The 60,096-nt window shown below is 39.5% G+C and overlaps 1 protein-coding gene across 1 annotated transcript; it reads left to right on the top strand.

Annotated features, from left to right (window-relative positions):
• Nucleotides 1-5,513: 5,513 nt before the first annotated feature.
• polrmt (polymerase (RNA) mitochondrial (DNA directed)) lies at nt 5,514-59,117 on the top strand. Its single transcript, XM_084921138.1, has 21 exons — nt 5,514-5,731; nt 9,586-9,684; nt 9,821-10,677; nt 11,720-11,853; nt 17,887-18,073; nt 20,770-20,919; nt 22,544-22,711; nt 23,222-23,392; nt 25,990-26,229; nt 28,848-29,633; nt 30,059-30,181; nt 32,820-32,942; nt 34,059-34,238; nt 35,296-35,382; nt 38,141-38,254; nt 46,342-46,394; nt 51,371-51,469; nt 51,845-51,917; nt 54,504-54,595; nt 55,606-55,679; nt 58,244-59,117. The coding sequence occupies exons 1-21, from the start codon at nt 5,590-5,592 to the stop codon at nt 58,291-58,293; spliced, it is 4,002 nt and encodes a 1,333-aa protein (XP_084777264.1). The 5' UTR covers nt 5,514-5,589; the 3' UTR covers nt 58,294-59,117.
• Nucleotides 59,118-60,096: the final 979 nt, after the last annotated feature.

Raw genomic sequence — 60,096 nt, 5'->3', positions numbered from 1 at the left:
GTTCGCAAAAATCTAAACCGACATTTTTGAAACCCAGTAATGAGGGAAATGTCTACAAAAAACAATGTTGTGGTCCCCGAGTCTGACAAAAAGCCACAGACCGAGCAGCAGGTATATCATTGCCTGGATGTCCACCTTTGTTGTAGTGTTCTGTCACATACTAATTATGCTCAACTTTTAATCCCAGATTGCTCAAACCATTCCTATACATGCCATTGTGATCTTGAACTTGGTGCCTGCCAGCCTCCATGTAAAGGCTAGTTTCAGCATAAATCTAAAAACGTTGCTTCCATTTCTCTTCAGCTTATCAGAATTTAAAGGAGCTTTAAATGAGCTTATCAGCATCACTTAAAATAGTAAGAGGAACATGCAGACGAAGAGAAACATCTCTCCATCTATTTTTGTCCGCTTATCCAATTCAGGGTCGTGATTGGGCTAGAGCCTATCCCAGCTGCCAGGGTACATCCTGAAGAGGTCTATCACAAGGCTAAAACCAGTCACTCTCCCATTCACACCTACAGACAATTTAGAATCACCAGTCAACCTAACATTCTGTCTTTGCCCGGTCGGAAGAAGGTCTTTGTTATGAAATTGACGTAAGGTCTTTGCTTCATCATGAACAAAAGCCCCTTTTTTTCCCTTTGCTGAATTCCCTCTGCTTACTATTCTTGGACAAAGGAAGCTCCCAGGTTGTTGCACATGTTATTTACTCTAAGCTCTTCATTGGCCTCATCATGTACTTTTACAATATTTCACTAATGATGCTCAAAACAACGTCAGACACTCCCAGAATGTGCAATACAATTTTTTAAAAAGTATTTTAGTCAAGAAGAGAAGCCCACTTAAAGTAAAGAATAATTAAATACAAATAATTATGTTTGTGTCACTGCCAAAACACAACAATACAAAGACATAAAGCCATGGACAGCAAAATGGGCAAAAAGAGTCCCAAGGAAGTCCCAGTTGTCCTTCCTATTCTGAAATTTCCTGTAATTAAAATCATACAATCATTCCAATGTAGAGCAGAACTTGTCAAAAATCTGAGCGCCTCCTGAGGTCAACAACAAAGCTCAGTCGTCATGTGAAAATCAGATGTGGCAGCAGATTGCTTTGTGGCATCTTAGAAGTACATTTTTGGAGTCTGAGCTCAGTGCCAGAGCACACACACAAGCATAACGTGTCCCTTTGTTTTAATATCTTAGCATGCAATGTCTTGATGTTTTATAGTGTGAATGTTTGATGTCAAAAACTACAGCAATTTGTGATTCACAATTATAACAGATACTAAGAATTGATTAAATTTCCATTTAAGCTAGTTTTGTTCAGAGTCTAGTTTATGTTTTCAATTTGTAATCCAGTCAGCATGTAGTGCTGCATAATTTCTAATTTTATAGAGCAGAAACGAGCACAAGTGGAGCTTTGAAAAAATGCTACTGGTGCTAATGGCTTTTTGAGGCTATAGTAGTAGTTCTTAGATCTTTGCTCTAAGCATCATTGCACGAGCATGCTATCATTTCCAAATACAGACCCTGCATAAAGGAATACCAGTAATTAGACATTTAAGAAGCAGTGGAAAAAAATTACAGTTTTAATGATGGCAGTAGCAGAAAGGTTAAAGAATTGATCTCAATTCATACTAATGTGTGTGGGCAAGAATATCTGAGCAGAATATGATGGCAATCCATCCGGTAGTGGTTGAGAACACCACAAATGCCATGCCTGGAAAGGGGAAATATCAGGTGACTGAGAAAGTCAGTGGGATGTGCCCCCTGGGGACCATGTATCTCTGCACAAATGTCAACGTATTCCATCTAATAGTGCTTGAGGTGTTTTTTTTTTTTTTTTCAAAAAAACATGGTAGAAAGACCAACCGTATGACTAGCAATGTCATCCAAAGAGTAATGGCTAAAAAGATCCTGGATTAGTTTCCCCCTTAACGGAGTTGAGCCATGCAGCGTGGGTGTGCCATGAACTGAAAACAGTGAGAGCCGGCACCCATGGAGGATGTTCCCAAGTAGAGGAACCTAATCTCTCCCAGCAGGGATCCAAGCGGCTCTGTAAGTGTATGAATAGAGATAATATCTCTATAATGAGGCCTGTTTTGTACCATCAAAGTCTTCAAAAGGGTCTGAAATATGACCCCCTTCCTAGAACTGACAAACCCTCAGTAATAGCTCCCTATTATTAATTGTTTTGCCTTCCTGCTAAATCCTTGTCTCGCTCTTTCTCCTGTTGCTACTTACCCTTGAAATAGTGCTTTTAAGCAGCCTCACATTGTGCTAGTTTACAACTTTGGTGTGTTTGTTATCATTGTTTTAGATATGAATCTTCACAGATAAAATACCTTGCTTCCTCTTATTCCAAAGCATCAAATATTAAAACACTCACCTAAGGAAGTTGTCTCATACACGTCACTCAGTGGCAGTAATTGCTTATCATTTCAGAGCGTCCAAGAGTTGTTGTTCTAGAGCTAGCACAGGTGTGTTCGCTATCTGTGAGATGTAGCTGGCTGACAAATGTACGGATGCTGTCCACTGAGGATATTTGCATGTCCTGCTTCGTGACTACTGTCTATTGTCAGCAATGTTATGATAACTGGATTGTATATCTGATGGTGTCAAAAATTCTGAGAGATGCAGACTCACAGTTCTTCACAAGTTGTTGTTAGGAATGATTAAACCTGTGTAGACAGATAATCTAATCTATCAGAGGCATATAAAAAAAGACACAGATGAAACAGATACATTTTTTGTGGATGGAAATAAAATCTTGATATGGAGATTGGCCCAACACCATGGTTCTCCTAAATTATTCCAAAAGGATAAACATGTAAATGCGTGGCACGCAACGTGACAGGACATTTTAACGTCTTCACTATCTCAGTCGATCTTAAGATGGACGAGTGTGGAAAATCTGTAAGAGTAGTGTGAGTACATCAGTCCATTAAAAGCCCTTAAATAAGACCACAAGATTCTTCTGAGGTCAGTCTCCCTGTAATGGACATTAATGGATATGGGATGAGCAGTTTTTGTAATGTATGGTCTTGGAGTAGAATATATATTTTAAAAAAATGAATTCCGAGGTTCATGTATGGAGGTTCTATAGAGAAGCTGGATGAAGAAGCCTGCTTTCCACACACAAGCTATCACGTTATTACAATGTAAGTGATGTAGAGTGCACACCAAGAAGAGGTTAACAAGCACACACAAACACATGCCAAAGGCATTTAGCAATACACGCATCTCTCCATCAAGTTTCCCTAACCAGGTGAAGCAGTTTCAAAAACCGCCGTCTTCAATGTGTTAAACAAATAGGGAGCCCCTACAAAGGTGTGCAAAAGAATCCACATGATCAAAGTGTATGAGAATAGCAGCCTTGTCCTGGCCTGGCCATTATCAGGCCCCATGAATGCCTGTCTTCTCCTCTTTTGTCAGTCGGGGCATTGACAGTCACTCACCCGGCAATGACTGTCACACCAGTGCAAAGAGCCAGCCGCCGACAGGGGCCAAACCACATCAAACGAGGCTGTCAAGGGGCCCTGCTCGTGAACCGTTGCAACAAACACCTCCTGATCCTCACCTACAGCTCAGTAGCAGACACCCACCGCTGTGCTCTCAGCCGCTGCCTCCACTGAGAAAAGATGTACTGCCCGGACCTCATTTCCCTCTTTGGCCCCCCTCCCTTCCCTCTTTCTCTCTGTCAAGTAGTGCTTGTGTTAACCTGCAGCCTGCCGAGACACAAAGAGCTGCTAAAGTGTTTAAGAATGCTTTATGGACGCATGACAAGGGGAGGCTGACACTGCTGGGGGTCAGAAAGTATACAGGATGTGAATGAAATAAATTCAGTTTTACTTTCAATTTGAAGTTGTGTCACACTTAATTTAAAATATATGAAAGTTGAACTTCAAAAGCTGTCTAGAAAAAGAAGACAATAATTTCCAACAGGCCATAACGAGTACTCTGGACTTAGCAGGAGAGCATATTACGTGTTTCACTACGAGCCTCAGATTACTTCACTGGCAATAAAGGTAAGATAGAATGCAATATTTCCTGGAAGTTTAGATCAAGTAACTGCCAGAATAACTGCAGGAGTGTAAATACTGTACTACTGTACTTTAAAAGTCATACTCACCTGACTGAATTTGATGGCATTCAGTGTAGAAGCTTTAAGGTCCTTAAAGAGAACGTTAAACCAAATGTACATTTTAATTAACATTTACACAATAAAAGATCTTATGCAAATTAGTTACATTACCCGCTTAATATTCAGTATTTAGATCTGCACACAGATGACTGATACTACAATAATGAAAATCCAAGAAATCCAAGCAGATTTTAGTATAAATAACTAGTACATAGAGAATTCAGCCACATTACTGCTTATTACTCAATAATCGTGTAAGACCGTCATTTTCACGTTTGCCACCAATTTGACTTCAGGCCCCATCTTGAATGGCTGTGGTGAGACTGCCACCTACAGGCCAAACATAATTCATCTTTTAGTACACCACACTGTGCAGCAGATAAATATTTCACCGATGCTGCTGGAAACACAGAAAATTAAGTAGTTAAAAAATTTTAGTGTCATATAAATGACATTTTTTAAACATTTTCTCTGATGGTAAAACTTACATAACCAAATTAGTGAAAATCGAAGGAAATTTTGGACTCTCTTAAAATTTCTCAGCAAAAGTCATAGACCTTCCTCAAATGTGTGTTAGTGTAACAGAACCACTTGCAAAGGCAGGTTTTTGGGAGTTGGAGTTCCTATATTTCTGAAGGTCTTTTGCAAAGCACTGCTGGTGTTCATGCAAGCCGACATACTGTATTTCTGGGATTTCCACTTTAATACACACAGAGGTAGCACCATCCCATTGAAGTGGCAGATGTCGGTATCTCTCCCAACACACATCTGGTAGTGGTTGTGAGGTTCTCGGGAAGTACCGAAGTGTCTTCCCGGAGCAACATGTGTTTGAGAGGAGGATGATGGTCAGTCAGCTAGATGCTGGGATCTTGACTTGCTTTAGATTATGGACAACTGCAGGCAAAAGCTTTTAAGATATTTCTTGTTCAATAGCGAACAGTCTCTCTTATATACAAGCCAGTGGTTTGAGATGCACAGTCCAAAAGTAAAGTTCTACAGCCTGACCTTGCTGCCATCTTGTACATGTATACCAACATGCCAGAAAAGTCACTCCTTTATGTTGACTGTAGGCAGTGTACATTTATCTTTGTATGGGCCTTTTTGCTCCACTGTTTGACAGTCAAAAGAGTCATGATATCAGAACTCAACCGGCTAGCAAATTTATACTTTTTTCTTTCGTTAAACAGAAAGAAAAAAGTATAAATTTGAATAAAATTTTAAAATTCTAAAATATTCAAGGGAGAAATAAATGAATACACATCACCTGGGAAGAAGTTGTTGTTGTCTAATTAGTGTTGGTCATTCAAATACGTTAAACAACAACCCTTAACTCGATTACTCTGCACTCGACTCATCGAGCCTTTAACATCGCTCCTTGCGATTAGCTTGGTCTCATTTAAGATGGCTGCCTAGTGTTCTGAAGTAACGCGGTTATTACATGTCAACATGTCTCTTCTTAGAGTTTGTGCCTTTGCCAAACTTCTGAGTCGTCGGAGCTTAATTGAAAAATGCGCTGTCCGCGTGTCTTTTGCGGACTGCTGTCAGCTGTGTGCGTCGGTGAGAGGTGGCACAGTTAGATGGATATCAGGTGAGAAAACAACAGTGTAACTGCAATGTGAGGCGCACATTTGGCGACTTTCTTTTGAGACTCTTTGTTGTATATCATTGCCTTTGTGTGCTGACTGAACGCAGGGATTCCCTGTCGGATTTCGTGTTAGTAATTCAGATATTGCTGGTGATGCGTGGGCTCAGTCGGAAGCTTGGCGCTGCTTTGCTCTCCTCGTCCTTGAGGAAAACGTTGAACCTACTCCTCTGTGCAGTAATGGTAAAACTAAAGTAAACTAAATTTTAAGGTTTCACATATCAGGATATAATTATAAAGCATTTGATCCGTACCAGGTTTTAAAATGAGGTAAATGAAAGTTGAAATGAGGCGCAACACATGACACACCACACGTGTCATTATTTATTTAACAGAAATCGAGCCAAAAGCAGCTTGTAGAACCTCTATTAGCAGCAGTAACTCGAAGCAATGTTTTTTTATCCGACTTTGTCAGCCTTTCACATCGTTGTAGAAGAATACTGCCCCCCTGTTCTTTGCAGCATTGCTTCAGTTCATTTGTGCTTTAAGATTTAGCATGCCATCTGAACAATCTAGGGTCTGAGATAGAGCTCTTTGGGTTTTTTTTTGTAATTTCTCTGAGAATTGCAGAGAGTGGAGTAGGATCAGTTCCTTTTAAGATCATTGCTGATTTCTTTCCTCATTGTCTTGGTGTCAGCACACACCTAACAGCCAAAACCTCTGTTTTCACAGAGGTGCTCACACTTGCTCATGATCAGTTAATAAGGTGCATTTAATTAATAGCAGGTGGCTGCTAGTTACCTTTTTAAATCCAATGGAAGCAAAGGTGTACGTAGATTTTCAACACACTGCTTCTGCATCTTGGCTTAGTTTCTGATCTAATTCCTTTAATTTTAATTTTAAATATGGTTATATTGCCTATTCTGTAAAATAGTCAGATGTCTATTCATATTAATGTACAGAATTCACCTGCTTGCTGCTACTACTGCACATTCACCCAATGTATATACTATATATATATATATAATGTTCTTCCTCTACCCCCCCCCCCTCATTTTTGCACATGTCGAGGAGCGTGTCAGGCTACATTTCACTGTGTGTTATACTTGTATAACTATGCATGTGACGAATAAAGAACCTTGAACCTTGATAAATAAATAATGACACAGTGTAATATGGCATTTGTTGTTGTTCATATGAGATTGTGTGTGCCTAATTGTAAGAGTTGGTAAGTGTCAGATGATTATTTATTACATCCTGATATGTAAAACCATAGAACTGAAAAAGCAAATACTTTCTTTATACCGTGATTGCATGTGGAGGTAAAATACAGCCCGGGGTCAATTCAATTCAATATTGCCAGGATTTTTGACGTTTTGACACGAGGGAATGGGGGCTGGTGGAAAGGTGGCGGGTTGGGGTATGACAAATTTCAACTTTCATCTCCTTCAGATAATCCCTTTAGCTAATTGGTCCGATCGGCTCTGCCATCCTGGCGGTGTGGCTCGGACGACTGTTTATGAAGGAGTTTCACCACTGGGACAGCTTCTCTCGGACTGACTCCTGTGAACCATGGTGCATAGAGAGCACTGGTAACACGGTGACTTTGCTGACATTACACAACTGGCGATATCAGAATCAGAATCAGAATACTTTATTAATCCCGAAGGAAATTAGGGTTACAGCAGGCAGCATGCTAATGGTGCATGCGCACTTACAAAGGAACCTTCTGACCAACTTTACACAAACATCACATTGGGGAGACATGTCAGAAAGGTAGGCTGATAGGAGAAAAACAACGAAAATACATAACATGAGGTAAGAGGAGGAGAAAAAAAACTCCACTCAGACTGAGCTCCTAGTGGGAGAACAGTTTGATAACAGAAAAAACACCTCAGCACAAAAAGCACATGACTATCAATACACCATAGAAACACAAGACGAGCAACAGGGGCGGGTAAAGGGTAAGAGAGAGCCGGTGTAGACAGCGCATCCGGTCCTGCTGCATGTCTGCGCTGGTCCAGTTGACTGCCATCTTCCCCGGTAGGGCACAAGCATCGAAGGCGTTTGGAAAGGGAGGGGGGATCAGTGTGTGCATATCAGTGTATGTGTGTGTGTGTGTGTCCAGAGTTCAGCTGAGACAGTGTCCTTCGCCCCGCCAGGCTAAGTAAACAGTCTTCCAGCCAACCCAGGTGGCCTTGCATGGAATGGGGGGAACAGTCTAAACACAGTTGTTATCAGGGTGTTTTGTTCAGCTCCAGCCTTGAGGCCGCAGCTGGCGCCGAAGGGGTCTCCGCATGAAGTGATGATAGTTTTTACTTTAGTGTGAACAACTCATATGAATTTCAAAGCTGTTCTAACAGTCCAACACTGGTCTCTCAATCTCCCGTTGGAGAGCCGTGAGCTTTCTATGATGTTATCCAAACTTACGTTCCGTGATGTTGTCATTCTTTTTGCTCAAAGAGCAGGTTCTGAGAACTCACGACCGCAGTGCACTTCCCCAAGATGTGATCGAATTTGCGCTCAAAGGTGTTGTTCGAGCTAGCCCCTCCAGATGTAATCCAGTTTTTCACTCAGAGGTCTTGTTCTGAGTATTCACGGCAGCCGTGCGTTCTCCAAGATCTTCTCCGTGCTGCGCTCAATGAGCCCATTTTTAGAAACTCACGCCTCGTCCCATCATTTCAATCCCAGCGGGCAGCCTTGTGGGGGTTTGAACAGCCGGTTCCGCTTCCTTAATTCTTCGATAAGTCAGGGCCAAGCCAGCTCCGATCAGCAAGAACCCTGTTATCATGGTTCCGAATAGGTAGATATCTTCAGCAGTCAGGCTCACCCGAGCCCAGACTTCTCGTTGAGAAGGGGTGCCAATTGCATTCAGAGACCAGTTGATCAAATCCAAATCCATAATTCCTCTTTTAGGTTTTAGAGAACAGACTGTGAGAGAGTGTTCCAGGGAAAAGTAATACAAAAAAAACCACGAGACTAGACAAGGACATAAGAGGCTAAGCAGGGAAGCTAAGGGAGAGGAGGAGAGGAGAAAAAAAAATGCAGCTTTTCTGACTCAGGCGGTGTCTATGGGCACTGTGCAGTCTCGGCATGTGGTCACTACCTATCCAGGCCTGTTTGGTTCGGAGGGTGTTCACGAAGGGCAAACTGTGAGAGGTCTCTGAAGCAGCACTCTCCAGCAATTGCACATAAATTATCTGGGGCCTCTCGCTTTTGGGCTTCTCCTACCTTTTCTACATATACATCACGTTCTTGTGAGGACAGACAATGTCATACCAGCCATGCCATACCAATACCAGCGTTTTATTTTCATGGGCAGGGCCTCATAAGGGCACGTCTATGTGCCCTATCTTTGTGTAGGGGATTGTGCTTGGGTAGGTTTGGGGCAGCAGGCACCAGAGGGCCTGGAGGCTCACTCCACTTGTGGTCTGGCAGCGTTCGGGGCCCTTTTCAGAGAGGTGTCAATTCAGAACATATGAGCAGCAGCAAGCTGGTCTTCACCTCTCACATCATTCCGGTTTTACAGGCTTGATGTTTCCAGTGTAGCCTAAATTGAACTGAGTCTGTGTGTGAGTGGCCTAAGTGATGGGGGTTACTCAGACCATGGCTCAGATTAGTGAGGTGGGTGGGCAGGGGTGAGATGTGAGATAAATGCTTCCGAGGAATACGCAGGAAGGCACATTCCATAGTTGGACATCTCACTGATGCTGCTCTGAGAACCAGGGTTACACAAGTAACCTAAATGTTTGCATTGTAGTTGTCTGTATCCTTAAACAATAAACAAAATGCCTTCAAAAGTGAAAAGCCAGGCCGAAGATCCTAAATAATATCTCATCATTTGTTTGTTTGTTTTATAGGAACATCTTTGCAGCTTCAAAACATAAATGTTTCATCTAGAATTCCAAAGACCGATGAAGCAAAGAAACGCGCACTGAAACAGTTTCAGCTGTTAGACGGTATGTCACTGCAGATGGCAGTTCTAGATCTTTGTGTTGTTTGTGATATGTTATTATAGTATTTTACAGGCTAATGTAGACTGTGGTGCTTTCTGTATTACTCCTTTAGTAACATTTTTGTAATGTTCCCTCTCAGTGCTTGAGGCCAGAATCCAGCAACTACAATCTGACGTCGTTCTAGATTTCCAACATGCAAAGGTGCAGTTTATGAAAGCGCCTTCTCATGGAAGAGGTACTTCATCTGGTAAGGGCCACAGAAGCACACCCCAGGAGAAAACTGATATTCCTAAATCTGGACAGACTGGCGATAAAGGCTCCTTTAAATCCCAGCCCCGCCGCTGGATAGAAAAACTAACTCAAGAGAAGAAGAACAAACTTAAAAAACAGCAGCACCTCCAGCAAAAAATGCAAATATGTGTCAAAGAGAAACTACCAACAACATCATCTAAAGGTACCAAAAGCAGCTTGATGTCCACCGGTACAACACATAAAACAATATCTACTGGAGTTAAAAAGAGCAGAGGTCATTCAAAACTGTCAGATGAAATACGAGCTGCAGTTTCTTCGACAGCTACAGCAGCTGCTGCCACTGCCATGGCAGGAGCAGCCACCGTGCCACAAAAAGCATCTAAAAAGAAACGAAAAGACTCTAAAACACATGCTCTTGAAAAAAAGGGAACTGAACTGACTGGTACTGACCCTCAGGGCACAGCCGAGGAGCTGGCTGAGGTGGAGGAGCTGGAGAAGAGACTCAATCAACAAGTAAGCCATTGGACATTGTCAAGTAAACCAGAACGCATGCAGGAGGGCAGTGTGGGAAATGCGTGTCAGGACATCAGTCTTAGCATCTGCTCATACTTGGAGGCCTGTATATTTGCCGGGGACATCGAGCGGGCACATAATTTCCTGCTCAGTCAGCACAGAGTTATGAGTCGACGAAAACATCTCAACACAGGCGTTTACAACATCATGATGAGGGTGTGGGCCAAAAAGGTGAGTTCAGAAATAAAATTCAGGAGATGAGCAAAGCAGCTAAAGGAAATTCAGACATGACTTTTATTGCTTGTGCTTTTTTTTAAGTGTAATGCGTCAAAATATGTTCTGTGACAAAGATCCATGGGCCTAGGGCTGTGCGATATGACCAAAATCTCATATCCCGATATAAGAATTCTATCGTCCTGATAACGATATAAATCACAAAAATGTAACATTTTCTGTAAATTCTGTGAATCTCGTGCAGCTCGTCTTGCGGGAAGTGTTTCCAGCTGCGCGTCATGTAGCTGGAGTCGAGTGTTTTAACCGATGCATGAAACTATACATTTTTAGACATAAGTTGTAATGGCCGCCGTTTTCTTTGTGAGTATTTATTACACGGCGTGCTGCGGGGAAAAGCCTGTTCTAACGTTTGAGTCTAAGGTTTATTTTTTAGCACCTGGCGGCTCTTTTTTACTTCTCATCCGTAAATAATCTGCTCTTTCATGTGATTCAGTTTATTTTGAAAAGTCTCAACAGGATCTTGAGCTTTATTGTGAAAGGTTTATGTGGAACATAAACAAGTGGACACGCGATGCTGTTACCATCGTTGTTGCTAACCACAACACATAAAATCAGGCGCTTGTCCGTCCGTAGTGTGGTTATATAAAATATAAGAGAAAGAGAGAACTTTAAGAAATTAATATAGCCGCTACAGTGACCATCAAAACGATGAAAAAATATTGCCGTAAACAGTTTATTTTGCGACACCACGAAACAAACGATAGCGTAAAATGAAACGATAGACGTTTTTATATCGAACAGCCCTACATGGGCCCACTGGTACTTAATTGTTTAGGGCCCTTTTCAAATATCTGTGGGCAAACATGCAGTTGAACATGCTCTTATTCTCTCTGCCCTTTAATAATGATCCGAAGAAACTAAACTAAGCCTCATCTTTGGTCACTAATTCTGTTGACTTTAATTTTCACTTGTTTGCGTGGTATCATGGACTCAGGATAATTAGGCTCACTGCTCTCCCTTATATCTCTTTCGCTTGTAGGGTACATTAAATCAGATTGGCCGCATGTTTATTCTTCTAGAAGAGGCTGGTCTGAAGCCAAATCGTGGTTCCTACTTTGCTGCTTTGGAGTGTATGGGTCGCAACCCAAACTGCTCCCCAAAGGTTGTTTCAAGGTATGTTGCAAAGATACACACACACAGGGATCATAAAGAGGTGTGTTTATACCAACGTGTTTCACATTGCATCACATGTATTTCAGCATATGTGACATTTCAGAAGAGAGCTGACACTGTGCTGCTGTGGGATAGAGGTCTCGTAGCAACATCAAGATTTACCAGCAGGGGTCATAGTCAGCTCAGGCTTTTTACTTTTGGGTGAAATTTCTGTGAAAGTGCATTTATCTTAAGGTTTCTGCTGATGTGATAGTAACATACTTGCTCATTTTAAGAGCATCAATTGAATGTTTTTCGTGTAGTGTTCAAGGAATCATTTTCCTTTAGCCTGCAGGGCTGAAAAAATTTGATTTCTAGCTGCATGTCCTATATTCTCTTAATATGTTTTTACAAAGGTGAGCTCCTTAATACCATGCACATCTAAGAATTGTGGTCTGTTATTGTTTTATAAGTCTGTTTTGCAGTTTGGTCGTCTTTTGTGTCACTGGAGAACAAAGGAATGCTTTTTTTTGTTAAAACTGTGTATTAAGCTGACACCTACCAGTATTCCTTCTACTTGCACTAATCACTTTTGTGGTTTCCATGGCAATCCAGCATGGCATTATTATTATTTCCTCAACTTTATGTCAGTTGTAAATCTCTCTATTAATTAGTGCTGCTCTCACAAGGTCGCTTGAATTTGTTTTGGTTGTGGCAGCATTTTGACACAGCCTTAATGAGACTGGGTGAGGACTAATTAAATTTCTACAAGGCAGCTGAACCATACAGATAATAACTGTAGTGTAGTTAATTTCTTCTTGGATTTTGCAAATGTATTAATCAAGGACAATCTTGACAGTGTGTAGCCCAGTTCCATCTCAGCAATAACTGGGTCATCCTGACAGATCGCTACAAGCTGCGTTTGGATGCTATTTAAAATATAAATAAAACCAATATGCAATTATTTGCAAATAATTTAAAACCTCTAACCCTAAAAATTTTATTTTATTTTTTCAAAAATGCATGCCCTTTAAGAATTTTATGCAGCTAAATGCTAATATTGGAGGACACATCAGGACTTCAGGGAGGTCAGCTTAGCACCCGGAGTCTTTTACTGCGGAGCCCTGGTGGAATATATTGATATTAGCCTGTAACCAGCCTTTCTTTAAAATGTCCTCTTGATGTCAGCATATGTCGCTCCTTCACAGATGTGCCTTATGCACTACTGCACACCTCTATACATTATCAAAGGTGGCTTTTGAAGGGTATGCTAATAACCAACCTGAGTATTGCTCTTTGTAGCAAAGAGAAAGTGGAATCCATGATTTCAAATAACATTTTATAATTTTGATTCATTACACTGTAGGAAGTTATTCCACTTCATCTTAAAAAAGTTTGGACCAAAAGTCAGCTGTTTTAACTACATTTGTGGATCCCGCTAAAAACTTTTTTCACTTAAGTGTTTCTGAGCCCATTAATTTTTTTTTTAAGTTAGATTTTATCTTTTAAATTGTGTCAATTTTAGCTGCTTTGAATCTTTTCGAAATATTTTACCTGGTATAATATAAATGCACCATTTGTTTTCACAAGATTTATTAAATTGTATAATTTTTAAGCAGTAATCCCCTATTTAATTTTTCCTTTGTCATTCCTATCCCAAATATTTTAAAAGATGCTGCTGGCATCCCATTCAAAATGTCTATATATGTTTGAATAAGCAAGTTCCAACCTTTCAGCATGTCTTTGTTATGTTCAAATAAAAATGTGGTTTCTAAAACACTTTAAAAAACTTTCTGGAAAGAGTTATATTAATTTAATTTCTTAATTGCACGAGACTCAGAAAATATAAACTTGCTAAGCAAAGCTCACAGTTTCAGGAGAAGCCTGTATGTTGTCACAGCACCGGTGCCTGTTTGATAGCAACTGGGAGAAAATGCAGGCAGAGGCGGGGCTCATATTTAATTTTCTTTTTTCCTTTCTGATAAACCTAACATTAGTCTTATAGCAGATGAAAAACTACAGAGCACAGGGGTTGTGTTTTTTTATTATCTCTCTTTTATAATATGCAGCCCCTGTTTGAACACAGATACATAAATGCTGCGTCCTTGATGAGAATGCTGTCTGACTACAGAAGTTATTCTGACAGCAGCTGAGAAACATGGATGATAAATGAATACAGGTATCATTCTTTATACAGAAAAGATTGACTTTTAAAATGTCCTGCTCAAACTTCCTCTTAAGGCTTTTAAGAATTCTCTGAGGTCATAAACATCTGTTTCTGTTCCAACCATGCAAACTTTGTTTGTTTGTTTTTTGCCTGTCCCGTTCGGCACTGTAGCAATCAGAATTATTGTCTAAAGGCCAAGAAAAATACCCAGAAAATTATTTTCCCAGGTGGATCATTACGGCTTTGTCATCCTGGTCCACTTAATTGATCTTTATTATTATTATTATTTTTTTACTTTTAAGTTATTACAGTGGTAACAGACAGGACCGGGGGATAGGAAAGACAAGTACAGTTGGGAAAAAGCTCAAGAAAAGGAGAGGGAAAGAAAAGGAGAGGGGAAGAGAGACAGAGAGAAAAGAAACAAAAAATCTGCTTGATCACCTGCTGGGAAAAAAGAACAAGCAAAAAGAGAACAACACAGTAGGGAAACCACAGCAACAACCAACATAAGCATAACTAACAGTAAATAATGAATATTGAATGTTACTGAGCAGCACGCAAGACCGACAACCCTCATGTCACTTCTGGCTGTAATCAGTACTTTTTCAGATTTCATCTGCTTAGTCATGTCACGTGCTTTTGCTGAAAACGTGTACAGAACAGCACGGACACTTAAGTCTTTGACTCTGAGGACATCACCTTAGGCAGTGTGCTCCAGTGGCGATACAGGTGGCAGGGCATTAGGGTTGGCGGTGGGTATCTGGTTGGTCCATCGATCACTGTAAGCTGATGCTCATATGACATTGTTGTTCAGCAGTGCTGCCCTCCCGCTCTGTCTCTGGCTAAGCAGCTTCTTCTTTCCCTTCCCTTATTCATTATCTTTCACTACTTTTTGTTGTTGTCATTAAATCCCTGTTTTCCCTATGCCCTCCCTCCCTTTTTTTCTTTTTTTATTAGTCCAACTGCTATATTCTTCTAATACTGAAATCCCCAAAGTCTCTCCTGCAGCATCCTTGCCCTCAGTGTAACAGTGTGCTTCTTCTCTCTTTTTCTCACATGCACAGCAACATTCTGAAACACACACTCTCATCCCTTTATATTTTGCCTTTATAAGTCCTGTATCCTCCAGAGCGCTATATTCCCTAAGGTGCAGCAGAGCGGTCACAGGGCTGATTGTGCTCTGTCTTTCAACCTCTCTGCCCTCTTTGTTCCTTTGGACCACATTGCCAGCACCCAGACTAATCCTGTCTTTGTTCAGGGCTCTCTCATTTACCCAGGACAAAATTGCATCTTGCATCACAAGAGACTCTGAGGCACGAGTGAAAATGCTTTTTTTTTTTTTTTTTTTACCTCTTTGGCCTCGTTTAAAATATTCCCAAACTTTTGAATAATATTACAGTCCCTCTTTTGTTTGTTAATCAGTGACTTCAGAACAGTGCACTTCTGATGAGCCTCAATAGGTGGAAACTGCTGAGCCAGGGTTTGCTCCAGTTGCTAATTAACGTGCTGTTATTTATAATTGTCTTGAGTAAAAGGTGTGCTGGGTGAAGCAGAGCTCTGTTATCCGTGTTGTCAGTGATAAATGGGTTTTCCTCACTCCTCTCTTGGCTTTGTCATGTAGTTCTGTTGTTAACTTCAAGGGAGCACTGGTGCCAAACATGCTACCTACATTTTATATGTACATAATTTTTTTAATAATATTATCACTTTTTGTCTAGCTAATAGTATCTCAAAGATGCTGCATGCACAGGACTGATAGTCTGTTACTTTGTTTTTTATTTGTACAGTTTATAGTAGCTGTGTTTCTTCTGAATCCAAGGCTTAAAATACTTTATAATATGTATTTCATAGTTTGCATATGCAGATTCTGAATTAAATATTACATCTAATAGGACTGCATATCCATAATAATTTACTCAGACCTTTTGACCCCTGAGTCGCACTACTCATAAAGGAATAAAGCTGCAGCAGACGGAAAATATTAATTCACAGACCTTTTTAGGCATCGTATATCAAACTGAGTTATGGACTACTCATTACATTACACTTCTCATTTATATTCCAACAACACTGGAGTTGTCTGCATTCTGTAGTCCAGTCATGGAGTCTGCGCTCTCTCTAGGAGATTCTGTTTAAATACACATTTCACTGGTGTCATCAGTGGCCATCTGCCTCTTGATTAAACTCATATTTTTGAGACTGACAGAAGGCCTGTCAATGCAAATACTTCAATTGATATTCTGCAACTCTTGATCAGGGCAGAAGAAACATATACAATGATGCCAGAGAGAGTTTTTTTTTTTTTTATTAATCAGGGAGCCAGGAAGTTATATAATTAAGTTATCCTCTTCCCACATCAGCAGGCAGGTCAGATGTTATAAACTCGACTTGTGATCATACTCTGTGGTCTGATCCATCATAATAACCATAATCTCCTTTGAAAATGAAAATCTACCTCTTGTGTCCTCCTAGTGGCATTCCAGCTAGCTTTGTGAGTGCTCCCTGGCTAATCTGATGGAATGAAGAGGTGCTAATACCTTCTGCGACGAGTTTGAGGAACATTTTTTAAATATACAGTACTATGCTTTGCTTCCAGCACATTCATTTGGCAAGTGAAATGTCATTGGTGTGATTCCAGCCAGAGACACAAATCCCCGTTGGTGTTGCGTCAGGAAGGGCCTTTGATGTAAAAGTTAACATGCAGAGCTACCCGCTGTGATGACTCTTTGTGGGACGGGAGAAGCCTATACTGTACTGTGCAAAGTCTTGAGCTACCCATCATTTCTTGATGTTTTACTTCCACAGAGCCAGAAGTTCTGCTAATTTAATTAAATTAAATTTCATAGTTTCTTTTTTTCCACTTTGTTGTATCAGCCTGTCACAAAAACATTATGTTTCCTTTTTGTTAGTCGAATCTATGAAAAATGCCAAAGACAGCACAGTTTGGCAGATGTAAAATAGCATTTTTGCACCAACGAGGTGAGTTAAGAGCTATTGACCAAAAACTTGTATGTTGGTGTGCAGTGTGTTCTTAAAAAATTGAGGAAACTAAACAGTTAAAAAGCCTAATTACAGCTGATGAGCAGTATCAGAAAGTCATGAAACAAAATTCAGCAAAGACCTGACGCTGGACCTGAGTTGATCCATTTAAACAAACAACAACCTTTATTTGTCACATACAATTGTACAGAGTACAACTTGTAGTGAAATGCTTGTGTCCGAGCCGCGCCATTCCAGGGCTTGGTTTTAGCATGTGAGGGTCTAGCCAGGACTCTTACTGGATACCAAGTGGGAATCAAACTTGCGACTCCCGCTCTGCTTGCTGAAGCCTCATCAGAAATGGGTGAATGGGTGGCTGTGAAGAAGCCTTTTTAAAGAGGGAAATTGGGGAGAAAAGAATGAGGAATGTTAAAATTGGTCATACTGAAGAACATTCAAGCTCAGTAGAATTGTAAAAACTCTGTTTTGGCTTATATGCTGTATTTTTTTCTTCTATGTTTGCACATTTTGATAAATCACTGCACCTGTTTCCCGAGATTTTCCACCTGCTGTTAAAGCATGGCAAAACTTTTCAATCTTATGTGGCATCTGTGATAACTTTTTGGCTTCATCATATTTAAAATATGCTTATATTCTTCACACTTCAAAAAAATCTTCTCATTTTAACACATTGTGTAGTACATACTATCTTTGTAGTATTTTCAAATTAAAACAGGGTTTAAATTCATTGCAAATGATTGCATTCTGGCTTTTTTACATTTTTTTATACTGTCACAGCTTGTCCCACTGACTAGTATCTTTAGCTCTCTACTGACATTACATAAGTAAAACCCTGTTTTAAGAGATAATATACATGTGGCACAAAGACTATGTTTCTACATTTCCAGGTGTCTGAGCCAGATGGAGGAGGATGGCCTCTCTGTGGATGATCTGTTCAACCAATGTGTTTTCCGGCAAGATGAGAGGGACATGCTGCTAAAAGCCATACGCATCGTAAAGCCAGAGTATCAGCCCAGGCTCAACATGCACACAAGCCAGTGTTCTTCATTGCTGGTTCAAGACTTCTACTCAGAGGTATTAAAGAGTCAGGTTTTTTGTTATCAGCGAACTTATTTACTGACAAGCTGGCACATGGGAAAATTAGATGCCCATCTTTTCTGCTGATGTCAAGAGAGTGGATGTTAAATAATTAATCCACATATGCACGTGTTCATCTGGTCTTTGATCTTGACATTATCTTAAACTGAAATCGTTGGAAATCATGGTGACTGCTGCATTTTTTTATGGTCGGATGACAGAATCTGCATCTTTGTATTAATTAACCATTAGCATTTACTTTAGTTGGAGTTCACAAAAATCTTTAAAAGCATTATGTGAAGAATTTATTTAGAAACTAAATGTGACTTAACACAGGAATTATTTTTAAGGCTCACTGTTTTGCATGTTTCGCCAGTCAAACCGTCAGAGCTGGGGAAGTTGTCACAAGGCTCCAGCTTGACTACGAAAGATTTGATTGTCAACCCTTCACAGCCAGACAGGCACTGTTCTATTTATAGTGAGCCACGTCTGCTTTCTAATGGGTCCTCTGCTTTAGTTGCCTCTCCTCCTCTCACCTATCCTCCTCCTTCCCACCTTCCTACTCCTTGTGATTCTCACACAATTCGTTAACAGCTTTTCGTACCATTGTAGTATTTTTAGCCTCAGTCCATGCAGCATATTCACTTTTAGACCTCTCAGTCTTGTTGTTAGTGTGTGTGTGTGTGTGTGTGTGTGTGTGTGTTTAATAGAGGGATGGTAGCAAGGTCAGCAGGTCTTATGCTATGAGTGTAAATGTGGGACTGTGCCACTTCATGATATGCCAAAAAGGTCAAATGTGACCGGATCTTTCCTGCTGGCTTTTAATGCATTTATAATGGTAGTTTGTAATTTATCTGACTCCGGCTTTTTTTGGCAGGTCGTAGGGGCTTAAAGGCTGTTCAAATAACTGGCCCATTTGATAACAGAGTGGCACAATGAATGATCTCTGGAGGGTTTTCAATCAGTTTGAGCAGCAAAAGCACAGACTAATTAAAATACTGTTTGCTGCTGTGAGAAGAGATTTTGATTAAAGCTTCAGATCGTACAAAATGCAGTTTGATCTAGTTTCAACTTGTCATTGGAGAGTGTATTATTCTCTCATTTAATTATCCGTTTCATTGGGAAAGTGTCCTATATTTGCATACTTTTTTTTTAAAACCATGCTTTTAATATTGCTTATCTTGCTGTATTAAATACAGCTCACTTTTCCTGCTCAGACTTATTCCAAAAAGTACATTATGATCACTAGGGCTGTGCGATATGACCAAAATCTCATATCCCGATATAAGAATTCTGTCGTCTGATAACGATATAAATCACAAAAATGTAACATTCTCTTTAAATTCTCGGGCAGCTCGACTTGCGGGAAGTGTTTCCAGCTGCGCGTCATGTAGCTGGAGTCGAGTGTTTTAACCGATGCATGAAACTATACATTTTTAGACATAAGTTGTAAAGGCCGCCGTTTTCTTTGTGAGTATTTATTACACGGCGTGCTGCGGGGAAAAGCCTGTTCTAACGTTTGAGTCTAAGGTTTATTTTTTAGCACCTGGCGGCTCTTTTTTACTTCTCATCCGTAAATAATCTGCTCTTTCATGTGATTCAGTTTATTTTGAAAAGTCTCAACAGGATCTTGAGCTTTATTGTGAAAGGTTTATGTGGAACATAAACAAGCGGACACGCGATGCTGTTACCATCGTTGTTGCTAACCACAACACATAAAATCAGGCGCTTGTCCGTCCGTAGTGTGGTTATATAAAATATAAGAGAAAGAGAGAACTTTAAGAAATTAATATAGCCGCTACAGTGACCATCAAAACGATGAAAAAATATTGCCGTAAACAGTTTATTTTGCGACACCACGAAACAAACGATAGCGTAAAATGAAACGATAGACGTTTTTATATCGAACAGCCCTACATGGGCCCACTGGTACTTAATTGTTTAGGGCCCTTTTCAAATATCTGTGGGCAAACATGCAGTTGAACATGCTCTTATTCTCTCTGCCCTTTAATAATGATCCGAAGAAACTAAACTAAGCCTCATCTTTGGTCACTAATTCTGTTGACTTTAATTTTCACTTGTTTGCTTGGTATCATGGACTCAGGATAATAATAATAACAATAATAATAATAATAATAATAATAATAATAATTATCTATAATGATCACGGAGTGGCCTCACCAGTCTCCAACCCGCAGTACAAAATCTGTGTTGCTAAGCGGCAACCAAGAAACCTGAAAGATTTAGACAGTTCTTGTAAAGAGGAGTGGGTCGACCTGGTGACCAAGGTTTCTCCACCAAGTACTGTTTTCTTTGGGGATCAAATACTTATTTCACAGAATGAGATGCAAATATATGGATATTTATATCTTTTATGTATTTTTTTTTTTGTTCTGGATTTTTGGTTTATATTCTGTCTCTTTCCGTTCAGATAAAACCACTACAAAAATTAGTAGCCAATACCATTGAGCCATTACCTAAAGAGCTATTCGCCACAGGTGAAAATCCAAGTTTTAAATGGAAGCAGAATTAGATAGGTGGCTATGTTGGTGGTTGGACAAGTGCCTGGGTTGAGTTGAGTTTGTTCTGTTAGGGTTTTCGGTTTTGAAGGTTAGGCTCAGGGCAAGAAAGATCTGCACTGTACAAGATATTGTTTGTGTCTGTCTGATGTTTGGTTACGTGTTATGTTTTAGAGGGCGGACCACATCTACCCAAAATTGGACTTCACACAGGAGGATCTCCAGGAGCGTTTTAAACGTCAGCTGAGTGTGGAACAGGCCTGCACGATCACCATAGACTCTGTGGAAGCTGCCAAGCCCGTCACTGAAAACATGGCGAAAATGGTAAATTAACCGACTCGGTTCCCCTTTTCGTCTTCAGCTTGTCCTTTATGTTGACTGTTTTTTGTATACATACAGAGTGCTCTGATGCTCATGAGAATGGATTGTGTAATGAAAAGGATTCAGCTATTAATGACACATGGCTAGTTGTTTTGTTTTAGAAACAACAGCTGTCTTAAATGACACAGATCAGGTCAGTGGTGGTGAGGCGCTGCCTTTGCTCTGTTAATGTTAGTTATGGGTAATTAATTATTTTAATTTGGGATAGATTGCATGCAGTTGATCTAAACTCATTGCAAACATTATGTATTTTGTTGCCCACACCCACAGTAGTGTTCTGATTCGTGAGCATGTGGTGGTATATGTCTTTTAAAGAAAGATACGTTTCACAGTAACTTTTTCCTTCTCTTTCTTTGGTTGTTGGAATGAAAAAAAAGTTTCATTTTTGCTGGAAGAACATTGCATTCTTGCTGTTTTGTGCTGACAGTTTATCCTTTTGAACCACAAAAAAGCCTACAGATCTCCAGCAAAACACAGCATACTGGCACCCAGTGTAATATTCAGACTGTAGAGGATGTGTATCGTCTTGGCAGTAATCTGCTTTTTTTGGTATAATTATGATAATATTTATAATGTTTTACTGAGATATAATTCTTTTTCTCTGATGTAAATTTTAAAACGATATGCATGCAGGCTCGACAGGTTAGATGAAGAAACATTGTATTCCTGCGGTGTGCTTTTTTACGAACTCTGGCATTTACAGTCTTGGCTGGGCCGTCTGTCTGTGCAGATGGGCTATGTGGGAAGCAAGCAGGCAGAGAGTCCCTGGTGGTCAGGAAGCATTTACAGACAGGCAGGGCAGAATAATAATGTATTGTAATGGGGGCCGCTGGGGAGAATGCAGAGTCACCCCTCTATTCACAATCCAGACTGGGTCTCTGTTTCAGTCAAACTAAAGAGAAAACATTAACACATGCACACGCAGTCATTTAACTTGAGTGCAAATAATGTAAGAGTCAAATGTTGCTCGGGTTCATAGCAGCCATACATCTGCTAATTCTTAGTTGGCAGTTGATCAGCTTTGGAGGTGAAAAGGGCCAGCCTGGTCCACGCTTCTCTTCATAAAGCTTTTTTTTTTTTTAGAGGTCCTTGTAGAGTAGTGTGGCTTGGTAATCACTTGAACTAATCGATCATTAATTAGTTTGATGCATTCAAATTGCAATTTCTAACAGGCTAGACTTTGAAAACACGGAGCAGACTCTTCCTTTCTGTTTTAGCCTTAGAAAAACAAGTGCTGACCCAGTTGTGTTGTCTCAGAAGGCTAGTCTCGCTTCTCACTGTCATTTGAATATATCTGGGCCGAACAAGCTTAAACAACTCATGAAATTCATGGCCATGTTAGACACAAGGCTTCCGTCCAGTGTGATATGACCATTTCTACTGCATATTTCAAATGATCTTCCATTTGGATCATGTAGTTTCCGATATAGGCTTCTGGATTGAGGTTTTTTTGTTTGTTTTTTGATTTTTTTTTCCCCCCCCTAACAACTTCAACAAATTCACCCTTTATGGTTTTTATGCTATCGGTCACTTTCATGAAATTGATCCCGTTGTGTTGTCCTTTCAGAGAGAGCTGCTGGCAGAGCAGCGGATTCAGTGGCAGAAGATCCTTCTCCAGGCCTTAAGGGAGAGCAAAATGATCCTGGCAAAAAGCAACACCAGGGACTACAGACTTAACCTTTATCCGTATCTGTGTCTCCTGGAAGATAAAGAGTATGTTGACATCATGATACAGGTAATACAAGCCACCTAGCCCAGCCTACCGATCAATAAAAAGCCAGAATTTTAAGATATTACAAAGACTTGTCTCTGTTTTGATAGAGTTGAGATCAATTTTATTTTACTACAGCATTACAAAGTGGTCTGTACTGATGTTCTGTCTTTTGTTTTTTTTGTCATTGCGTTTGTGTAATTTGACACAACCAATATGGGAAAAACCATAGAACACAAATCAAGTAGCTAACAGTGGCAATGTCCATCAAAACATCACATTGTAAGAGTTAAGCAGGACATGCTTTCATCAGATATCTTTGCTTCCAGTACAGGGGAAATATGCAGGGTTATGAGAACCAATTCTAGAACACAGTTTGCATTATAATCTTTCCCTCTGATCTCCCCAAACCCCTTTTTTTCCATTAGACTAATAAGACTTTACAAAAGCCTTGAACAGTCATTTGCTGTTTTTTATTTATTTATATATTGTTTTTTAATGTAAGATATCTTTTAACTGTGTTCCTTTGTCCAGAGTGTTGCCAACTTGCCTCCTAGCGGAGAGTCGCTAAAGATTTTAGCTCGAGATCTCGGCAATAGGGTCTTCACCAAGTACTGCGTGCGTCAGAAGCACCAGAATCAGACGGTGGAAAAGCTGGGCAGCATTTATAATGCCTACACAGACCTACTGGCCAAAGATACTAAGGTAAAAAGAAAAAACTCCTCATACTTGCTGGCAAGAGATATGCTTTGCATGCTGTACTGCATGGCAGTTGTTATAAAATCTGCAATATTATGGCTGAAGTATGATGTAGTTACTACTGATTTGAAAGCACAATACAGATTTCTAAAGTCTAATCTTCTGTTTTATCATCCAGTGTGGACTATCGGCTTTCATTTCTCAGCGCTGCATTCTTTTTTTCTTTTTTTTATCATATTTTACTTCCCAGAAGCCAGACCGAATTTGTTTGACCAATTAAACTACAATATTTTCATGTTATGAAGCCAAATGTTGTAGACTTCTGTAAACTTTGTTTGCGACCTTGTTCTCAAACTCATTGAAATGCTGTTTACTCCTTTTTAGTAAAATGAAGGACTGTGTTTCCTCAATGGGACTGTACAGGCAGGATCACTGACTCACTGTTTTGATGGTTCTGGAGCACTCAGGGAAAATGCGTATGTCATCAAGACTATAATGAGCAAGAGCTCATTATAGTCCACCAGTTAGTTAGACTCGATGTTAGTTAAGGTGTTTTATGAAAGGCACTTTATATGCAGTCTTTGTAGTTAAAATGGTGCCTATTAAAATGTTTTTCATTGTTGTTTTGACAGCTAGTGTTACTTTAAATTCTCCCTTGTCAGAGTTCTCACTTTACATATTTACGTGTTCAAGGATCAATTTTGAAGATAAATGTCAGAAACAATAGGCAACGCTCCCTGTTACTGAAGGCTAGTAGTGTTTATGTAGAGTATTTATTATTAAACGTCCACGTAAAATTAAAATTTGGGCACCAGGACTCCTCATATTTGGGGGAGAGGGTAGGCTGCTAAGGTATCAGTTGACATTAGCGGGTTTAGTAAGCTGCAGCAGACAGGCAACCCCCAGGGCTGACAAACAATTAAGGTTATTAGAATAGCTGCTTTGATCATTAGATGTGCAAACACAGGAAGCTGTAGCTTATTACTGCCTGCCAGGTCTCATGTCCACTGACTGCAATCACTGATTGGACCCCTTGACTACGTTTGTGCTTCTGGTGTCTTTTGGAGCACTTTAGTTGAATTATCTGACAAATAATATGGCTTCAGTGTGTGCTACAGTCCAGAAAAGAAATTTGTGCTTTAGTTCTGAAAAGTCTCATCCTTGTTTTTTGTTTATTTGTTACTGATTAGCGTAAATGGTAAATGGCCTGTATTTGTATAGCGCTTTTACTAGTCCCTAAGGACCCCAAAGGCACATTTGCGATCGTGGCTCAAGAGTTGGGAGTTCGCCTTGTAATCGGAAGGTTGCCGGTTCGAGCCCCGGCTTGGACAGTCTCGGTCGTTGTGTCCTTGGGTAAGACACTTCACCCGTTGCCTACTGGTGGTGGTCAGAGGGCCCGGTGGCGCCAGTGTCTGGCAGCCTCGCCTCTGTCAGTGCGCCCCAGGGTGGCTGTGGCTACAATGTAGCTGCCATCACCAGTGTGTGAATGTGTGTGTGAATGGGTGGATGACTGGTTGTGTAAAGTGCTTTGGGGTCCTTAGGGACTAGTAAAAGCGCTATACAAATACAGGCCATTTACCATTTATGCTAATCAGTAACAAATAAACAAAAAACAAGAATGAGACTTTTCAGAACTAAAGCACAAATTTCTTTTCTGGACTGTAGCACACAGTGAAGCCATATTATTTGTCAGATAATTCAACTAAAGTGCTCCAAAAGGCACCAGAAGCACAAACGTAGTCAAGGGGTCCAATCAGTGATTGCAGTCAGTGGACATGAGACCTGGCAGGCAGTAATAAGTAATAAGCTACAGCTTCCTGTGTTTGCACATCTAATGATCAAAGCAGCTATTCTAATAACCTTAATTGTTTGTCAGCCCTGGGGTTGCCATTTGACTCCAAGTTAAATTCAAAATAACCATAAAGCAGTTTTAATTAAAAAATAGCCAGAATAAATGTGTTCATTTATCTGATGTAATATCTCATATGGCTTAGGAGGAGTGTGAATGTAGTCTTGGTCTATAACCAAGCTCTGGGAAAGTCAACCGACCGATGTAGCTTGCATTTATGAGTGCTGACTAGTAGTGATTTAAAACTTAATTTCTTAATATTCAGTCATTTCACTAGTTTTTGGGTTTTTTTGTAAATTTTTCTTGTATATTTTTCTATTTCAGTTTTCCTCACTTTTTAAGAGCCTGGTAAAAAGATTTTGATTTTCTCTTCCCTCTGGCGTTCTTTGCTTGAGTCTTCTCCTCTTTTAGCCACTGAATAAGCAGAAATAACAGAATGAGTTGAAATAACTCAGAGCCAGTGGAAATTATAATCATTAGCAACTAGATACAGCGGAAACAAGAAATGCAGAGACAGGCATGTGGGGTACCCGTTCCATCAGTCGTGGGGATCTGGAGGATCCAGGATTTAATACCAAGGATATACGTGCGGACCAAATAAAACCAGCAAATATAAAGCTTGCTCATGCTAATTTTCATAAAAGAGAAAATACTAGAAAGTGGTTGTAACTCTGAATCTTTATGTCTTTGAGGTATTAACAAAATAACACACTTTCCTCACAAAATTAAAACAGCCAACCTTTTATCCATGCAGGTGTATGACGTCCTTCCAAGGGAGCAGTGGTGGAAGCTGGAGATGGAGCAGAGTTCAGGACCTACGCTGCAGGGGGGCGAGACAAGCTGGCCATACATAGTAACTCTGGAGCTTGGCACGTACATGGTGGATATGATGGTTAAAAATCTTAAAATTAATAGCGACATCCTGAACCCAGCCTATGACAGGAAACTCATCCCCATCCTCTACCACATGTACACCTTTCGCAGCACCCGGCAGGTACGGTGGAAGTTCTCTCCTGGTCTGTTCCACAGAGGTATCGTTGAAGCGCATGATTTGATAACCTAGGGTTGGTGGTGACTCTATTAAAGCATTTTTTAAAATGAAACACCTATTACAGATTCCTAACTAAACAAGAAGGTTGACACAGATCCTCTTGATTAGGTTCCTTTTTTTGCGTTGCAGACTGAGAGACGTAAAGTAAAGTAAAATTTTATTTATATAGCACCTTTCAAGGTAAAAAAAATCATAAAAGTTCTTCAGAAACGGACATACAACCTCAAACAAACAAAATCAACCAAAAGCAAGTTTAAACAGATACGTTTTTAACTGCTTTTTAAAAGAAATGACTGAGTCCACAGATCTCAAACTCAAAGGGAGCGAGTTCCAGAGTCTGGGAGTCACTGATACAAACGCTCTGTCACTTTTTCTTTTTAACCTTGTATGCTGGACAACCAGCAAGTCGTGGTCACAAGACCTCAGGGACCTGCTGGGGTGATAAGGAAGAAGAAGATCACTGATGTAAGTTGGAGCTACACCGTGCAGGGCCCTGTAGGTCATGATTATAATCTTAAAATGGACCCTGAACTTGACAGGGAGCCAATGCAGTTGGATCAGCAGGGGAGTGGCATGGGAGTATTTGGGATACTTTGTCAGAAGCCTAGCAGCAGCATTCTGGACAACCTGCAGTCGTTCCAGGGAGGCATTACTTAAGCAAGTAAACAAGGAATTACAATAATCTAAGCGAGATGAAACAAAAGCATGAATAATCATTTCCATTTCAGAGCATGACACAATGGGACTCAGCTTAGCAATATTTCTTAATTGGTAAAAACACGAGCGAACCAAAGATTTAACGTGTGTGTCCAGCGTCAGAGCTGGGTCAAATGTAACACCAAGGTTCCTAATAGAGGGTTTAATATAAGAAGCAAGAGGGCCCAGATTTTTAACCACGAGGGGAACAAATTTCTCAGGAGCAAAGACAATGATTTCAGTTTTCTCAGCATTTAGTTTAAGATAATTATCAGCCATCCAATCTCTAATGGAATCAAAGCAGGGCTGGAAGATTTGAAGCTTAGAAACATCAGGTGGCCTAAAAGAGATATATAGCTGAATATCATCTGCGTAACAATGATACGAAATATCCGTAATCGAGCTAAGAAGTTGCAGAAGAGGGAGTAAATACAGAAACAGTAGTTTCTGTTGAAGTCCAATACCTTCTGATAATCTGATAAAAGGATGTCTGAGTATTAACCCAGACCAAGAAAAATATTTTTTCAATTGAGATTTATGGGGGGAAAAAAGACCAACGATTAGGGGATCTCCTAGAAACTAGGGAAAAATATATGATGGATTAGAAAAACAAAACACAACTGTTGATTATAAGGACTCTCGATCAGGCAAATCAAATTAATTGTGAATTTTTGCTAATTGTGTACAATTAGTCTGATTAAATGATTGACCCAAAAGAGTTTAAGAATAGCAGACTTTTCATTAAAAGAAAGAAGCCATGCAGAAGCAGAAACAAAGGGGAAAAAACTTAAAAAGCTTGACCTTCACTTTGGACAAGAGAACTGTTCTAAAGCCCGTTACCTTGAACACTTGAGCAACCTCCTATCCAGTGTGACGCTCAAAAGAGTGTGTTTTATAAAACCATTTACCCACAGTGTGAATTGGCAAAGGGAACAGTTGAGTGAGATGAATAGGTCTCACGCTAATCCCTTTTTTAGTGTCCCCTTAATTGGCTCGCTGATTTACTGCCACAGGACCCTGCAGGAGGGTGAGGCATGTGTTGGGGGGTGAGTACAAAGAGAGAGAGAGAACTGTGGATTTTTGGGACTTGATGCACTTTGGCAGCGGGGCAAAATTTGCTGAATTTCATTCGTGTGTAATTTTCTGTCTCCCTTTGTTCCATTCTACCTTCTTTTCTCTTATTCTTCCCTTCTTTCCCTGGGTGGAGGTTAGCCCATCAGGGGGGCATCCTAATGATTTTACTGCGCAGCATGAAAGTCTGACTCATTCGTGCAAACCTGAGGTGTTTCTGTCAGGTTACAGTAATTTTTTTTCTTCTTTTCCTGTGACTGCGGTAACTCTTTAACATCAAAGCCCTATTCTTGGAAAAACTATCATGCCTAATCCTCTGGCTCCGGAGCGGGGTTGGCATGTAACAAACATAATAACAGTCAAATAAAGATGTTACACTTGTTTTGTTTTGTTTTTTCAAATTTGCGGAGCTACAGTTGCCCATTTTATTGTGATTTTCAGTAATTGTTTAACACAAGTAGTATGAATGGCAGCATTGATATTCATTTTTTTTTTTTTTTTATCTCAGCTGTTAGTTTTTTTAAGACAAGATTCAGGTTATAAGATGTTCTCACATGTCAGTTATGATTCAAACTTATGATTCAACAGAAATTGAAGCGTGTTGCTTTTATATCTTTATTAATCAAATTTGCACTTGATGCTGACCATACCCTGTCATGATTAACCAGGCTTTAGAAATAAGCTGAGGCAGTCCCTTTCATGTTGTCGTAATTGAAACAGCAATCTCTGTTCACTGGTGTGTCTGCTCTTTTTTTAGTTTGTGACTGATTTTCTTGTGATGTTTTACCCGCCAGGTTGGCTTCATCAAGCCCCACCCCATCCTTACTCAGATGCAGCAGGAAGCCATGGAGACCAAGTTGACTTTTGACTCCTATGTGATGCCGATGCTGTGCCCTCCAGTGCCCTGGACATCAGTCAAGTTTGGAGCATACCTGCTCACGCCGACGAAGCTGATGCGCACAGTGGACGGGGCGACCCAACACGAAGAGTTGTTGGAGAAATGTCAAAATCTTCATGCCATCTATGACTCTCTCAACCTGTTGGGCAACTGTGCCTGGAAGATCAACAAACCTTTGCTGGACATTATTATTTCCATCTTTAATGATCGTGGAAGCGATAAGCTAGACATCCCACCTCCTTTGTCGGAAGCCCCCAAAATCCCCCACTTTAACCTACAAGACCACAGTTATACAGCTAGTGAGAAGGCCCACATGAAAAGACAGGTGCTCAATGCCAAAAAGAAATGCAGCGAGATGCACAGCTTGCGTATGGATGCTCTCTATAAACTGTCCATCGCCAACCACATGCGAGACGAGATCTTCTGGTTCCCTCACAACATGGACTTCAGGGGACGTACCTATCCATGTCCTCCGTACTTTAATCACCTGGGAAGTGATGTCACACGGGCAATCCTTGTGTTTGCGGAGGGGAAGCTGCTTGGTCCCAAGGGCCTGGACTGGCTAAAGATCCACTTGATGAATCTTACAGGATTAAAGAAGAGGAGCTCACTACAGGGCCGACTTGAGTATGCCAACACTATCATGGAGGACATACTGGACTCTGCCGACAACCCTCTAAATGTTAGTACTTGCTGCTCATTCACTGTATAGTAAGACGTTCCACGTACACTCATCACAGTCATAGAAATCTTGGTAATTTGGGGTTTTTAATGAGTTATTTGAACTTGTTTGTGCTGTGGGCAACTTTAATGACTTTATTAAAAAAGAATTGAGTTTTTGGATTTTCTCTAATCCATACAGACTCAAATATGTACATACACACTCACTAATATTTGGTTATTTTCTCTTTATACTTGTTTGTACGTATATGTATTTCATAAAAGTGGATAAAGCAGTTTTTAATTACTGGGACAATGCCAATGACACACTGGTTTAACTGTCAGTCTAAACATTGAATACTAGAATATGTAAAACTTTTTTTTGTATTCCTATGAAAGGTTTGTATGCAGTATAATGTGCTATGTGCTTGTGACTTTTTCTCTCAGGGTAGAAAGTGGTGGATGAATGCAGATGAGCCATGGCAGGCTCTGGCCTGCTGCATGGAGATAGCCAATGCTGTGAGATCTCCTGATCCAGCACAGTTCATCTCTCATTTTCCTGTTCATCAGGTACGTAACAGTCTGAGAGAGTCATGCTTGAGTAGCATATCAGTCACGTAAAAGTCCAAATAAAATGTAAAAACTTTTTGAATTTTGGAAAGATTGTTAGTTACTCATCTTACGTCTTCTTATTGTAGTTCAGGTTTATGTCTTTCGAAAAAAAAAAAAAGGTTGCATCATTCAGTGGGTCTATTTTAGATGGCAAATCAAAGTTAACAAACCAAGACCTCCTGTGCGATGTTCACCGTTTTATGTCATCTGCTATAAACCTGTCAACCTTATCTTGCAAGCCAGAAGCCTTTTTGACATATCCTGCACGAGGATCTGACATTTAAACCGATGCGTTTTCTCAACAGAAAAAAGCAACAGAAAAATCATATAAACAATTGTCATTCTTAGTGACATGCTATATTTGTAGAACAGTGTATATACATTAACTGTGGAGCATCTTTTTGTCAAGAATTCCCTGATTTAGACCATTAACCAAAATATGTGGCTGAGTAAAGCCTCATCTCATCTGCACCGCAGGCCTTTGTTAATAAGGTTCTTATAATGTTGTTATAATGTAATTTTCAAATTTTATTTTCACTTCTCAAAATGTCTCATTTTTGTTGCAAAAGAACATTTTAATCCTATTAGTGATTACAAGCTATTGTCTGTCTGATTAATTATACCCAACATCGCTGAAACGCGCACTAATAATAATGCATGAAATGTAAGTAGCAACATTTTCCTATGCCTTCAAAGAATAAGACAAAGAAGCTGAAAAGAGGATTTTTTTTATTTTTTAGACCATTAGACCAAAAGTGAGTGTAATTCACAAAGTATTTAGCACTCCCTCTTTGTAGATGTGTTAAAAAGACAGTATCTCCAAGTAGGGCTGTTTGATATAACGATATATATCGGATGACGATATAAAAACGTCTATCGTTTCATTTTACGCTGTCGTTTGTTTCGTGGTGTCGCAAAATAAACTGTTTATGGCAATATTTTTTCATCGTTTTGATGGTCACTGTAGTGGCTATATTAATTTCTTAAAGTTCTCTCTTTCTCTTATATTTTATATAACCACACTACGGACGGACAAGCGCCTGTTTTTATGCGTTTTGGTTAGCAACAACGACGGTAACAGCATCGCGCATCCGCTTGTTTATGTTCGACATAAACCTTTCACAATAAAGCTCAAGATCCTGTTGAGACTTTTCAAAATAAACTGAATCACGTGAAAGAGCAGATTATTTACAGATGAGAATTAAAAAAGAGCCGCCAGGTGCTAAAAAATAAACCTTAGACTCAAACGTTAGAACAGGCTTTTCCCCGCAGCACGCCGTGTAATAAATACTCACAAAGAAAACGGCGGCCTTTACAATTTATGTCTAAAAATGTATAGTTTCATGCATCGGTTAAAACACTCGACTCCAGCTACATGACGCGAAGCTGGAAACACTTCCCGCAAGTCGAGCTGCCCGAGATTCACAGAATTTACAGAAAATGTTACATTTTTGTGATTTATAGCGTTATCAGGACGATAGAATTCTTATATCGGGATATGAGATTTTGGTCATATCGCACAGCCCTATCTCCAAGTACTTCACTTAGGGGGCGATCGTGGCTCAAGAGTTGGCAGTTCGTCTTGTAATCGGAAGGTTGCCCCGTCTCGGGTCTCGGTCGTTGTGTCCTTGGGCAAGACTCTTCGCCTACTGGTGATGGCCAGAGGGGCCGATGGCGCGATATGGCAGCCTCGCTTTTGTCAGTCTACCCCAGGGCAGCTGTGTCTGCCTCCACCAGTGTGTGAATGTGAGAGTGAATGAATAGTGGAATTGTAAAGCGCTTGGAGGGTCTCCAAAAGCGCTATATAAATGCAATCCATTATTATTATTATTACTTAATTGAGCGGTGAAGTTCAGCTAAACTACTTCAGATAAAATTGAGGCTTAGGGTTTGAATGAAATTAAATGCAGATAAAATTAAGCCTCAGGGCTCAATTTTATTTACTTTAATTCAATTTTATTTATTTAAACCTGATTGATGTAATTTAGAGTTTACTGCCTTTGATAGATATTGAAATAGATGGATAAATAAAGTTGATGACCAGGAGTCAAGTTGGGTGAGCTTAGACTTACAGTTGTGAAACTTAAATGTTGCCTCTCCACAACAACACATGCAAGCACTATATTCCAAACACTAGTGTTACATAGGGAAAGAGGATCAAAGAAGGATGGACAAGAATGAAGATTTATCTGTCCTGATACCCAGATACATATATCTACGTTGCTTAGCTTGGTGTTTAACAGCTTTAATTATGATAAAGTGAAACCCAAAGAAAAAAAAAGATGAAACTGTATTATTTTATACACTTGTAGGTTACATGTTGGTTTGAATAGTGTGAAAAATTAAGTTTACTCTTTGGAATTAAGTGCAATAAAGCCTCAACCACATAACATATTCCCAACATATCCTCACGTTCATGCAATTCATCTTATTTATTCTTTTTTTGTGCTTTATTATTTGTTTATTGGCAGAAAGGCAGACTTTTAATTCTTTCTCCTTGGATGACTTGACCCAATCAGTGCGGATCCTTGTGATTCTTTCTCTGCTGTCTGCCTCCACAGTCGTGCTTTAATCTTTTTCTTCACCTCTTCTCCAGGACGGCTCCTGTAATGGTCTCCAGCACTACGCCGCTCTAGGCAGAGATGTTATTGGTGCTACATCAGTCAATCTCATGCCCTGTGATGTGCCCCAGGATGTCTACAGCGGAGTTGCACAACAGGTCTGCTCTGTTACTTCCTTTGAACTGCACAGACTTACGGTTACACAGATTAATGATGGCACATATCAGTTGCAAAGCATGTTGCAGATCTTCACCTGTTAGTATTCAGACGGCCCAGTGGATCCCACAGTGAGTGACAAGCTAAGGCATTGAGATTACATTTTAGTTTAGGCCTTGTCTTTAGAAGTGCTATGTTTCTCTTGCTTTGCATGAAAGTGCAGAGACGAGACTGTCTCATGTCTAAAGTCTTGAATGGTGAAGCATGAGCCTGCGTGCTTTTAGGAGACACAGTTGGAAGATAAGTGTGATGTGCTGACATTTCAGTACCGGAAAAATCAGAAAGAACAGAGAACAGAGAACATCCATTTCAGAAGTCCACACACAGTGACTGTAATGTTTACCTCAGAGTATTGCATTTATTGTTAGATACCATGATGACATTAGCTGTGATGTAAGAAGCTACATGGATAAATAAGTCATCTTGGGGTTTACTGTACAATAACCACTGTCATTGGCTGGTTTGTTGACCTTGTCTCCAGGCACAGTTGCTAATCTGTAGGGACCCTGTTAAATTAGTGAATACCTGGACCAAGGTTTCCTCTTCTAGTGACCAGTCATCGTTCATGAATTCAGATTCATTTTAAAAAGAACAATAATTGCCAGGCAATAGTTTTATAATTGCTCTTCTGCTCCTCTTCTGCTCTCCACATGGACTCTTTGCCTGCATACAACCAAAGCCTGTTTAAACATGATTGGTCTAAAGAATTTGGACTGCAGCTGGGCTACAATCAAAAATCGTAAAACCTTCCCTACAGACTCACTATATTGTTGTTGTTTTATGTTAAACAATAAGTAACACTGTCAAGAGTCACATTACTTAAGACTGCTTTACAACAAGAGCTGAAAAATAGCTTTGCTGATCATTAAATGAGTTTTCTGCTTCTAGTCTCAAAGCTGCGAGGACTCACTTCTGTTATAAGTGAAAGCAGTTGGGACATATTATATTAATGTCACGCAGATTTTATCTGTGTTCATTTTTGGGGAAGCTTTAAATTGTCCTCCAAAAGACCTCCTTTTAAAAACAAATTTCATATGTAAATTGTCTACATGTTCCAGGTGGAGGAGTTACGAGCTCGGGATGCAGAGAGTGGACTGAAGATCGCCCAGGTGCTGGAGGGCTTCATCAGCAGGAAGGTGGTTAAACAGACAGTGATGACTGTGGTGTACGGAGTCACTCGCTATGGCGGACGCCTCCAGATAGAGAAAAGACTGAAGGAGATCGACGAGTTTCCGAAGGTATAGCAACGGTGAAAGAGGGTGGCGAGTGAAAGAGTTCCTTCATACATGCTACGCTATTTTTAGCACGGTATCAGCTCAGCATGACAGAGCGGCCCCTTAACACAGGGCCTCCTCTGTGTGAGGGGTTCCTCTCACTTTGTGTATGTTCTTGCAAACGCTTTAAACTCTATTTTTAAGTAGCTTTTTTTTTTTATACTTACTCTTTTATCCTCTGCATGAGTGTAAAGGGTTTAAAGGATTTAATACACTGCAAATAGCGGCCACATATTGTACAATCATCACATTTGTTTCTGCAGCCAAAGGTATTTCAGTCAGTTTGACCTTGACGTAAAGAGTCATACTACACTGTCTCTAAATGAGCTGCATGGAGCCTGAACCGATGCTTTTAATATTTACTTTGATCAGATTTATTTGTGATCACATTGCATGGACGTTTCAGGGAATGCAATCCAACAGTAGCTATATTTGATATCCTGCGCACAGCCACTGCGTGTCTATTTTTAGTTATCTGCACTTTGATTTGGTTGGGCCTGAATTCTCCTTTGATGGACACACCCATTCTGTTACATGACACCAAGAAAGGAGAATGGAAGAACTGAATCTTCTCACAGCGCTCCAGTGTTCCATAGTTACACAATTCCTTACAACAGTTAGAGTTAATCTCATTGTCTGTGTAGATGGGATCAGCATAACTCTACTGTCTGCTGTCTACTATCTCACAGGCATTCTGCTAAATGACTTCTGGATAATGTTCCTAATTGTTTAAACAGGGAATTAGGGGGGAGTGTAATTGTGAGTGATTGCAGTGGGATGGATGGTGAAAAGAGGGCAAGGCCTTCTGTAGAGATCATATCAGTGTAATGAGATGCAAAAAATTCCACTCTCAAAGCAGATTTGTACCGATACCCTGATTTGTAACACTAATTTGCATCATACATGTAGCCACCATTCGAAGCACAATTAAAAGCTAAAATGCATGTTTTTAATTTTTAAAATTTAACAAATTAAACAGTTTGACCAACTATGAAAGACTCTTGTGTTGTTTTTTTTACAGGAGTTTGTGTGGGATGCATCCCATTACCTGGTGCGTCAGGTGTTCAATGCCTTAAAGGAGATGTTTACAGGGACCAGAGAGATACAGGTGAGCTCATCACACGTACATTACAACATATGCAAATGATAAAATGATCTTATCCAACAAATTATCATCAATCTGTGGTGGCACTTGATTAGAAATATTGTTAAACACATTATTTGGGGAGATATAATGACTTTTTTTCCCAGGGAGTGCTGGTGTCCTTTGTTTTCTTTATACTCGGCACTCTGTATGTTCTTTAAAGTTTTGGAGATGAGCGCACTATTGCTATTCTGGATAGCAATATTGTATTCTCGATAAATATGCAAGTTTCACTAGAACACACCCACACATGCAGTAAAAACAGCAAAAAAATACAAGTATTCATTAAAAACTGCAACTAAAATAAAAGTATTCAAGCTTTTTCTCTGTGTTTATAACGAAGATACCATTTGTTATGGTAACATTTTATTTTAGATGAGTTTCTTTAAAATGTTTCACAAGAAAAGTCTATTATTTGATACTATCGAAGAAAATAAAAGAGAATATGCCTACAATTAGTGTGTAACCTCTATATTTTTTTGTTTTTGTTTTATTTTTTTTTTCAGTGTACAGTAGGTTAATTAACAAGCTACAGGCATATATTTCAGCATATGTGACTAATGATTAATCAGTATTTGCTTTGACATACAGACTTTTAAAGAAATTTCTGTGCTTCATATTCAACTAAACACAACTCATTATAGTCTTGCAAAGATAAATCTGGAAAAGTTTTAGTCGGCACTAAATTACGTTGTTTTTAAATGAGGTTTGTTTGTTGCTAGGACATTACAAACCTCTAAAGCCTGCTCTGCCTACTGATCTACTTCTGCAGATAGGCTCTTATTTGAATTTTATTAATGGCGTGTTTACTTTACTGTTACCCTGCCAATGGCACCTATTCATCACATAGATTCCATTAATAGATTTAGGACGTGCACCTGGTAGGGGATTGTATATTATCTCTAGAGGCAGAGAGGAGTCTGCCGAACCATTATTACCACCAACCACTGTTTTTGTGTGCGTGTCCTGTGGGAAACACGCAGGGATAGCCCAGACTGAGATGATAAATACCCTTCCTAATATACCTTGGTGCCGATGTGATGCTACTGCCAGCGTGAGTGCGTAAGTGTGTGTATCCCCCGCTGCTTTTATAGGTCACATCCACTTGCATTTCACAGGGAAGAGCTGAAGTATGAGGGGAAAGAGAGGCAGCTGATCAATCCTTGACGCTGTTATCCCTGACCTCGCCTACGTTCTCTGTACATTTCCCATTTATCCTGTCAACACTGCTGGTCATTAACTTCAAATTGTGCTCCCACTGTTTGTCTACTGTCTGTGCCCACCTCTGTCTGTATGTTTGTCAGTCAGTCAACTTTTCAAGATGTTTTTCTCATTAATCTCTGACGTCGGTTTCTTTGTTTTTGCGGTTTCCTAATTTTGTGCTTTGATTGTAGGAGGCGAGGTGATGTTTAATGGACCAGCTTCTGGTCAGGTTGCTAACTCCAGTTGCTAGGACATAGTTATCTTTCCTACAGCTCACTGAGTGTGCATTTGTATGTGTGACAAAACCCTTATGGGACATTAATAGGGCTTCCATTTTTGGAGGCAGACTATTCCAGACACATATGCAAACAGTGCCGTCGGATATTCCAGAGTAAGCGGCAACTTCACTGTTCAGCAACAAGTCTGCAACAGTTGTTAGTAGGTCCTTAAAGTAGAGCAGCAGAAGTAGAATGAGCAGTAAGTGCATAAATCTTTTGTTGATGCTCTAGTCTAGGCAATGAAGTGTCTATTTTTTTCCCTGTTGTTTCAAATGCATCGTAGTGTTTTTTTACGGTTTAATTTTGTGAATGCGACAACTTGAGAACAAGGCTCTGTTGGATTTTGGGATTGATACCACAGGTGTGCCTACTTGGAGGCTCAGAGATAGCATTGGTGTCTTACTCCTTTGTATAGCAAGGCCTGTCTAGCCGAACCTAAAATCTCCATCAACCTCATTTAACCTGATTTAAATTTAGTTGCACTCTTGTCAGTAACATGCTCTAAACATTAGAGGTGGGAATCACCATACATCCCACGATACGATATTATCACAATACTTAACGCACGATACGATATTATTGCAATTTTTTAAAATATTTTGCGATATTCAGATTCTGTACATAAAGGTAAACTTTATCAATATTCATTTTATCTAATATCAAAGTCTCACACTCAGTCTTTCTCTCATTTCAGTCAGTTTTATTGTTGACAAACTGAACGGTTTGTACTACAGTCTAGTCCAACTTAACTGAATGCAACCATCTGGTACAATTATAGCTATTCTGAACTATGAAATTTGTGAAAACTATGCAGCCCATTCAGCAACTGAAGAATTTGAAAGTAAATTAAAACAAAATATAATTTTACATTAAATAAAAAAGTTTTAAACTTAATTAAAATAAAACATGTCTTAAATTAAAATAAGTAAACTGTCATGTTTATTGCTGCCAAAAAAAAGTTAAACACATTTGGACAGTGTCAGGATTCTTGCTCAGAAAAAGGATCAACATGCTCTGAAGTCAGAGCACAAAAACCTTTTTTGTAACAAAATATCGATTTCTGCTGTCCCTGTATCGATACATTATTAGCAAACAAAATATCACGATACTACACAGTATCGATTTTTTCCCCCACCCCTACTAAACATACAAGCATGTCACACACGCATTCTTGACTAATATTAAATATTTCTATCACTGTGTCCCTTCATGTTACCTCTAATTGAATCCATTTGTTACAGGACTGGCTGACTGAGAGCGCCAGGCTCATCTCTAAGTCGGGTCACACTGTGGAATGGGTGACACCCCTGGGATTACCCATCATTCAACCGTACCACCGCACACGCAACCAAGTGGTAAGTCTCACCTTAAGACAAACGTGGAAGCTCTTTAACCTCCTCTCTGTCTCACCAGTCTATTGCAGTTTTACCATGATATCTGTTGCTTAAGTAGTAACATTAGTGGCAGTTTTCTTTGTGTCTGACAATACCTGTTATCTCCGTTGGCCTTGTATGTTAATCTGTTTCTTACTTGATGACTGTGTATCGCTTCTCTTCATGGTCATTCCGACAGCTGAGCCAATTACATGCCAGTCTTCATTTCACTATGTTTTGAGAAATTCACCACCTGACCTTTATGCTGTTTTCTCGTATCTTGGCTTGTTTGTCTTACTTCTCTTTATCTCAGCTTTCGCTGGTTTCTCCACACATCTACAATTGACCTTTTCATAGCACATACTTTACACAACTTTTGACACGAGTTAGAGAACAAAGTGTTAACTTTTCTCTGACATACCAAGCATTTATTGAAACCTTCTGTCCTATTTTGTTTGTCACATGTAAGTTTTGATACATCATTGTATTTTTGCTCTGACTAATATTTCATTGATGTATAAAGGTCTTTAGGTTAGTTGGACTTTATGGAATTTCAAATGAACCTGGTTTGTCATTGGCTTAACACGTCAGCTGAATAAGCATTTACACGTATTTATAGTAAGTACCCTGTAATAAAGGTACCCTGGCTTTTAACCGGTTTTGAACAACCTGGATTTTGTTAGCACTTGTTTTGTTTGTTTGTTTGTTTGTTTGTTTAGATAAGCAGGCCATCATAATGCTGCTGATAGAATATTGTAATTGTTGTGAGCGGACAAACTTTAATGGAGCTCCCCAGAATCACTATGGAGATCCTGGCGGTATCATATACAGAGAACATATGTGAGTGTTGTTGATTATATAAAAGCCACAGATATGTGGTGTACTTATAGGTGTTGTGTTGTTGATTATATAAAAACCACTGTGACCTCTAACATTCCTGTTTATGAATCAAGTGAAAGGTGGAGACAGACATGTAGTGTGTGCCAAGTACAATCAGAGAGCTAGCTGTGGGCTTGCCCAGCATGCAGCCTGCTCTTTTAGTATGACATCAAGCATAAGGTTAGCTTAGAAAGGGAGTGACACCTCATGAGCAGGTGCAAGAGAGCGAGGGTGACAGATGGTTTAGTCCCCTGAGGGTGCATCTCTTTCTCTCTGTTGGTGTAGTAGGACACGTTCCCCTGATTTGATCTGCTTCTTTTAGTGTCCAACAGGGACAATGGAAATGATTAGCTGTGCTTCTTTTCAAGGCCTAAATGAATGAAAAGATAACTTCATGGCTGATTGAGGTCTTAGCTTATGTTTCACAGATAGCTTTCTTCACCCCCTACAATAACTCACTAATCCAGTTGCATCACTGAGCAACAAAAATGAAACTAACTTGCAGAAAGGTCACCTTTTCTCTGCATAGCTGGATTAAATTCAATCTCCCAGTCTCCTCTCTGCCTCTTAAATCCAAGGCCACTGTGTTTTTGAGGGTCATTAGTAATTAGACTCTAGATAGAGTGGAAAGATGAAGTATAATGCACAATGAGAAAACCAATAACTGGGGAGACAGTAGCTACAGTGGCATAACATCAGTAGAGTGCGTGTGTGTGTGTGCGCGCATGCATGTGTGTACATTGCTTCATTTCTGTTGGTTTTCCCTGTGCATACGGAGTTGGGATACAAATGCTGACCTTTGTAATCAAGGATTTTCCATGGCTGATGGAAGGTGAGGAAATTTGAGTAGGATAGAGTAGCTGAATGAAGCATGAACATACATCAGGGAGGCAGCCTAACAGGATTGGGAGATACTAATCGGATCATAGGTCACTCTGGCTCAGATACCCTGTTTATTTTTATTCCCTCTCCCCAACACAGCTACAGTGAAATCTCACTCGCTGCGGATGGTGACACAAGGGAATCATCAGCTGGATTGGCTGGATTTGACTGGATTTTGAATTTATAGGGTGACTAAAAGCTTGTGATCTAATGTCCTCTATGCGGAAAGAATCAGTTACTTTGGTTTTTGGTGGTGAATGCTGATGGGCACTGTGCATAATTTCTTTTTTTGTACAGTACTAAAGAGTAAAGTACAGTGGTGGTAGCCTATAGCAATACAGAAATAGTGCAGTGTTAATAAATAACTAAATGTAATGGGTTACAAACCCTCTGAGCTAATTCCTTTGAATAAAAGTTTTAGCAAATCAGTCATGGATGGGTTATGAGACAGTGGGCCCCGAGCACAGAGATGTAAAAGATTCCCTGCTCCCTGATATGAGAATTAGATACATGCACATTGGTGGTCATTTTTTATGGCTTTCTGTTTGTTTGGTTGTTTGCAAGCCTTTGCCATCTTTTGGCTCGCCTTAAGTTTTTTTTTCTGTATGCCTTTGTTGTTCTTTATCAAAGATAGATATAACTACTGATTTACTCACCAGATTTCTATGAGCTTGGTATGTGTGCTCACTTCTACCTCTCTGTTCTCACTTGTCTAGTAATGAAAAGATGGTAGGCTGTGTTTGTGAAGCTTGTTTTTCTTTTGGATATAAGCACGTTTTCTCAAGAGTTGAAAAACACGTGGTCTGCACAGAATAAGTTGGCTTTTCATTCAGATTCTGGTGAACTATCTCTAAATGTCGATGTGATGCCCTCCATACCTCCTCATGCTTTGGAACAGAAGAAATGCTGTTCCCAGGAGAAGCATGATGTTTCATTGAATGTGCAGAATCTTGTGGCATTTTGGGGTGAAATAATAAATGCAGTTTGAGTATCAAAGACACCCCCAAGAGGTAGGCAGAAAAAAAAAAAAGTTTGTAAGAAAGAAGATTTGGAAAAGGTCAGTGAAAGTGTTGCTTAGGGGGGCGGTGTGAGATTGTGAGTCTCCAGCTGTTTTCATCTGTCTTCTGGAGGAGAAGGGAGAGGCCCAGAGGATACACAACAGCAGAGAAAGGTGGAGTGTTAAATGTAGGATAAAACCGGTTCCACTCCAAAAAATAAGGTGTGTGTTATAAATGTAATGTATTTACTATTATATATTGTACATATATTTATTAGTCTCAGATTTAGCCATTCTTATATTTTGCGTGTTTTACGTTATTGTATTTTTGCACAACTCTGTTGCTTGTGAAGGTCGCACACAAGAATTTCACTCACATGTACTGTACCAGTGTACCTGCACATGTGATGTGACAATAAAAGTGATTTGATTTGATTTGATTTGATTTTTAAACCATCATGTGATGAATAGGAATACCCCTCTTGGCTTTTATGTAGTTACTGATGGCTTTTGTATCCATGACCATCTGCACCACAACCCTGACGTGATTTAGACTACAGGACCTTATTCCCCAAAGACACACAGCAGGGCTGGCCGAGATCTCATTAATCACATCCAGGGTTTCAGTCGGGTCCTGTACACAAATCACACACGTATACATTAAATTGAAGGTTATGGCTTTTGGTAGTGACCTCATTAACAGCGTGGCAGTCCATTACTCACATCGATGGTAACCTCCATTTCTTTCTCTCTCGCCACATCCATGTCACAGTTTCTCCTTTCCTTTCCTTAAACATGTTCCCTCACAAGTCCCCCTAAAGTGATGATTGATGATGTGGCAACCATTGCAGAAAGTAAAGGGATGCATTGCACATCTGTTCCACAAGCCTTCATTCATAATCGTGTGATTCTGTCATTCATTACTCAGCATCCTTAAATGCAGTAGAGCCACTAACTGAAACATATAAACCACGTCACCTTTCCACCAGACCCTAGAGAGCTTACCATATGACATGTTTGCTTTGCAGGAGGTAATTATAGACTCATGGAAAAAAAACAAACAGCTGAATTGGGAATAGTTAAAAGAGAGATGCGCACCCCTGTGAGTCCTCAGTGCTCATTGAGAAGAGAAGCAAGCTGCATCAGATAATGGAGTTGTCCATTAACACTTGACTTGCGGTTATTTAAGTCTCCTAAGGGTGTCATAATGGCAGTGGTCATGCTGTGGTTCTTTTAGAAGTCATTTGTGCAAGCTTATTATCAAGAGCTTGGGATGCTGTGCGGTTGTGATTCAACCTTGTGTGTTAACTAGAAGTTAACTAGTAGTTCAATCCCGAGTTCCTCTGGGGCATCAAAGTTCCAAATGCATCCATCAGAGATGGGTGTGATATTTAGTCTTTGAAGGTTTAAAATAAGCAGATGTGTATGAATGTATGAATGAACTTGGTAGAAAAGGACTTGTTGTGTCTCACATCCTTTAAAAACATCTGAGGAGACCAGTTGTAGTTTTTGAAAGTAAAATGTTCCCCCATTTTTCAGCTGCGTAACAGTTTAGGGCTTTCTTGTTATTAGCACACTATGGGTCAGATTTACTAAGATTCTGTTCCAGTAAGAAACCCACTTTTGCCTATGAAAAGCTTCTGTCAGGATTTACTAAAGACTTTGCAGTATCAATTTTGCAACAAGCATTTTTGTGGTTGGTTATTTATAGCGCACAATTTACTGCAAGTTGGGGAAAAATATTTGAAAGATGAACAAGTGCATCCTGGATGTAAGCCCTGTGCCTATTCACTGAGTCCTCACCATCATCCTCACATATATTTGGCCCTCAGTATTACTGTTTTTTGGTTAAACGAAGGAGAACTTATATGAATTGAACTAAACTTAACATAGCATGAAAGGGAATGAGGACGAGTATCCCAAAACAAAACACCTACAAGGATGTGTGCTGTTTCACAGACAGCCAGGTTACTGTTATCTATTGAAGCCATTATGTACTATAGTGAAATGCCACTTTTAATGAGTGAATGAAAATAGGGGCGATCTGTGCATTTATGCATGTGGCATGGTAACAGTATCTTCATTAACACACCAAGGGCTCAGGATCTGACTATCAATAATGTTTTGTGCTCTTCTACATATTGTCCAGGTCAGCTGTTACAAACAGCTTTCAGGTTTATATGATGGAAAAGTTTGTAATAATGTATCTATCCTTTAGATAAACACCACACTCAGCCCCCAGCAATTTCCAACACAAGAGTTTGTCTGTAAAAGCTTATTGATTGTCCTTCAGCTGCTTCTCATTCATCTGAGTTTTCAGAGAGAAATACATGTAGAATACCTACACTTACTCTGTATTATTTTAATTATTAGGCTATTCTTTACCTAATCAGGTCTTCTTATTTTTGGCTCACTAATTTGTAATGCTCTTGATGGAATTCTGGTGGTTGTTGAAATTAACTGACCGTGTCCTTGTTTATAAATTAGCATATTGTTAGTAGATAAGCCACAGAACTTTCCGCTTTTTTGCAATTGCAGCATCATGCTAATTTTTCATATTACAGTGTTCAATGTTTCAATGTCCAGGTACTCCAGTTTTTGTATCTGAACCCTTACTTCATGCCACGGTGTTGTGGTAAGTGTAGAATCTGGTTTAGCATAGTGTTGGTGACAAAAGGCCTTGCCTGAAAAAGACACACAGATCATAGCTTTTATGCTCAAGGAACTCTATATATTATTATTATTATTATTATATAAAACTCATGTCTTGAAATGCTATTTTTACACCCAGTTTATACTAGCCTGATGCCAGTTAACATAATTAGTTGTAACTGATGTGCAGATCACTGGAGTCACATTTTACACAGTGTGTTTCCACCACTTTGAAAAAGTTATCTTATGAAGAGTAAAACGGATGAAACGATTGACCCAATCCAGAAACAAATTTTGACAAAACAGATTTTACAGTGAGTCAAAAACAGCCGGTGACTGATAGAAGCATCCATCTAATGGACACCTAAGCCACCCAAAAAGGCTCATCACTCAGCCATCATGCTGCTCAACATGGATTTGATGATTATTATTTGCCGGTTTGTGATGCAGTCCCATGTGTTGACCTAAAAAGCAAGGAAATGGATGCAAATTAGTTTTAATGAGAGCTCATTAATTATTGGGAACAAACAAACAAACTCAAACACATTTTCCATTCAATCATAATGCTGTGAGTTCAACTTGTTCTGAACAGTGAAAATGATATGCGATGACATTAAAAGCACTTGGATTACTCTTAGTACAGATAAATGTGTTTCACTCTGAAGGTAATAAATGGCATCAACCAGCATCAACGCTCCATTCCAACAGTGAAAAGAATAAAATGTGTTTGTGCAGCATAACAGACATAAATACACTTTAACATTAGTCTAGGCTCAGTGCAAGGCAAGCACATTCATCAGTGTGGTTGTCTGTTCCTAGAAGTATCTCTTTCTTGATAGTAACCTTCATTCCCACCCAGGCATGATTCCAAGGGTCAAGGAAAGACTGACCTGATGTACATGTTTGGCACAGCTAAATGGATGGACTCCAATCTTACAGGGACCAAGTCTCCTCTCTATCAGCAATAACTATGAGTAAAAGCCTGAGTAATGCTGCATTTCATTTATCCTTCCTTTTAATTTGGTTTGCTAGTTATTTATTAGGGTTAAGTGGATAATAGCCCTATGGAAGCCACTTCTTGGTGGCTCATACATGAGTATTGGACTCATGATGGATATCTAAGGAGTCAAAGCCTACATTACCCACAGTGCACAGTTCAATTTAATTACATTTTTTCTACTATGGCTCTCTTTTCAATCTCTTATACAAATGCACCTTCTAGATGTTCCCACCCGGTCCCTGTGTGTGTAAGTGAATGCTGGATTCACTGGAATCGATCCCTGTTTTGTTTTGTTTTTGTTGTTGTTTTTTTAAATCAATCTTATTGTGGGGTTGGACCACTAAAATCCTAACTGTAGACAAAAACCACAGATATTTTCATTTAATTCTTCTTGGTGGAGTATCTGTACCGCCCGACTCCATGTATTCATTGATCTAAATAAGCAGTTAATGTCTGAAACTATTCTATGTGTTATTAAACCCTTTGGTGGTGAATAATGACATTTTCAGCCTATAATCAGGTCAGGGTGTTGGGCGTCTACAAGGGCTGGGCGGTAATACCGGTATAATGTTGGGCAACGATAAGAAAATGAAATATCGCGATAGAATATGGGTAAAACGCGCATGCACAGTGCCTTTGTTTTCATACGCACATGGCGGAAAAGCATGGCGGAGAATGAGAAGGGCGAAAGCGGATCGTTGAATGAAACAGATGAACCAGAACTGGTTTGTAAAAATGCTGCAACTTCAGTGGTGTGGAACTGGTTTAGCTTTCGTCCATCAGATACACAACAAAGCACTATTTTTGGTAGCGCATGCTTGTGGGCCGTCGTTATTACCGTGTTTTTTGGAAAATACAACACACTTAAAATCAATCCTTTGATTTTTCTGAAAGTCGACAGTGCCCCTTATAATCCCGTGTGCCTTCTGTATGAATTCTGTTTACTGACCTCGAAACGATTTTATGTACACGGCGCTCGAAAATCTGTCAAATGCTTTAGTACGACTTTGCTAAGCTACGAACCCGCACCGCTTGATGGATTGTCGGAGAATTACGGCTATCGTAGGCAGGAGCCTCGCAGAGTGATACGTACTGCGCTTCAACATAATATTACTGTATTGTATGTGTATAACCTATTTTTAAGTTTTGTGGATATTATACATGGTTATGCTGAGGATATGTTGGCCAATTTCCACTGGAAATGCCTTTTGGTTAAACTGTCAGCAAGGAATTTGCATTTGCACTGTTAAATTTTTATATAACTTTAATGCACATAAAAAAAACAGCTGCTTGTTTAAGTGAAAATACATTGATGGTTTGTTTTTTGCACTAATAAAGTTGTGGAGTTGTAAAGTATTTTGTCTAGTGTCAATTATATCGTCAGTTATATCGTTATCGCAAATTTTCAAATGTATATCGTGATAAATATTTTTGGTCATATCGCCCTGCTCTAGCGTCTACTATAAACAATTTTAGTTCAGAGAGGGATGATCATTAGCCCTTTACCTTGTTTTGTTTATTTTTTTTCTCAGTGTTTGAAATGTCCATTAAACAACTAGATTTAAATGAGAGCCTGACCAATACAGGATGAACATCTTGTGCAGAATTCCAGTATCATTTAAGAGTTTGACTCTCTGTCTTTTCCTTTTGTCTCTCCAGCTGAAGAGTACCATGCAGCACATAAACCTCAAGATAAGCCACGACACCAAAGAGTAAGTTCTCCTGTTTCTGTCAGTTTCTCCTTTTGCGTTGTTAATCCTGACCCACAGCATATGTAAAGTGACCCCATTGATGTTTTCAGCTGAAAGGTCCATTATTGACCTAGAACAAGGACACAATGCGGGTAATTACTTCAGGCTCTTTGTTTCTTTCTTTCTTTCTTTCTTTTGGTTGCCTTTGACTTTTGTAGTCACGAATTTTAGAAATGTACCTTCAGACTACTCGACAAATCTCTTGTTAGCTTTTAGAGGTGAAGAAATGTGGAAATTAGAGCTCCCTTGGGGCAGTTAGCTTGCACTTCGAGGCACTTCAGCCACACTGTCTCCTGTAGCTGTTTTCACTAATTGCATACTCAGACTTTGAAATATCTTTGCATTTGTCATAAAGTAGAAAATGGCATCAGAGGTTTTTAGGAACCTCTTTGAAAGCATAGTTTGAAAGCACACTGTCTGTTTCAATTATAAGTGGAACTGAGATCGAAATGAGTTGAAAAATAAGTTCAGGCCACTTTCCACAAAGCCTCATTTATAGATCTAGTAATGAAAGTCAAATAACTGGCTCAATACCTTATTAACTTGAAGAAGATGGGATTATGCAATAAGAAGAGGCTGCACAGGCTACAAAATCTGTCAGTCAAGATAAGAAAGCATTAACATGTGAGAAATGGTGAAATATATTCCACTTATTTTTCTATAATAAGAGGCACTTTCTACAGTAGTGTGCAAAGGTTCTTAACAAACTAATTTCTTTATATTGTTCTAAGAAAATGGGAAGCAGGTACAGCAATTGTTTGAAATATGTTCAGACATACATGGAAATCCAGTATATAAGGAAAAAACAGAGTTTGCACAATTCGAAAATCAATATTTGGTATTAGCACCTTTATTCTCCAGCACAGCTTGAACTCCCTTAGGTAAACATGTGTTTTCTTCTTAAAGGTATGCTTTTACTACATTGGCAGTGTGTATATGATAGTTACCCTGCTGAAAAATCAAATGTTGCCAATCAGATGCTTTCCAGATGGTATCGTGTGCTGGATCAGTAAATCATAATTACGTCAGATTTGACAACAACCACAACACAATTGGCTGTAAAGCTCCAAAACACAACAAGACCTGCATAGTGTTTTACTCAATGTTGCACCTCTCCCATGCTTTCCTTTGTAAATATTGATAATGATTTGAACAAAAAAAATTAACATTTTAATTCATAACTCCATAAGACCTGTAGTGGTCAGTCTGACTTTACAATGAATAAAATATTCCTCTGAAAATGGTCAGGCAGAAATACCCAAAGAAAGCCTAGAGAAGTTTTGCTCGATACCACTATAAAAAAGTTACAAGTCTCTTTTTTTGGAGGCAAAATGAACTTTTGCATAGTACTCTACATTAAAGATTGCGTGACACAGCCTGAAAAATGCTTTTTAAAATTTACTTACGGGTTAAATTAGAGTTATACAATTGTCATACAGCAAAATAACTGTCTTCATGACTAGAATTTCAATGTCTTCCTGATTTAATAGTTCTTAAATGTAAATTTGCTTCACTCCTTTAAAGCCAAACATTCATCTTCTGGTACTGATGAATTGACCAAGAGAGGTTGAGCTATAATGTGCCAATGAATTCAACATGTTGAAAGATGAATTATCACTAAATTTCTTTTTGCCATCTACAAAACTGCAAAGAGCTAGAAATGTGTGGATAGAGAGGTTAAAGAAAAGACAGAGAGGTGAGCAGAGAACAAAAGGAGACAGAGTGAGAGACAGCAATGGAGTCTAGGAATGACAGAGTGAGAGCACTGGAGACACAGATGACAAAGACTGACAGCCATCCTCCTCAGTCTGACATCTACAGTACACCACAGATCCAGTCCTTTGAATATCAAAACAGGGCAAGGGTTAGAAGAAGTCAGAGGGAGGAAAGAGTTCAGTCTGAAACTTGAGATTTGCTGTCAGCGGAAGCAAGCTGACATTCTGAGCCAGACTCCACACAACTGTTGTGATTTTCTTTGGCCTTTCACTCCACACACACAGAACCACACATATTTACGTGATCTCCTTAAGGTAAACTGATCCAGCAGTATAGTTTTTAAAAAGGCGCAGTAGTAAGGGAGTACTGATGGCTTTTTCTCAGTTTTCTTGCTTTTTCCTTTAGTCTTCTTTTTTCTTTTAAAAAACAGGTGTTGTTAATCCAGGCCTGTGCTGTGAAATACAGTCTTTTTGATGCAAGCCCTATAAGAGTTGCTTGTTTGCTCTGTAGAAAGAGCAGTTTCACCTCAGAGACTGTGGGTTGCTAACCCTCAGAGTCCTCCCTGTCTACCTTTACATTCTGTTAGGCTTATGGGATTTAAATCTGACATTTTCGTTTTTTGTGTATGTGTGCATGTGAGGAAAAAGAAAAAGAAATATTTCTGTGCACTGATACGCAAGCGAGCTTGCAAACAAATGTCCAGAAATCTTGATTTTGCTGAGCTTAAAGCTCAAACAGCAGAACTGAAAGCACTTGGTAATAGTCTACATTTCCAAGCCAAAAGAGAAATGGACAGACGGAAAAGAAGACTGACAGAGACAGTCATGGTTTATGCCTGTGTGTTTGATTTAGCTTTGGCTCGGGCTGTCTGTGCTCTTTCTGCATTCCCATTAGAATGTTGTCGTCTGTGGCAGCCCAGAGGATTTGAATGGCACAGGCACAGGGTAATGGGAACACAGGGGATGCAGATTGGCAGGATGTTTTTTAACCACCAATTTCATCATCAGAATCACCAGCATTGCATTTGTATTACTTCTGTAAGCATAAAGCAGGCTGCGCCCCGGAGATCGCATAGCACAAAATAAATATTGATGTTGAAATCCGTCCACACAGCAGGGCTTTATTCCACAGTGTGACTTTTATAGCTCAATTATGACTAATAATGTTAATGATGCATCCATTAACAGTAATAAATTCATGTGTGCTCTTCCTCCTACATTGATTTTTATTAGCTGGAATTTATTGTCCATAATCAAATAAAGTTTATTAGACTTCTCGACCTATAAAAAAAAATATGTGGACAATTAAAGACATGTTTAAATAAAACACAGTTCTTAAGCTCCAATCTGTGCGTGTGTCTGGTGAAAAAGATAATATGACTTTTTCATTGATAAGGTTTTCTGAAGAAATAATCTCAGTAACTTTAAAGTTAATGGAAGTTAAGCCTGGCCTAAAGACAACACAGCCTTCATCTTTCTGTACCGTGGCAGGTTTTTATTTGTCACTCATTCAGTATGAATGTGGATAGATTTGGTCAACATGTGAACTACAGTCATGCTAGAAATAGTAACCAACTTTACAGATGTGTAATTCAAAATAGAGGTCCAACATTGGTCATTAGTACTAATGTAATAAAGACCAGTGAACACTCTTGGATCAGAATGTCAACTTGTTAATGGGCATTATGGCTTCCTTATCTTTCAGCCTCTGATCTAACAGTCTTCTAACAGTCCATAATGGTTAGCACAAGGTGCCATTATAATGTACAGTGACTCCCCCTACAAATCTATCAGCCATATGTGATTTCATTCTGGTAGACCTCCCCTTAATGGCTGTCTCATCGAACAGCACTGCATTACTTTAAGCACAGCTGTCATTTTTAGTCTCCATCTGACCACATGCTGGATTTTCTTCAGTGAGCTCAAAACTGTTTTAAGTGAATTTCATTTTGGGGACAAGGACATGTATTGTAGATCAAAGACTTTGTAGTTGGGCCTGAAAAACTCCCCCTCCTCCTCCTCCTGTCTTTACAGTGTGCTGCATTAAAGTGCACCGTGTCATACCATGACATCTCCACCAAATATTTTCCCTCAAACCTCTGAACGCCCAACATTTCCCCAAATATCCGCACAATGTGCACACAAGGATTAGACACATGCATATAGACTGTGCACCTTATACTGTTATAGATATCTAAGTATAAAAGACGCTGTTGTAAACAAAGTTTCAGTGTGTGTCATATTTGGTGAACTGCAGCAAGCTGCATGCCTCCACATTCATATAACAGCAGGATCATTGTTGCTCTCTAAAGTGAGTTTCACATTTACACACCTGAAGCAACAGCAGCCACTTCAATAATGATCCTTGACACACAGACAGCATGTGTCAACATTCAAGTTAAATAGAGTGTCCTCTCTTTATCAGAAGAAAGTATAAAACAGGTTGTTTTTTTACAGTGGGAAAGTTGGTCTTTATTGATATAGTGTACATTAAATTCTTGTTTACAAGAAGCTTATACTAGTATAGAATGTAAATGACTATTACACCGACACCGACCTATATTCGACCTACACGGCTACCCATGTGTACCCATTTACTTTATCCATAGTTAAGTAGGTATGTGATAAGGCCACAGTGGCTGGGACATTTGGCACTTAATATGTCAGACAGTTAAAGATGTTACAGTAGAGCTCTGGACGGACACTCTGACCCTGTGACTGTTGGAAAAAACAAAAAGGCTTGCTCCGGGTCATGCTCCTGACTTGAGTATTGCCTCCAGGCTTGGGCATAAAGGACTATTCCACGGAAAACTCCACTTTTGTCTCTGAGCTGTAGCCAGGGTCTCTGCTTACTCCACACCAGTGAAATCCTTAACATGAAGTTTTATGCAGAGTTTGGGGTCTGCACAAATTTCCCCTGTTGCTTCGCAGATGTGTGCATGCAAGTGATTGGAACGTATCTTCGATGAAGCAAAGCTCACATAGTTTCTGAAGTAACCTGAGGAGACGCTATTGATGGGGATGGTGGAAAGATTTAAATGAGGTTTTATTTTTACAAAGACTTAAACATAAACAAAAATGAAAGATTGGTAACTGTCTCACTCTGGGAATTATGAGCACGGTTCATTATGAGGCCATTTCAAGCTTGTGTACAGGAACCATTAGAGAAAATAACTATATAAGGTATTATATGTCTGCGCTTTGTTCTCTGTCTTTTCACAGGAGACCAGACACAGTTAAACAGAAGAATGCTTTTCCACCAAACTTCATTCACTCTCTGGACTCCACACACATGATGCTGACATCTCTCCACTGCTATAGGTAACGTGTCAAAAGCCTGAAATAAAAGATTCTTTACGTCTTTTGTTGGTGTTACAGAATCATTTTTATAGAGTCAGATATTGGCACTCTCTGTATTTGCATGATCCCAATTTGGCTTTGAAAAAGTGCAGTCTCATATTAAGTCCATTCATCACCTCAAATAGGCATTCTGTTAATTCATTCCCTCTGTATGACACTATAATTGGCTTTGAATGAATAACTGCTGTTGACTTGCTAGGTTTCTAATAAAGTCCTGTGCACTTACCTTTTTATAGTAACACTGTCTACTCTTTCTTTTGTCCTTTTTCTGTGATGTAATTGCTGCACGTGACCTGTCAAAATGCCTTTGTTTCCTCTCTTCTTGTCCTCTCTCAGTTCTGGTCTGACTTTTGTCTCAGTTCATGACTGTTTCTGGACGCATGCGCTCACTGTGGACACCATGAACAAGGTAACGTATTAAAGCAGTCAGTTTTTTGCTCCCGCCTGTGCAGATTACTTCATTTTTTCACAGCTGTTTCCAGCATGTTTTGATCATGTATATTCAGGGTTTTGTGCTTGCCTTCTTTTGCTGATTAATTAAAGTTAAAAAATGACACGACTGATTATGTCTTGCTTTCTTTAGTCGAAGCTGAGAAGTGTTTTTGTGTTTCTGAAATCACTGAGACCTGAGCTTCTTTTAGCATTTCTACAGCCGAAGCAGGTGATAAAAATATTTTGTGCAGCACCTATGACTAGTGCTTCAGTTTTGGGCGAACAGCTTGGTGATGCCAGTGAAACAAACTTCTTTTGTCACTGCTTTGTACATATACAGGCTGCAGGTAGCACCAGCAGACAGGCTGATGTGCTGAATAAATGACTACCTGACCCCGCCAGCTGAAACTCAGTCATCAGGCCCAGACTGAGACACAGCATTGAATAAAATGGATCAAATTACCATAAGGCCCCAATTTTCTGTAGATGTAGCTTCAGAGCAGTCGGGGTTTTATGTCTTCACCCAGTCTCAGAGGAGTTAGAACCAATGAAGCAGTTCCCTCTCACTATATTTATTCCCTTGCATATTCTCCGTCTCATCTGTGTGAGTGTACACCTTCCTCATTACACAGGTAATTGAACACAGCGGTAGACGGAGGGTATTAAATATCTTGGTCAACACATAAGCACACGAAGTAGATCCTTGTTTTAATGGCAACTGATTCTTCCTTCACCTGCCAATTTCTCTGGACTGCGCATCCTATTAAAAGGGCACGGATCCTATCAGTGCTGGGTGAGGTGTGGAGTACACCTCTGATTCACTGTGAAATGCACCCACAGATAACAATAATTAAAAGTTTAAGGAAACTGATTTAAACAACATAATTGATAAAGGTAACTCATAAAGGAAAGAAACTTTAGTTCTAGCTCTTCTGCTTTGTTCAGACATATGAACTTTAAAAAGGTGGTGTGGATTTTTTTTAACAAGACGTGGGGGAGAAATAGTCTGATAGTAAAACCGTATATGTTACTGTATATTTACAGTACTGTGCAAAAGTCTTGACCCACCCTTCGTTTGTTTATATATGGTGAGGAAAATTGTTACAGCACTTAATCTGCAAACATACATGCAAATACAGTTTAGAAGGCAAAAAAAAGTTTTTACAATCCTAAAAAGCTTGAAAGTCAATATTTGATAATGACTTTAATATATTTTGTTCTGATGAGGAGTTAAACCATGAACTTTCAAATCTGGATTCATGACTCTATCAGATGTGTTGTCGCTGATTTTCAGTCCAGTTCTTGTGTAATTTGGCATACATCAGCCTTTTCTCCCCATGTCCCTTCCTTTAGAATGGCTTCTTGACAGCCACCCTTCCCCTGAGATGATTTCAGATTAGCTTTCACTGAACATTAGAGAAGATAGATAAACTGAAGGTCTAGGCCTGATCTAGGTTTAGGCCTGACACATGTTTTGGTTTGGTTTTTGTCCTCCACTTTGTTTTCTACTTTCTGGTTTTCTTGGATATCTTTTTAAGGATGCATGGTGCAGTGTGCTGCGATATTAGCTTTCAGCTAACTGCTCTTTGGGAATCACCATGTTGGTGCAAAAATACAACTTTATGCTGTCATGGTTGTCAAATTGTGTTATCTTTGGAAATTTTCATAGGTTCAAGCAAAGAAATGGCAGCAAATGATGTGTTTTTGTGACAGGCTGCTCGTAACAAACTGGCATTTTTATGTGTAACAACATAACACAGGTTCATCCCTTGGTTTAGGTGCCTTTTTTATGTTGAAATGATTCATAGGTCAGAGTTAAGGTGCAGCACACAAACAAAACAAGTTCCTCTAAAAAGGTTTCGGCACAATGACTGAACTGAAAATGAGTCCAAAGGAAACTCAAAGATCATTTTTTTAAAGAAAATTACAGAGTTTGGCTCCTTGGCAACAAAATCTAAAGAAATGATGAGTGGCTCAAGACTTTTGCACAGTACGATATCAGCATTTACAGAAGGGTGCAAAAGTTTTAGGGTCTCTGATAAGCAGTTTGACGTGCCTGTAGAGATTCCGTGTGATATTGTGCTGGATGATCTATGATCTTCTCATGAATGACTGTTAATTAGCCATTAAATTAAGTCACCTCGAGCCAGCAAATGTGTATCATGGGGTTCTTTCAAGTTATGGAAAAGAATTTGATTTTAATTAGACTTGTGTGATATCCAGACCTGCATAAATATGGAAATACTAACGCAATACTATTACAACACAGCTCATCTTTTCCTGTTATCTTCTTCTTTAATAAATTCTATCCACCCTACCTTATCTTTCAGTACATTTGACAAAAATAGGTTTTGAAGCAGAAATGGAGAAAAATACAGCCAAGGCAAAGTTGTTTCAGCTCTTGGAGCTGGTCCATTTGCCAGATTTGGTTGCATCCCTTGATTTTTTTCTTCTTCTGTGCTCCATTCATTGTTCAGTTGGTCAGCAAGCCAAAGTCAAACGGTCAAACGTTTAAACCGAACTAACTCAAAGTGCACTTCTCTCTGCCTCGTCTTCCTGCCAGGTTTGTCGGGAACAGTTTGTCGCCCTGCACAGCCAGCCAATCCTTCAAGAGCTGTCCAACTTCCTGCTTCACAAATACTGCACAGGAGTCCTGTGAGTTTGTACCCACATGGAGGAGCACTTTTGACTGGGCTCATACACACAGATCCCAGGAGCGCTACTGTGGTTGCTCAGGCAGCAAAATATTTGTCATACAGTATCAACATTTCAGTGAAATATTATGTAATAGCTACTAGTTCATATTTTCATACTTAGTTGCACCTATCTGCTGTCTGTCCCTCTTGTTCTTACATAACAAGCCATCATTCTCACGAGTCTGTGTTTATGCTATATTGTATTACCTTTAATGAGATCTTTATGATATTTGTGACATGTGCCACCACAGATTGAACATATTCAGCTGCTACATGTGCACAGGTTATAAAACAGAAGGTAGACAAACATAAGAGGGCTTTATAGCCACTAATCTCAGGGCTTTGTGTCCTTGTAAAGCACTGAGATTTTCTACAGTTTCTACATGACATTAGATACAACATGATTCTCTCTCCCCATGTCCGTCTTACTATCCTCCCCCTCAAGATGGGTTATGCTCATCATCCACTTCCACAGCACCTTCTTTGTCTCTCTTACCATTGTTACTGCCTAGTTTCACGAACACATTTTTCATTCTAGGATGTGTCAGAGAAGAGGAAATGTGGAACTACAAAGGCATTTTGGGTTTCTTTATTCATCAAAATGTTAAAGTAATTTTTTTCTAGTATCAAAAAATAACCCAGCTCACCTGTGCACAAATGTACTTTGCTGTGTAGAGTTTTTATGCAGAGTATAAAGTTGCTCTCACATTGATCTGCAGAATCACAAAACTGCACAGACAAACAGAGCGGACTTTACAGTGGTGGCAATGAGACCTTCTTCCCAGTAGTTACATTTTTAAACCAAAAAACATATTTATATATTCAATTAGTTTTATTTTTGTTAATAAGGAAGAAAGAGCAGATAACTGCGTTTGTAGGAGGGCTGAAAATCCTTTGACTTTGTACTCCTATAGAGACAAAAGCACATTTTTCTCTGAGTTAACTTTATTACTCTCCTCTTTGTGGCAGGACTGAAGCCAAGAGCAAAAAGTACCAGGAGTATAGAAGGCTGATGATGCTGCTGGCCAAAGTGCCCCAGACAGGTCAGTTTGAATGAGGCTGTGTGGCTCCCAAACACCTGGGCTTGATGGAGTGTTTACAAGGACAAGGTACAGGGTGATGGGGTTTGTTCCTAATTGGGCAGAAGAGAACTTGTACAGGTATACCTTAAAGCTCTTAGCAGAAGGGCAATACTGGTGGACTGTATGAACTGGATCCATCCACCCTTCCTTTTTTCCTTCTTGCTTTATAATTCTGATTAGTGTTGAATATTGTCCATACATATCAGACTTGGTCAAATAGCCTGATTTGGTCCCAGATTAGAGTATTCTACATTTTCAAAAACTAAATAACTAAAAAAAAAAAAGTAAAAACTAATAAGCTTGTGTCATTGTGTTTCGTAACCTGCATGGCCACCTGCAGGTCTAGCTTCCTCACTTTACCTTTTGATGTAATTTGTGTTTCTATCCATTGTTCTCCTAAATGGATGTGGTGCACAGAGGCAGTCTCTCTCTCTGTCAGGTGAATGCAGGCTTTTCTGTTATGTAACCTCTTGCTCCATCTCCATTTGTACACTTATGATCTGCTTGGCACTGACAGCTGGGTTGTACCAATTGATTGCTGTTAATTGTGTCCCTCCTCTGCATAATCAGCTTATGTGGCTGAGACCGGTCAGGTGTGCACCTCGGGCGTCTGTTTTCCCGAATGTCCGCAGTTTTCATTTCAATAGAAGGCCCCACTGAATGTGGAGTATAATCTTTACTATAAAGGATCCGAAACGCATGATTATCAGGTTTCAGCGTGCGTGTAATGAAGAGCATCAGTTGATGAGGTGTATCTACAACTATAAATTTAGGGTTTTAAAAAAAGCTGGAGAGAGAACTCAATAACCTGTGAATGTTTTACCAGCTGGAGTCTGAGTTTGGGAATAACTGATTGGCCGTCTGTGACAATAATGATGGCTGTCAGCTATTCTGTTTGTGTGCTGGACTTGGAGTTAAGAATACAATTCAATGAATCGGTTGTGGGTGCAGTATCTTATTATCAGTCTCACAGAGCCAATAATTTAAGAAAAAACATAATAAAGACAATAAATTATTATACATAGTTTATGGGGCAGCTTGGATGCCTGCTAAGAGGGCAGCAAGTATCCAAACATGAATGAAGGAACAAAAAACTGTATTGATATCTATGTTAGTTAGTTAGTATATTAACTTGATGTCAGCATGTTCCAGCTATAATAAGCCTTTTCACTCTTCACTTTTTGTGTCCTTTCCTCAATAATTTATACAGCAGCTCCTGCTGGTGTACCTAACTGTCAGAGAGGCAGAGAGCACACAAGGCTAAGCACAGAGTGCAGGACAGGACCTCATTCAGACCTAAAATTAGCATTCATGTGGTAATGGAAAATTTACTTGTGCCCTCCAATTTGAAAATTAAAGTTTCACTTAAAAAACCCACTTAAAAGAATAATTTTCTCCTCTTCTTCTGTGGCATAATGGTTGTAGTTGGTCTTTTAGAACAGTTTGCTCAGATTTATTCAATTTTGGATGAATCATAGATTATTTTTAATAATTTGGATTATGCAATGTATTATGCAGTCACTTAAAAATAATTTTAAAAAAACGTATGTGATTTAAATTTGGCCAATCTGCTCTTCAAGATCATCTTGGTTGCTGACTGGAAGGAAGTGACCGCACTTGCTCTCGTCGCGTTTTCACCATGGTCTTCAAACTCCTACAGATAGCAAATATAAATGTTCTCAGTCAAACAGACCCAAATACGCAAAGGTGATCAGATTCTGGGATGCGAGTTGATTCGGTGACTGTCAGTTATGCTGTAACATCCTGAGGCATCAGGGGGGAAGACATTTAGTGGAAACAACCAAAACTGTGGTGTGTGCCAGCATGCCACTGAGAGCATGAACAGAGCACACTGAAAATGGGTTGTGTTTTGTGGGCACGCCAACATAATGTTCACTCGTTCCTCCTCCTTGACTTCATAGCACTTCCTGAAAATGAAAATCAAGTTCAAGTTTTGACACCCTAGAGGATCCAGCAGATAGTACAAAGGCACAAGTACAAAGAGGCATAATGGACCTTGGATGGAGTGAGCTAAAAATGCACTTTTACAAGAAGTTGGTCTTCATTTATATATGCTCGATCCCCGAACCTTTTGATTGCACCTAATATTTTGGTTTATTACCAAATGCTATGCTGTGATGCTAAACTTTTCCCTTATCATGCAAATATAACAGCAGCTTAACTTTAGCTAATTGTTGCTGTTCTTCATACATTTATTTTAATTTTCAATCCAAAAGTAGCTCACAAATGTTCCTTTAATAAAGTAAACATGATAACTCACACTGCCTTTAATGTGTTCCCGTGGAAACTAGCTTTGTGAGAATGATTCAGTTGGAGGAGATGGTGCTCATGTCTGCACTTTTTTAAATAATATAAGAAATCAGTCTTACACAGCAGTTTTTTTTCACCAAATTCAGCAATACTACATGGCACTTATTTATTTGTTTTTATGTAGGTCATATAATTTGTATAACTACTGTCCGGTGACTAAATGTGCTCTGACACATTGCGTCCTGCCTCTCCAGGTGATTTTGATCTCCAGCGGGTGAAAGAATCTACTTTTTTCTTCAGCTGAGAGCTTCGTGAGAGCGAACCAGTAGAAGGAGATGAGTGGAATTGACAGAGTGCAGCAGGGAAGCTGCAGGCTCCAGGGTCCCTACCGGCTTTGTCTTCCACAGACATGAGGACATTGATCCAACCGCACCCTGCCTGCCTCCTGGTCCTCAGCCTGGCTGGAGCTGTTGGAGGCGTACACAGCGAACTCGCCTTATTAACTGACTTCTAGACTGATGGGAAGATGGTGGGATACTCATCCAAGTGAAAAATGAGGGAATAAGCGTTGGATGGAAATGCTAAGACTTCAATTATGGAAAAGTACCTCTCTTAGTAGACTCTACCTGGCCATATTCAGGTTTGTGTGAGTGTGCGAGTGTGGGTGGGAGTGAGTGAGTGTGTTCATTCGCTATACTGAATATAATGTGAACTGTGCCAGTCTGTTCATCACTCTAATATTTTTGCTACTCGAGCAAAAAAACTTCTACCTACAGTGTGTTATTGTGGATGATTGCGTGCGTGTGTGTGTGTGTGTGTGTGTGTGTGTGTCTGCTGGTATCATGATGTAAAGATTTCCACTGAGCACTGACCTGCCTCTGCAGCCCCTACCTCTGAATGGCAGGGTGGTGTCTGAAACATTTTGTCTTCTTCAGAAGACGTTTAAAGAAGAGACATTTGAAAGATGTGTTTTACTGTAAAATGAGTGTAAAGGACACAGAAACCAAGATATGGCCGGACGAGTCGGGGTCTCTGAGATGGAGCCATAATATTCTCACCTTCTTGGAGTAACTAAACACTTGACGGTTGCAATAAAATAAACATGCTTCTTAAAATGTCTCCTTACTTATTCAAAGCTTCAGTCAAACATTTGGTATTCTTAGTGTGCTTAAACAGGATGAATCGGACTGCCTGTTATTTAATCGTCTCTATATATTTCAGTGCTGTTGTTTAGACTGTTAGATGAAGGCCTCCTTTTAGATGTACCACAAAGGGTTTGCAGGCTTCACTAATCAACTCAGATCTTATTTTTCTGGGCCAGTGCCACATGTAGAAATAAAAATAGCAGAAGTGCTATCTGATCATTGCTGGAAACGTTACAGCAGTTTCAGACAAAAGGTGCCATTGATGTTCAAAGGCAAATGTAGGCTCAGCCAAACAAAGCTGGCTGAGTGGCAGTGTAATGAAATGGAAATGATCTTTGAGTAGTGTGTGCTGATTGCACTGCAGGTTTTTGGGGATGACAATTAATGCTGAGTACTATAAGAAAAGTTAGTTAAACATTTGTCTTTTAAATATATGTGTGAATGTGTGTGTGAATGGGTGAATGACTGAATGTAGTGTAAAGCGCTTTGGGGTCCTTAGGGAGTAAGTAAAGCGCTATACAAATACAGGCCATTTACCATATTATTAGAAATTATTCTCAAACTGGTGGGTGCAGAGCCACTGTAGGTGAGGTGTATCAAATAATCAGTAAAACTAAGCTGAATATGATTTTTCAGGGCAAATATGAGTTTGATGGTTGTATGTGCTAAACCTCATTTACTAAAATTCATAAGAAAAAGTTTGAAAACCCCTGGTGTGACCAGGACAAAAAAAGGTTTTCATTTTGAGAAATGAGCATGTTTGCTGTCTTGTAAATGGCATTAAGTTAAGCTAACCTGGTGCAGTTAGTTTTTTTTTATAGCCAGCACACCTTTAGAATAAAAGTAAAATCTACAGTACTGTGCAAAAGTGTTGAGCCACGCCTCCGATCTTTAGATTTTGCATCACGTCACCTCAGAGAAATCTAAGGACGTAAGGATGTAAAAGTTCACTGTTGTAAGCT

The sequence above is a fragment of the Perissodus microlepis genome, chromosome 23 (genome assembly GCF_051167445.1).
Source record: "Perissodus microlepis isolate ML-2025 ecotype Zambia chromosome 23, ASM5116744v1, whole genome shotgun sequence".
Taxonomy (NCBI): Eukaryota; Metazoa; Chordata; class Actinopteri; order Cichliformes; family Cichlidae; genus Perissodus; species Perissodus microlepis.
Note: the sequence above shows the minus strand (reverse complement) of the source record. Positions and strands in the feature narration are given on the sequence as shown.

What these genes read in the sequence shown, in the direction of transcription:
- polrmt (XM_084921138.1), top strand. Translation starts at nt 5,590, where the DNA reads ATGTCTCTTCTTAGAGTTTGTGCCTTTGCCAAACTTCTGAGTCGTCGG. An exon ending in TGAGGGTGTGGGCCAAAAAG is followed by an intron (nt 10,678 to 11,719) that starts GTGAGTTCAGAA and finishes TTTCGCTTGTAG; the next exon opens with GGTACATTAAATCAGATTGG. An exon ending in CTGCCGACAACCCTCTAAAT is followed by an intron (nt 29,634 to 30,058) that starts GTTAGTACTTGC and finishes TTTTTCTCTCAG; the next exon opens with GGTAGAAAGTGGTGGATGAA.